This window comes from Vigna unguiculata, chromosome 11, assembly GCF_004118075.2.
Source record: "Vigna unguiculata cultivar IT97K-499-35 chromosome 11, ASM411807v1, whole genome shotgun sequence".
NCBI lineage: Eukaryota > Viridiplantae > Streptophyta > Magnoliopsida > Fabales > Fabaceae > Vigna > Vigna unguiculata.
Genome location: NC_040289.1, coordinates 23,960,381 through 24,032,469, shown reverse-complemented (window position 1 = coordinate 24,032,469; position 72,089 = coordinate 23,960,381). Strand labels below are relative to the sequence as shown.

At 32.4% G+C, this 72,089-nt stretch overlaps 13 non-coding genes across 13 annotated transcripts; all 13 read left to right on the top strand.

Annotated features, from left to right (window-relative positions):
* Nucleotides 1-28,361: 28,361 nt before the first annotated feature.
* TRNAM-CAU lies at nucleotides 28,362-28,433 on the top strand. The gene has a single exon. It is a non-coding gene; the product is annotated as a tRNA-Met (tRNA).
* A 1,859-nt stretch (nucleotides 28,434-30,292) lies between these two features.
* Nucleotides 30,293-30,364, top strand: TRNAM-CAU. The gene has a single exon. It is a non-coding gene; the product is annotated as a tRNA-Met (tRNA).
* A 1,859-nt stretch (nucleotides 30,365-32,223) lies between these two features.
* Nucleotides 32,224-32,295, top strand: TRNAM-CAU. Its single transcript has one exon. It is a non-coding gene; the product is annotated as a tRNA-Met (tRNA).
* A 1,858-nt stretch (nucleotides 32,296-34,153) lies between these two features.
* Nucleotides 34,154-34,225, top strand: TRNAM-CAU. The gene has a single exon. It is a non-coding gene; the product is annotated as a tRNA-Met (tRNA).
* A 1,859-nt stretch (nucleotides 34,226-36,084) lies between these two features.
* TRNAM-CAU lies at nucleotides 36,085-36,156 on the top strand. Its single transcript has one exon. It is a non-coding gene; the product is annotated as a tRNA-Met (tRNA).
* A 1,859-nt stretch (nucleotides 36,157-38,015) lies between these two features.
* Nucleotides 38,016-38,087, top strand: TRNAM-CAU. Its single transcript has one exon. It is a non-coding gene; the product is annotated as a tRNA-Met (tRNA).
* Nucleotides 38,088-39,946: 1,859 nt separating this feature from the next.
* On the top strand, nucleotides 39,947-40,018 carry TRNAM-CAU. Its single transcript has one exon. It is a non-coding gene; the product is annotated as a tRNA-Met (tRNA).
* Nucleotides 40,019-41,877: 1,859 nt separating this feature from the next.
* TRNAM-CAU lies at nucleotides 41,878-41,949 on the top strand. Its single transcript has one exon. It is a non-coding gene; the product is annotated as a tRNA-Met (tRNA).
* Nucleotides 41,950-43,807: 1,858 nt separating this feature from the next.
* On the top strand, nucleotides 43,808-43,879 carry TRNAM-CAU. The gene has a single exon. It is a non-coding gene; the product is annotated as a tRNA-Met (tRNA).
* Nucleotides 43,880-45,738: 1,859 nt separating this feature from the next.
* On the top strand, nucleotides 45,739-45,810 carry TRNAM-CAU. Its single transcript has one exon. It is a non-coding gene; the product is annotated as a tRNA-Met (tRNA).
* A 1,858-nt stretch (nucleotides 45,811-47,668) lies between these two features.
* Nucleotides 47,669-47,740, top strand: TRNAM-CAU. The gene has a single exon. It is a non-coding gene; the product is annotated as a tRNA-Met (tRNA).
* Nucleotides 47,741-49,599: 1,859 nt separating this feature from the next.
* On the top strand, nucleotides 49,600-49,671 carry TRNAM-CAU. Its single transcript has one exon. It is a non-coding gene; the product is annotated as a tRNA-Met (tRNA).
* A 1,857-nt stretch (nucleotides 49,672-51,528) lies between these two features.
* Nucleotides 51,529-51,600, top strand: TRNAM-CAU. The gene has a single exon. It is a non-coding gene; the product is annotated as a tRNA-Met (tRNA).
* The last annotated feature ends 20,489 nt before the right edge of the window (nucleotides 51,601-72,089 follow it).

Below are 72,089 nucleotides of genomic sequence, written 5' to 3'. Positions count from 1 at the left end.
GTTAATTGCCATTCAAAGTCCATTATGAGATGTTTTTTTTTTTCAGTCCTCTTGGCAACCTCTCTGACAGCAACCACCCATTTATCAAGTCCGGTACACAACCAATTCAACCAATTCATGTTCTGTGATAATTCTAATAAATCTAAGATTTTATTATCACTCATCATTATCCAAAATTTTATTAAATTAAAACATAATTAAAATAACACATAATTTGGCATACATAGAACTCGAACCGATGTACTTTCAACCATTTAAGCTAGTACTATTCCATGTTATACAAGCTAACATTAAATGTCATAAATGCTCCCACTACCAGCATTTATTATCAAAAATACTCCTTACACGTGTCATTCTAGTACTTGGTTCCTTTCCTTTCTTCAAAAATATAAAAAATAGTTTTCAGTCCCATCTTTTGTGTTTGTCTAGCCGCTCGCATCGTGAGACACCCATTTTCAACACAATAAATTTAAAATTATCAAAATATAAAAGTATCAACACTTTGAAATAAATAGTTAAGAATTACGTGATTCGTGATTCTCAATTGTGAATGGAGATACGTAGGAGCAAGGACAACCCTTGTAAACTTCATCTCCATAAAAATTAAATCATTTTGCAAATAGTTTTCCAAATATCTTTCAAAGAACTAAATAACCTTGATTTCTCATTTTGAATGAGAATATGTAGGATCAAGGGTTTATCCTTGTTAGGCCCAAAAAAAATATTTTTGTTTATTCCTTTCTTATTTTATTTTGGGGAAAATTAATATTTTGAGAACTAGATAAGCTTTGCTTGTTTGATTAGAGGTACTGTCCTCAAGCTGGTGCTACAGGATGCTAACACCTTCCCTACACATAATTGAATCTCCAATAGAAAATCTGATTCATGTAAACCACGTCTTATTTTACAGATTTCCATAGTTTTTCTTTAATAAACTATGGTAGTGACTACAAAATTTGTTTTCAAACTCGTTTATTTTTTGTTTTCCGTTTTGTCATGATTTTTGTTGCGATAGTATTCCTTAGTCGAGTCGTAAGTTTGAGCTCCTTTCAGAAGCTTAAAGAGGTGCTTTGCCTTTTGTGTTAGGCAAGGCATGAAATAGGCTAGCGAGACTATCTAGCCATTCAAACTTTGCACTTCTGTTAAGTTGGTCGGGCTTCTGATGTTGAGTAAATCTTTGCATTTTTCTAGTTCGAAATCCTAGGAATTTGCCACCACCTACACCAAAGAAACATTTTTCTAGGTTTAGCCTCATGTTATGATGATGTACCTTGTTGAAGATGACCTAGAGGTGTGTCGGATCGTCGGTTGCGATGGTCGATTTGATCACCATATCATCTACGTAAAATTTCATTATCTTTACCATGAGGTCGGCAAATACCTTGTGCATCAGGTGTTGGTAGGTTGCTTTTGTGTTCTTTAAACCAAAGGGTATGACCTTGTAGCAAAAGTTGGCTCCTTTTCTCATGAGAATTTGACTGTCCCTCGAGTATATGTCTAGAAAACTAAATAACTCATAACCTCACATACTATCCATAAGTCAATCTATATTGGGTAGTGGGTATATGTCCTTTGGGCATGCCTTGTTGAGACCGGTGTAGTCGACACACATGTGCTATTTATCATTTGCCTTTTTTACCATGAAGACAATATGGTGTAGGTGATTTCAATAATGAATTGGGTATCGTGGAACGTCGTTACCTTTTTGTTGAAAGTGGCTTGGCTTTTATCTCCTAGCTTTATTTTATTTTTTTGGCTACAATTTTCACTTGTGTAATGATGGATAGATGGTGGCATAGGAAACTGGGATCGATGCCTAGCATGTCACCCAAGCACCATGTGAACAGATCCACGTTCTGCCTGAGAACTCTCATTATCTTATCGCGGACTACCTCGTCCATGTTACTACCTTGTCTATGTTACAACAGACCTTTGTAACTTAGGCCGGTAGGGGGCCTAAGTGTAGTCTTGCATAAGTTTATCGAACGAAGGTCGACTATCTTTTGGGAACTCGAACCTTGGGTCGAGGTTGAGGGCATTGTTGCCTGACTCACCTTCTAAGATGTGAAAGCATTTGTCCAGATTGTTACACTATTCCCCATGATGTGATTTTGTTTTTCATGAGGTGGGCTACTTTATGACTATTATCTACAACGATGTGTTGGCGTCTGCTTGACTATTAAGCGACACATATGGTTCCAATTTCAAGCTCAAGGTGTAGTAGGCCCTTGCTTCTTTCCAATCCGCTTTAACGATGATGATGGTTGAGTGGTTCTCGACCGAGAATTTTATTGTATTGAATGGGGTGGACAAAGTGGCTCAGACCATGTTCAGTGTTTTCTATCCAATCAAGACGTTGTAGGACGTGTCTGCCTCCATTATAAGGTATTGTACCACCACAACGCGATGGGGCTCGAGTGTTCCAAAGGTTGTTAAAAGGTTAATGTAACCTATGGTGTAGACTCGTTCTCCAACGAAACCGAGTAAGGCTTCTAGATAGGGTTGAATCAAGTAAGTAGGGATGTCCAATTTTTTGAATGCATACTAGAATAAGACATTGGCCGAGCTCCCTTGGTCGATGAGGATCTTATGAACTCGTAAGTTGGAGATGGTGGCAAGGACGACTACTCGATCGTCTTGTTCTGGATCGTCTATACAGATGTCCTCATCGGAGTAGGTTATGGACCACAACTCAGGAACTGACTCACCGAGTTGATACTCCTTTGGTATCTCTTTTGTGCTGCACAAGAGCTTTCTCCTCCTAGAAATCCTCCAACGATGGTATCCATGCTTCCCCTTGCCTGAGCTTAGTGACGCTGGGGTTTGACAATCTAACATCGAATGATCGACTGTGTGAGGCGCAACGGGTTGTTGAGCTTGTTGGACAGGATTAAATCATAGGATCTGAAGGACCATATTAGGCAGGTTCGACTATCCTTTGCCTCATCCATTGAAACCGCATAGCCCTCAGCCTCGTCCCCTTTCAACGATGTTGTCACGTTCTCTACGTCGACCATTATTTCCTTACTAAGATGGAGTCAATTAACTCTTCAATGAGGTCTCATAAGTGTCGACATTTTTCTATGGTCAGGTATCACTGATTCCCCTTGCTTGAGCTAACTGATGTTGGAGTTCGATGTTCTAGAATCGAATGAATGACTATGTGTAAGGCGCAACTGGTTGTTGAGCTTGTTAGGTGGGCTCAGATTTTGGGATCTGAAGGACCATATTGGGCAGGTTCGACTGTCCTTTGCCTTGTCCCATGAAACTGTTGAGCCCCCGGCCTCGTCCCCGTTCAATGAAGTTGTCGCGTCCTCTGTCTTGATCGTCGCTTCCTTGCTGAGTCAGAGTCGATTAACTCTTCAATGAGGTCTCATAAGTGTCGACATTCTTCTATCATGTGCCCTATGGTCTGGTGGGCAGATTTTTTTCGTGAGGTCTCTCTCATGTGACTACTAAAAAAATATAGTTTCTACTAATTTTGTTTTAAATTTTTTTTCCTAGAAAATAGTTACAAATTTTGTTGAGAAAAAAAATTTGCAAGAAATTTCTACCAATTTTCTTGCAAAATATTTGTATAAAACACTTTTCGCAAAAAATTTTATAGGAAATACTTGCAAATTTTACAATTTTGTAGGAAGTGATTATTCACGAAGGAATTACTTATCAATTAAAATTCTTAGAAAAAATGGCAGAAAAAAAGTCTTTTCTTGCAAATTTTTTTAACAAATTTGCAAAAAAAATCTCATGTAATATGAAAATTTCTAGTAGTGTGTGGAGGTTGTCCAGGTTCGAGGAGTTAGAGGAGTTGTATAGGGCAATTACGTTAGACTTTTGTGCATTTAAATGAAAATATGTTGGTTTTAGTCATCCGTGGATATTCTTTTAACCTAGATAGAATTAATATTAGAAAGAGGATTAAATCGTGGAAGCTGAAGGAGTTTTAAATAGTTGGATCAAAGTGGTATTAAAAATATTTTTTTTTCTTTTTTTGGGCAGAATTCTAAAGGAGGGGCTGCCATATATTTGTTATGTGGTGCATAGAATAGTTTTCTAGGAAGGTGCAACCTAGTGATACTCAGACCTTAAGTAAAGAGTAAAGGTTGTGAATTTTGTTGATGATAAAAACGTAGAAGGGCTAGGCGAGCAAGGAAACAAAAAAAATTGTATATAGTAAAATTAATCGATCGAGGTAAGGGAACTAACTAATTTATTTTATTTTTCCTCTATTGTAGTTTGTTTTTAAGAAGTTTTGTTTAGGTTAAATTTTGGGTGACAAAAACGTGATAAGTTTATAATAAATTTTAGAAATTTCGGTTGTTATGAATTTTTTGGTACGATCTAAATTTTGTTGGAATACTAAGCATGTGGGGGCTGTATTTTAGTGACATGGAATTGATTTTAGTATAGGTGCATTGGAGTTTACAGTTTATAAGCAATTGTAGTAGATGATGTGAAGGAAAGTTGGAGTTTGTGTGTTTGCTTAATAGAAGTGTGATTATGAGGAGATATTTGGTAGCAATTACATATAGTTGTTGATGTTTTATAGTAAAAGTGTGGATTAAAATTGTATTTTTGGTGATTGTTTTTAATTGGGTAATGATTTTATTTGGCTATTCTATTATATATATATATATATATATATATATATATATATATATATATATATATATATATATATATATATATATATATATGAGTTATATTATAGATTTAATATAATACTTTGCTCGAGGACAATGTTTTTAGTATATAGTTTATATAAGGTACAATATACGCATATTATAAGGAAATTGAATTGTTGATAATGTTATAAGGTATATATGTAAATAAAAGTTTGAAAATTGCGGATATGTGAAGTTGAAGGTGACTATCAAGTTATTCTTCTCTACGAAAATTATTATGCTATTTGGATCCAAACTTACATGCAGAAGTGCTAATGTATATAGTATATACGTGGTTGTAACATTCTGCAATGTTTTGGTTCTTTAAAAGAAAAAATTCTAAGATTTGAGTGTTAGACTTGAATAAAATATATTAATGATATTTATAAAATTATATAAGTTGTGTTAGGGATTCAGGTAACATAAATACCATCAGGTCATTTTTGGGTAGAGTTAAGTGAATTGGCACTTTAAAATGGACGACAGACATAAATGAAAATTATAGTTTTCATTTTGTTATAAGCGGAATTGTGATTGTTTAGTAATTGTGTTTTTAATATAATTTTTGGGTAGGCAATTGCATAGATAAAAAAGTGATATAAATATTTAAGGTTTGTGTTATTATAATATAATATTGGTTATAAAATTTAAAACTTTACAGTTTCGGAAGCATTTACAGGGTGTGGTTTTTTTTACTATATCAAATGGCAACTCAATTTTTGTATTCTTGTAATCTCGTAGAAAAAAAATGTGTATTAAAATTGGAGATTTTGTAATTATTCATTAGTTAACGACAACATATATGGCATATAGGGGTGGGCATGGATTGGATTTTTAATGATCCAATCCACATCTATTTTAGATCCAAATAATTGGATTAGCTTTTTAACCCAAATCCATTTTTTTAGCAAAATTAGTTTGGATTTTTTTAAAATCCATATCAAAATATTTGGATCAAGATTTAAATTCAGTCCAAATATTTGGATCAAGTTCAAAATCCAGAATCCACTTTTTATAAAAGAAATTAAAATTGAATTTTCTAAAACTTGTGTCCTTAAGGCCGACATGACTCAGTCCGTATAGGTCATCGAGCACGACTCCTCTGAGTCGTCAGGCTGACCCATCTTAGTTCATTTGAGTCTTCGGGCCCATGGGGCCCGTTCGGGTCATCGGGCCCACCTAGCCCGTTCGGTTCTTCGGGCCTACCTAGCCCGTTTGATTCTTTGGGCTCGCTTGGCCCCGTTCAGTTCTTTGGGCCTGTTTGGCCCGTTTGGGTCTTCGGGCATGCCTGACCCGTTCGAGTCTTTGGGCCTACCTTGGTCATTGGGACCATTCGGGTCTTTGGGACTGCCTGGCCTGTTCGGGTCTTCGGGCCTACCTAGCCTGTTTAGGTCTTCGGGCCCGCCTGACCTGTTCGGGTCTTCGGGACCGCTTGGTCTGTTCGGGTCATCCGGCCCACTAGGCCCGTTCGGGTCTTTGGGCTCGCCTGACCCGTTCGAGTCATCGGGCTCACCCGAATTTTCAAGGTTGTTGGGCACGATCGACTCGTCTGGTTTGTCGGGCCCGCCTAGCCGTTCATATCTGTAGGTTTGCCCAACCTTTTATGGTTTGGTTTGAGGTTGGTAAATTGTCATTAAGCACTAATCGGCTTATTACGTCACGCAAGATACATCTGATCATTAAATGTCAAACATAAAAAATGTGTGGTGGCATTTTCATAAATAAGTTGTCAAAATTTATGTATATTCCCTTTGATCAGACATAAATTTACGTCTGGTAGATAGAGGTTATCGCAATCGAAATTGCAACGAGACGGCGAACCAAAAATAAAATTTGTAAAAATAGAGTTTGGAGTCGCCACCATAGTTTATTCTGGAAAACTACGAAAAACCAAAAAAATAAGACAAGGTCTGCAAAAAACCAAATTTTTGGTTCAGGAGTTGGTTACGCGTGGGGAAGGTATTAACACCCATAATGTTCATCCTAAGACGGTACCTCTAATTAAACGTGCAAAAGGATGTGGTTTTTGAAAATATTTATTTTTCCCGAAAATAATAATAAATGAGTTTACAAAAGTAACAAAAATATATTTTTGGTTTTTTTGGCCCAACGAGGATTAATCCTTGTTTCTATGTATCTCCAAATTCATAATGGAGAATCAGAGGTTACGTAGTTCTTTATGAAAAACTATTTGAGAAACTTTTTGATTTGATTTTTTTTATGTTTGTTTTTGGAAATTTGAATTATTTGGAAATAGAGAGCGGTCGGACAAACAATAAAATTTAAACAAAGAAAACATTTTTTTATTTTATTTTTTTATATTTTTTGAGAGAATTTTAAAAATTGATGTTAGACAAACACTAAAGAAATGAGGAATACTATTTTTTGTTATGATTTTTAGAATAAGATAAAAAAAAAGAAGGCCAAAAGTAGGTGAAAAAAAACGTATAATATTAAAACAAAATATAGTGAAAATTTAGGAATGAATAAATGAAAAAAATTGACACTGACATACCTTTTAAACTTTCCAGTTCCTCCTCTTCTTTATCGATCTCTTTTGTTCCCTACATTATAAGTATCTTCTTTCTTTTCCTTACTTTCCTACTTCCTCTAATAAGAACTTTGTCCAGATATAAAAATCAAACTTGATGTCTAACTTAGAAGAGTCAGATGTAAATCCCTTCATCTACATCACTTTCAATTTCGCTCTCTTCTTTGCAACAACGCAAACAAACACGCTCATGACCACTCTCTTCATCTCGCCACCTATGTTTTCCCTTTCTTCTTCATAGCTTGTGAACCACCTTGCAAGATGTTACAGACCACCTTCCAAACACGATGCGAGCATTGCGAACCTTGGAGGGCCTCCATTGCATTGCAGATCTGGACAAAGTGGTTCACACGTCTCCATCGATGCAGATCTATTTGGTCGTCACTGTTTGCGTATTTTCGGCGAAAGGAAAATTTATGGTTTTCATGATTTTCTATGTTGATGTGCAACTTAAAATCTTTGGCATGGTGCATTTGGTGGAGGTCTGATTTGCGGCTAGGTTTCAACATAGTTCGCACGGAGGTTTCGCGGGAGTGCATGTGTGATAGAGGAGTTGTTCTGATTGCAGATCTGGTATTGTTCGCATTTGAGTTACAACAAAGGTAATCAATAAATTTGGTCAATGATTGTCTGGCAAGTGTGCACGGTGGCCAAAAGAAGCATGAATTTTTATGTCTGTTGTGTTGTTACCAGACGTAAATTTATGTCTAGTATTTTAATAGACATAAATTTATGTGTCTTGAAACTACGCCTTATCTAAACTAGACATAATAGGCCAAAATGTCAGACGTAAAAAGCCCATTTTGTGTTATTTAGTAATTACAACGTTTTATGTATTTGGTTATAAGGTTTGATGTTTTATTCTTGGTAATAGATTTATCTTTGTTATATGAATATTCATGAAATATTTAGGTTTATTCATAATAATGATAATTACCTAGGTACTTATTTGAATAAAGCTAAAAGTTTTTCAGAAATTTGATGTTATTGTTATTTTAAAATTAAAATGTTGTTATGGTTTTAGAAATTGGATGCTGGTACTATTTCAATAATTTGATGTTGTTGCTATTTTAAAATTAAAATGTTTAGAAATAGATTGTTGTTGCTCTTTAAATTTAAATTGTTGTTGTTGTTTTAAATTTAGATTGTTGTTGCGGTTTTAAAACTTAAATGTTGTTGTTTTAAAAATTGGGTGTTGTTTGTCTTAAATGGTGTTGCTGGTTTAAGAATGTTGTTGTTTCTCATTATGCCAAAATGATCAATAGACAACACTTTTTAGATAGTGCTTATTTAATTAAACGCTTTAAATTAAAACAGATAAACAAAAGATAACGCTTTATGAGATAAGCACTATAAAAATACATAGACATAGATAGCGCTTTATCCAAAAATTGTTGTCTGTATTTAATTTATATTTTCAAAAATAAAAATAAAAACTACATAGAGAGATAGAAAGCGCTTCTTAAATTTTAGCGCTAAGTATTTAGACATTAATGGATACCGTTTTATTGAAAAAACGTAGTCTACTAAAAGATTTACAAAAAGAAAGTCGCGCGTACATTGCCTCCTCTTCTAAAAAATAAATCACTCGCAACTCTCACGAACTTTGCTCTAATCTTACAATAATCTGATTTTTTAAGCCCTCCTCCCATAGGTCTCTTAATTACCTCCCCTAATGCACCCTCCACCACCCTAACTACATGACAACTCAAATCTCCATTCTGACGACGTTGGAGCACCCTCGAAAAGGCTCACTTACGGTATAAGAACACTATGACTACGCTTTGGACCATTCTCACGGCCATTCTCAAATAGCTTTTGACTCGCGAATGGATTTTTATGGTTTGGTCCAATTGGAATCGATATCCCAACCATTCAGAATTTGAATTCGATTTCAGAGTGCATGTAAGTTTTAATTTAAAAATCTATGATTTAGGGTTTTGATATTTGCTTAAAAACTCTATAACTGAAAGCCTTGATGTTAACATGATAGTGTGCTTGCAATCTCAATGGTTATTTTGTGCTAGTAGGTTACAAGGAAAAACTCTAGCAAAAAGTCAATCTATATGCAGAACAACATCCATTCCTCTTGTACGAAAAGAGGAAATGGTTTTGATTTTGAAGGAAAAATCTTAATACTAAGGAGCTTGTGAAACAGAGGGTTCAGTCTTCCACAACGAACCCCATCAATGCTTACTACAAGGAGCGTCACAATAAAGAATTGAAGAGGGTATTCTTCACTTCCTCAACCCACATTTGTTTCGTCTTTTGCTTTTAATGTTTTTTTTTTGTTTCCCTTTTTCTTATCCCTTCCCTAATTTGTGTTTTATCCTTTCACGTGCTCCATTATTTATTGATAGAAAATACTAGTTTTTCTCCGAATTTGATAATGCGAGAAATTGTTTTATATATATCTAACATGATAGAAACACTCTCAACTTAGAGCATTTATGTGGCTAAAAGGCATTCACTTGGAGCCAAATCCCTTTGACATGGAGAGAGATTTAATAACTCCAACATTTAAATTTAGAGTGGTAAGAACAATTTTTCTTGAAGCTTAATTACTTTCATGTCATATAAATTATAATATTGACTTTGTGAACTATGCCTCCCCAATCTTTCTTAGTCTTTCATCTTAAAAGTGTATCTAATTTTGAAATGGCAACTTAATTTCCTAAACCCAATGCATGTGTCTATGTGAGTTCATCGTGATTAGGTGACAATCACTCCAGAAAAGGTGTTCCAACTCTTTGCAAGTGGGGAAAATGAAGAGAGTTCTTCTGATAACAAACAAGCACCAACCACCACTGCACTTGATACCACCACCCCAACAAAAGTCACTGAATTTGCACCCAAAAAGTCCATTGACACATTTGGACCAAGAACTTCTATATACCATGGCGTAACAAGATTTTTCTCATTTTATTTACCCAAATCAAAATCTGTATTATTTTAAATTAATTATCTTAAGTCTTTCATCACTGCTTCAAATCTGAATTAAAAGGTTCCTTTAGTTAGTTTCATTGTTGTTAGAAGAAGTTCCTTTTTTATCTTTTTTGTATTTTTTATTTTGAAATGATGATGAAATTATTTAGTTTTCTTTTTCTTTCATTGCCTTTAGCCTTTTACCTTTTGAGTGTTTATAACTAACCGACATCGTTAATCTATGTTCCTCATCTCCACATCCATTATGGAACAATGACTTTCTTCAACATAGATGGTCTTTTAATTTACTTGGGTGAGTACAAAAATATACATTTATGTTGAATTATCACTACTTTTTTCCCTGAAAGTAAGAAGAGAACCATGAAATCTGTTAACATTGGTGATCATTTGTTATCAATACTTTTAAAAGGGTATGACAAAGAAGAAAAGGCAACCAGAGCCTATGATTTGGTAGCATTAAAATATTGGGGAACATCTTTTTTTTTTGTCACTAGGAATTTTTTTTTCACTTAGACTAAAGATAATAATTACGATTTAAATTTATTATTGTGCATTTTTTTAGATGCCCGCAAATTCATTAAATGGGTGAACTTTAATGTAAGATTCTTTGCCTTAATCCTAGTTGGAAACACTTTCTTGTTTCCTACTTTCAAAGTCTGAAAGTTGAATGAGAATCAGTACTAGGATTTTAGTGTTGCTTTCTTGGTTTTCAGTCTTTGTTTTCATGATTGTCTTAATGATGAATTCTTAATGATAGTGTTTCTAAGTCAAGTGTTGCCTTAGTGCAATAAGGTTGTTATCTTTTCACTTCACGTTTTTAAATTTTAGAAATGGTATCTCCACTTGATGGGATAAGGTTGCATACATTTATTTATTAGGAAAGGAGGTTATTGAAATTATATTGTACTCATAGAATTATAATTATGTGAACATATCAGGCTAGAGTCATCCCAATTCTATCTTGAAACTCGTTCAAATGACCAGATTGTTTGCATTTGTGGGGTTTAAGTTAAATAATACTTCTCATGATCTGATTTTATTGGCAGAAAAGTTGGACTTCTGGTTGGTTGCAAGGGTTGTCAATTTCATAGAGTGATTAAGGATTTTATGATTCAAGTTGGTGATTTTGTAAAGGTACTGTTCTAGTTTGGTTTATCTGACTCTATCTATTAAATATGTAATATGCAATAACTAAGGTGTTTATGTCAACATTCATGAAAGGGTGTGCAACACTCCAGAATAGAGGCTGAACAAAAGCTAGAACTTTGTGAGATAAGAAGCTGAAGAGTGATGGTAGAGTATGATTTTTCCTAACTTCCATGATCATTGCAGCATTATGTGTTCTTGTAGCCGGGCTATGCACGATTCTAGTGTTAAGAACAAGGATTTTTTATGCCAACCTTAAGTGGTTGATTCATAGTGAGATATGTACAATGTTTAGTCTTTTTTAAATGTATGAATAAATTCTAAAGTTGTAGAATTCTTTATATATACAATTTGATAGAGTAAGTTTCTTTTGGAAAATGTTTATTGGATAAAGTAAGTTAATGAAATTCTTTTATTTGAGAATTATATATTGTTTGTTTAGGTAATCCTATTATGAACGGAGGAAAATTGAAAATATAAAAAATACTCACTTATTATGTAAGGTCTAGGAATATTTGTCATAGTAAGTTGGATTTATTATGACAGGTATTTAAAGACTTGTTATAGTGGTCTAAAATATTTTCTACAAAAATAACACTAAAATAAGGAATGAACAAAAAATTAAATAAATTATAAAAATAATTGAATCAATACACCACGTTCATTTGAGAAAACACTACCTATTGACGAAAAATAAATAGAACGCACTTGTGTCTCTAAGCGCTATCTATAGATCATTTGTATTTTTGAAGTTTCGTCTTTTTTAAAATACATAGACAACACTTGTGTAGTCAAGCGCTATCTATAAGGTTTCATTAGACAACGCTTTTTTACAAGCGCTATCTATCAATAGATACCGCTCCAATAGACAATGCTTAAAAAACGCTATTTATTAGCAAAAACAGCGCTATCTATTGACAATTTTGGCGTAGTGTCTGTATTATTTAGTGCAAAATTTTTGGTGAGTTATATGTTAAAATCCTTATGTGTAAGGAAATAATGCTTGGGTTATGATATGATGATGATGTATGGTTAATCTTATGACGATGAGGTATGATATGTATGTGTGTACATATGCGATGGGACAATATGAATTCCTTGATAATCGTAAAGCCAAGATGGTTCTTTTACCCAGAAGGCTTTGTTGAGTTAGGGTAAAAGGGTTTCTTTCAGCCATAAGTCTTTGGCATGAACTTAGCAAGAGGGCTTTTACCTAAGGTTTTTTTTTTTCTTGGTATCGCGCAGCGAAATGACTAGAAAGTGGTAAAAAACCAAAAGGGGGGGAGGGGTTAATTGGATTTTTATAAAACCAAAAAAAAATTCTCAAAATTTTACTAATTAACTTAAAGTCATAGTTGTTAGAATTAATTGACGAATTGATTCTATTAGTGACTCATTTGAAATATTATGATGAGCCCAATTGTGATTTAATAAAATATAAAGACTTATTGATTATTATTATGGGAAGTGATAATAAAATAAAGATAAAGATAAAATAAAAACCAACTTGATGGACGTTGGTTTATAAAAGGAATTGGGGTTCTGTCTTTGGCCATAAGGTTCTTTTCACAGTAACCCATCAAGAACGTGTGAGAAGAGAAAGAAAGACAAAGAGATAGATTGGGAAACGGTGGTTGAAGAGCACACACGATTATAAATTGAAGAATGCATATTCACAAGATCTCCAATGGATCAAAGTTAGTGCTCTATTATGATTAATCGTGTGAGAATTATAAATCTTAAAGATCCTTAATTAGTTTTACATGTGGTATCAGAGCAAGATTGTAGGATTTATGATTCTCCTATTATGTGATGTTTCTCCTTTATGATGTTTTCCCCTTATGCTATAAACCCTAATTTTAATTTTATTCCCAATTTTCACGAACCCTAATTATTAATTGAGGGTTTATAATTGCAATGCAAGGTTTAAATGCAAATAGAATTCAAAGCTTTTCCTTATGCCATGCCTTGAATTAAATTGGATTCTTGTTTTTCCTCTGTTACATTGCATCATTTTGCATTAATAGTATGAAAGTTGTTTATTTTAATTTAAAATAAAGTAATGAATGCAGTAATGTGTAAATGGCTTAAAAACCGTTACTGTGTAAATGTCAAAGTGAATGGCATTGAAAGTTTAAAAAGAAAACTACCTGTGAACGTATTTTTTGAAATGAGGTAGTGAATGGAATAAAAACTATCCATGTTCTCAACGTGCTTAGGGAAAATAGGTAATGTTTTGATTGGTTTAAGTCACCAATAAATTAATATTAATTATTTTATTTATATAAATAATTAATAATTATGTTTTAGATTGGTTTAATTTGCAATAATATTTATGTTTGTTATTGTTAAATTAAAATTAATGAAGATGCTATATAAAGTTTATAACAATTAAATTTGTATTTATTTATTTGAAATTAAGTATGATAAATTTTCGTAGTCACCAAAGTGGCCAAAATTTTAAAATTTATATGATTTTAAATTATTAATGTTTTTATTTTAATTATCCATAGTATGATGCTAAATTATGAATAATTAAATTTATGGGTTAATTAAAATACATTAATTATAAGGCATTTAAGGATCGCCCAAAGGTTGATTAATTGTTCTCATAATTAATGAACATGATTGTAGATAATTTTGTATACGTCACTAGTTTTATTTATATACCCAAAGGTAGTAGGTGATTCTATTTGATGCATATTTTAATTATCAATAATGTTATAATATAATTAGCATCATTATGCTTATGTTTGTGTATTATTGGATCTCCCAAAGGAGAACATTAATATGCATAGAATGATTGTTTATATCTGAATCTGTTTTTACGTTTAGTTTTATGACTCAAAGCATTGATGTTAGGCATGTGTTAATTGCAATCTCTATTCCGGTATCTTTACACTCGCATGCTTCGTCTGTTCCAGTCTTTAATGGGTTGAATTTCCTTGACTGAAGTGAGCAAGTCCAATTTCACTTAGGTGTGTTGGATCTTGATCTAGCTTTTCAAGTTGAAAAGCCGGTTGCTATCACGAATGCTAGTAGCAATGAAGAGAAAGCTCATTACAAAGCTTGGGCAAGATCAAACAGACTTAGCTTAATGTTTATGAGAATGAGCATAGCAAGCAATATAAAGTCAGCTCTTCCCAAAACTGATGATGCAAAAGAATTTATGAAATTTGTGGAAGAGCGCTCCCAAACTGCTGATAAGTCTCTCGCTAGAACACTGATGAGTACGTTGACCACCATGAAGTTTGACGGCTCACGTACCATGCATGAGCATGTGATCGAGATGACAAATATCGCAGCAAGACTTAAGTCTTTAGGAATGGCAGTGGATGAAGGTTTTCTCATGCAGTTCATTCTGAACTCATTACCGTCTGAGTATGGTCTGTTCCAGATGAACTACAACACCATGAAAGACAAGTGGAATGTGCATGAATTGCACAGTATGCTAGTTCAGGAGGAGACCCGACTGAAGAACTTAGGAAGTCATTCTATTCAGTATGTGAAGAATCAAGGAGCTGTTGGAAAGAACGTTGCTAAGAAACATGGAAAGGGTAAAGGACCACTGAAGATTGACGAGTCCTCAACCAAAATCCAGAAGAAAAATGACAAATGTCATTTTTGCGGGAAGTCTGGACATTTCTAGAAGGACTGCATAAAGCGTAGAGCTTGGTTCGAAAAGAAAGGTGAGCATAATGCTTACGTATGTTTTGAATCAAACTTAACTGAAGTTCTCCATAATATGTGGTGGATTGATTCTGGATGTACGACTCATGTTTCTAATGTGATGCAGGGATTTCTTACAACCCGAACCATAAACCCAAATGAGAAGTTTGTCTTCATGGGCAATAAAGAGAAAGTTCTAGTGGAAGCGGTCGGGACTTATCGTCTAATCCTCAACACTGGATATCACTTAGACCTTATGAATACTTTTTATGTACCTAGTATCACTAGGAATTTAATTTCTTTGTCTAAGCTTGATGTTGCTAGATTCTCTTTTAAGTTTGGGAATGGTTCAGTTTGTTTAAGCATACTTTTATAATTGGATCTGGTACACTTTTTGATGGTTTATATAAATTGAATTTGGATAATTTATATGCTGAAAGTCTTATGACTTTGCATCACAATGTTGGCACTAAACGTAGTTTAGTGGATGAACGATCTGCTTACTTGTGGCATAAAAGTTTGGGACATATTTCTAAAGAAAGAATGCAAAGATTAGTAAAGAATGAAATCCTTTCGGATTTAGATTTTACTTATCTGAATGTGTGTGTGGATTGTATTAAAGGCAAACAAACTAAACACACAAAGAAAGGAGCCACGAGAAGCACTTAGCTTCTTGAAATCATACACAATGATATATGTGGTCCATTTGATGTAAATTCTTTCAATAAAGAGAAGTACTTCATCACCTTTATTGATGATTTTTCGCGTTATGGACATGTCTATCTACTGCATGAGAAATCTTAGTCAGTAAATGCCTTGGAAGTTTATATAAATGAAGTGGAAAGGCAATTAGATAGAAATGTGAAAATCGTAAGGTCTGATAGAGGTGGTGAGTATTATAGAAGATATGATGAAAGTGGACAACATCCTGGTCCGTTCGCTAAGTTCCTTGAGAAACGTGGTATTTGTGCTCAATACACAATGCCAGGCACACCACAACAAAATGGTGTATCAGAAAGGCGTAATCGAACCTTAATGGATATGGTTAGGAGTATGTTAAGTAATTCATGTTTACCTGTATCATTGTGGATGTATGCTTTAAAGACTGCAATGTATCATTCTGAATTTGTGCATTTTTGTTTAGTTTAATGCATTTTATTCAGTTTAATACATTTTTAAGACACTTCTAAAATTCCCAAATCTCTCCTAAGTTCATAAAATCTATCTTTGGCTAAAAGGTTTGGTAAAAATATCAGCAAATTGATGCTTTGTATTTACATATTCTATCTCAAAATTGCCCTAACTTATGTGATCCCTTAAAAAATGATGTCTAATTTCTATGTGTTTTTTTCCTAGAGTGCATTATGGGATTTTTGATTAAATTAATAGCATTGGTATTATCACATCTCAGAGGTATATGATTTAGAAAAATATTATAATCTTCTAACTATTGCTTCATCCAGAGAATTTGAGCATAACAATTTTCAACAGCTGTGTATTCAGCCTTTGTAGTTGATAAAGCCATAAGGCTTGTTTCTTGGAGTGCCAAGAAACTAATAAGCTTTCTAAGAGGTGACAAGTACCACTTGTACTTTTTCTATCTATTTTACAGCCACCATAATCAGCATCAGAGTAACCTATTAGACTAAGCGAGGCCCTAGAAGGATGGCAAACTCCAAAAGATATAGTTCCTTTAAGATATTTTAAAATTCTTTTTACTGTTATAAGATGTGATTCTTTAGGACTGACTTGAAATCTAGCACAAACACATACAAATTGCGTAATATCAAGTCTACCTGCAGTAAGATATAAAAGAGACCCTATCATACCTCTAAAATAGTTTGATTTACTTCAATACCTAGTTCGTCTTTATCCAAATAACAAGAAGTTCTCATAGGAGTACTTGCTGCTTTAGTAGTATCCATTTCAAATTTTTTAAGTACTTCTTTACAGTATTTAGATTGGGATATGAATGTTCCTTCTTCCATTTACTTAATTTGCAATCCAAGGAAGAAAGTTAATTCTCCCATCATTGACATTTCAAACTCACCCTACATTATACTTGCAAAACCTTCACATAGGAATTTATTAGTTGATCCAAAAATTATATCATCAACATAAACTTGAACCAATAAAATATGCTCACCTACTCTTTTAATAAACAGAGTTGAGTCTATGTTACCTCTTTCAAAATCATTTTCTAACAAAAATGTGCTTAAACGTTCATATCAGGATCTAGGTGCTTGTTTTAAACCATAAAATGCCTTCTTCAATTTATAAATGTGATTTTGAAATTTATAATCCTCAAAACCTGGAGGTTGTTCAACATACACATCTTCTTTGATAAAACCATTTAGAAAAAACTCTTTTGACATCCATTTGATATAATTTAAATTTCATAATAGAGGCATAGGCAAGAAGTAAGTGTACAACTTCTAACCTTGCAATTGGGGCATAAGTTTCATCATAGTCTATACCTTCTTCTTTTCTGTATCCCTTTGCCACGAGCCTAGCCTTATTCTTAGTAATATTTCCATCTTCATCTAGCTTATTTCTGAACACCCATTTGGTCCCAATCACTTGAAGTGATTCATTTCTTTGAATTAACTCCCATACTTCATTTCTTTCAAATTGATTTAGCTCCTCTTGCATTGCAATGCACCATTGATCATCTTGAAGAGCTTCTTGAACATTCTTTGGTTCAATCTGTGAAACAAAAGCTACATTCATACAAAAATTATTCATATTTCTAGTGATTACCCCTTTTGAAATGTCACCAATGACGTTATCTAGTGATAGTCCTCTTGGTGACTTCTAGCATTTTTCAGGATCTTTAGGTTGAGGAGGATTCTCATTTAAATACATTTTATCTAGAGCCTCCTTAATATATTCTCCATCACTTGCATTTTTCTTATTTGACTCAAGAGGGTTCTCCTCGAGGTCTACAACTTAATCAAAGACAACATGCATGAATTCTTCAACATTCAAAGTTCTTTTATTAAAAACTATATATGCTTTACTAGTAAGAGAATATCGTAGAAATATTGCCTCATCAGCTTTAGAATCAAATTTTCCTAAATTTTCTTTTCCATTATTTAAAACAAAACATGTGCATCGAAAAATTTTAAGATGACCAAAATTTGGCTTTATGCTTTTAAATAATTCATAAGGAGTAATTTTTAAAATAAGCCTAATAAGCATTCGATTTAAAACATAACATGCATTATTCACAACATCAGCCTAGAAATACTAGGAACATTATATTCATTTAACATTGTTCTGGCTAGTTCCTCTAAGGACCTTTTTTTTCCTCTCTACAACTCCATTATATTGAGGTGTCCTATGTGTAGAGACATTATGAAAAATTTCATTTTCATCACAAAAATTTTTAAATGACTCATTTTGAAATTTCACACCATGATACCTTCTTAAAATCGTAATTTTCAAATTATTTTCATTTTGAACCAATTTTGCAAATTTTTTAAATGCTTTAAAGGCTTCACTTTTTAAAGTAAGAAAGAATGTCCAAGTAAACCTAGAGTAATCATCAACAATAACAAGAGCATAATAATTTCCTCCATAACTCTTAATCCTAGAAGGACCAAATAAATCCATATGCAAAAGTTCTAATGACTTTGAAGTAGATATAATATTTTTGAATGAAAAGATGATCTTACTTGTTTTCCCTTTTGACAGGCAGCACAAAATTTATCTTTTTCAAACTTTATTTTTGGTAAACCAATTACTAAATCCTTACAAATCAATTTATTCAAGTGTTCCATGTGAATATGAGCAGCTCGTTTATGCCATAGCCAAGGATTTTCTTCTTTAGCAACTAGACTTGTTATATTACTAAATGATGCATGATCAAGATCAATTAAATAGATATTGTTATGTCTCGTACCTTTTAGAGCAATTTCATTAGAATTCTTTTGGTGGATAGTGCAGTAATCACTTTCTAAGATGACTTTGAGACCTTTATCAAATAACTGACTAATACTGAGGAGATTGTGCTTCAGTCCTTCTACAAGTAGCACATCCTTGATCTCCAAGGTATCCCCTCCACAAGCATCTCCAGTTCCAAGTATTTTCCCTTGGTTGTTATCTCCATATGTAACAAACCCTTGATCCTTTCTTTTGGGATTCTTGATCTTCCTCTTATCACCAGTCATGTGTCTTGAGCATCCACTGTCAGGATACCACATTGATTTTCTGGATTTGGAAGTTAACTACAAAATAAGAAAAATAATTTCTTTAGGTCCCCATTAATTTTGTTGGGTCCTTGGGGTTAGAGAGACATACTAACTATCTAACAATAGGCATCCAAGTATACTTTCCATTCGGAACATCATAATGTTTAATATTGCATTTATTTGATGTATGCCCCTTTTTTCATGCAATAAAAACAGGTAGCTTGTAAGAGCCACTAATTTAAATAAATAAATAAATATGAATTTAATTAAATGAGGGTAGTAAAAGCCTTTATGGCAATTGATGCTAACCTTTATGATGTGGAAAAGTATTAGCTCAAGTGGTTGAGAGTACTTACTTATGTGAGAGGACTTGTGTTCAAGTCCTATGTATACCATTTATGTGATTTTATATTTTTATATCTATATAATCATGTTGTAGAATGACATAGTGATTGAATTATATTAATTAGCATGAAACATGGTTTGGCATGATGGTTGGGTATTGACTTGGCATTGCATGGTTGTGGGTTCAAGCCTTGAGAAACCCAAATTAAATTTCTTTTTGGCTATTTTTGGATTTGGCTTGGGATTTAAAGGGTTAAAGGAAAACCCTAATAGACATGGCAGCAAGGGAGGCTGAAAAAACATAAGGCATTAGGCCATTAAGTGATGATTAATGATGGATTAATTGCTAATTTCGTTTTGGTGTAATCAAACCATATTAAGAGCACAATAAAAAGCTAATTAGGGGTAAGAGAAAGGGTTTGGTGAGGCTCTCAGTGGTTGTAGAAGAGAGCACGAGTTTGTAAGTTTTGGGTGAGTTTGAGTGAGGCTTGGGGGGCTGTCTTGAGGGAGAGGTAAAGGAGGACATTGGTGATCAAGGGAGAGCTTGCAAGAGTCAAGGCTAAGCTAAGGAAATCCAAGTTAGGGGAGTTCGTATTGTGTGGTTTATTTTTGTTTTGTATGAAGATGTGTTATGGGCCATGCTTGAATTGGGGAAACCTTTAATTCCTGCTTTATTTTGCGTTTTCTAGATTTTTTCCAGAAACCGCTTGGCGACGCATGAACTGCCGCCAGGCGGTACATGAGGTTGTGACCAATTTTCTGGGTTTATGGATGATCCGCCTGGCGGCCTGAAGTGACCTGCTAGGCGCTGTAATTGTTGTTGCTGTTTTCTTATTGTTGGTTGGTTTGTCAGTGACGTGATGAGGTTTGTATCGAATTGTTAATGTATGTGTATGTTTGGTTAATGTGATTGGTTCATAATGTTTCAATTGTTGGAATTTTGTGGCCCTTGTATGATATTGAGGTTATGATTCATGCTGGGAAAATTCAGAATAATTATGTTGAATCATGCCTATGATGAGTGCATTGTTCATTAGGATTGATGACAATATGATCAAGTATGAACTCTATACGATGTGTGCAGTTGAAATTATATATGAATGATGTTGTATGGTGTGTATGGGATTAGTTGGGGTCACGTTGAGTGTGGGAAACCTTGACAGGACCTGGAATTGTTGTGCGCTGCCTGGCGGTACCGTGATCACCACCAGGCGACATCGTAGAGGCAGGAAACACATGGATTTATCCCGAGTAGGATTTTAGAATGTAGTTAATTGAACCTATGGTATGTAAAATTGTGTAAGTAATTATAGAGCGTGAGAATAAAGCTTGACAGGTGAGAGAATGAACTATAATTGTTAAAATGTGTGAATTGATTTGGGTACAATTATGTGATAATGGGGATATAAGCATTAAACTCAATAATAATTGTATGCAGAAACATGATAAGGAATACATGTATATGGGAATCATTAATTTTGACACTATAAAATGGAATTGGATGATTATAGATTTGGGTCAAATAGTAAAATGACTGATATGAAAGGTAAAGTGCAAATTGGTTATCTTAAGCGTGCTGGAATGATTGAGATTGATACTGGGAAGTGGAATAGATTGCATGCTTCTCTGTTTAAGTTATGTAATGTGTGTTAGTTACATTGGAAATTGTTGTTTTGTTATGATTTGTTGTGTGATTGGTAATACAGTTAAAGGACTATATCTAAAGTACCATAATTGTGTTATATTTTGGTGGGTTGTGTGATTTGAGATCCTTTGGGATCTGTTTAAGTGCCAAAACTAGTAGCATTGTGCTACTTGTATGGCGCTTGGCGGCGTGAGCGAGCCGCCAGGCGGACGGGTCACGAACCAGTGACAGTGGTCACAATGCGAGCAGGGCGCCTAGCGGTAAGGATGGTTTTGCCAGGCGGAATGGTGCAGTAGAAGCCCTGATAGAGCGTGGCGCCTGGTGATGCGAGAGGGGTGCGCCAGGCCATGATGGACAGCGAGGCGCCTGGCGGCAGGGTGTAGTCCGCCACGCGGTGCCGGAGAAGTGATGATTCTACTGGTGCTTGGCGCCTGGCGGTGTGTGATGCCCTCCAAGCAGTCTGGACCTAGAGTTCGCCTAGCGGCGTGAGATGCGCGCCAGGCGGTTTTGGTTCAGTGATGGTGCGCGAAGAAGGGTTTCTACATCGCTTTAAGGGATGTTCATGATGCAATGCTTTGGCTGGGGGCTCAATTACGAGTGTATCTTGTATTGGGGTAACACGTGACCACTTTAGGTTGTAGCTTGGTAGTTTAGGAAGTCAAGTGGAGTGTGCGGGTTGTGGCTTGTACGGCGAGGTTTCGGATGATTGCCCTCTTCAGTGTAATCGGATAGAGTTTTGGTAGTCTGGGAACAACTACAAACTTATGTTTGTTTTAGGGAACTCCACTTGGTGTCACGGTGAGATGTTGTGGCAAAGTTCTTCCCACGTGTGGACTATCAGGTGGTGGCCTGTAGTTGGAGGGGCGAGTAGACACTCGTGCAGCAAAGATCGATCATTGATCGCACCTTAAGGGTATAGAAACGATAGACGTCTAATACAAGTGATGGAAATGGAGAAGTAAGGGGAAAAAGGGAGAAGTATACTAACTCGGGTTTTAATGCTTAGATGTTGTATTTAATATTAATTTTGTTTGGTTTATTTAAATGAGCTCACCCTATATGTGTGTGTGTGGCGATGATCATGTAACTTGTTACATGGGAGCAGATGTTGATGCAGGTGAGCAGGCTGATGCATAGAGACGGAATGGGGACCACTTGGGAGTTTTACTGATTTTATTTTGTCAGAATATGAATTTAATGTAATAATTTTATAGACAAACATGTTTTGCATTACGGTTTTGTTGCGCATTATTTTATCTGGTTTGGTGCGTTGGAATTAAAGTTTAAATTTATTCCCACGTTTTGGGAATTTGTTGTTAATAAATGAGGTTTTTAATTAAAATTTATTTTGTTTTATTTTAATAAGTAATTTCCGGCTAGGACATTACATAGCTATACAAGTATTTTTAGAGTATGAACTTCCTTTTTCTACCCACACTCTACGAGTTCTTTTAATTTTATTTTTAGGAACATACTTATTTTCTATTTAGATTCTTTTTCTTAAAAACATGTTTTTCAAAAGATTTATTTTTTAAAGCATCTTCAAGTTGTTTTTCTAAAATCATTAAATCAAGCATATAGCTTTTGCAAGATGCACATTCAATTGTCTCAATTTATCTATTTTCAAAAATTAAAATTTTATCTTTTAAGACCTTTTCTTCTTCAACAAAATTTTCAAGATTGCTCTATAATTCTTTAAAATCACCTTTTAATTTTTTGTGAGCAATATCTAGTTTACTGGATTTAGCAAGCAATTCTTGAAAGGCATTATAAAGAAAATCATAATCATTTTCATTGCCAAAGGAGCTTACCTCACTGTTAGAGAGATCATTATTGGCCATTAAGCAAAATTTTGCTTCTTCCTCATCGAATTCAGTAGAGCTGGATGAAATTGAGGCATTATCTTCCCATGCTATGTATGCCTTTTTCTTGAAATGTTTTCTGTTCTTCTTTTCATCACTCCTTTTTGAATTTGGGCAGTTTGCTTTTACATGAGTAGTTTCTCCACATCCATAGCTTTTAAAGTTTGAGGAGGATCCTTGATTCTCCTTCTTATTGCTCTTAAATTGATTTTTGCCTTTAGCCTTCATGAACTTTGTGAACTTCTTTATCATAAGACTAAGGTTCTTATCATCATCATCAGAATCTTCTTCTTATTTTTGCTTCTTGCCTTTGACAACTTCAGTTTTAAAAGCAATAATCTTCTTTCTTCCTCGATCTTCTTCACCATTCAATCTGCCCAGTTCAAGCTCGTGCTCCCTAAGTTTTCCAAAGAGAGCCGCCATGGTCATTGTTGCAATATTTTGTGACTCTGTGATGGTCGTCCCCTTTGGCTGCCAAGTGTTATTCAAAGATTTAAGAATTTTAATGTTAAGTTCATTAGTATCAAAGGTTTTACCTAGCCCACTAAGATGGTTGACGATGTGTTTGAACCGCTTCTGCACATCGTATATGGTTTCTCCCTGATGCATGTGAAACATTTCATATTCTTGAACCAAAGAGTTCTTTCTAGCCCATTTGACATCATCAGTTCCTTCATGAGTCACTTGAAGGATTTCCCACATCTCTCGTGCACTGGTGCAAACAGAAATTTTGTCGAACTCATCAAGAGTTAGAGCAGATGATATGATGTTTATGGCTTTAACATCATATTGAGCCCGCCTATTTTCATCAGCAGTCCATTATGCAAAAGGCTTTGGTTCTTGCACTTCATTAATAATGTTAAAAGGAACAAATGGTCCATTTACAACAGCATCTTAAATACCCCTATCAACTGATTCCAAAAATATTTGCATTCTAACTTTCCAGAATGGGTAATTTTCATCGGTAAAAAGTGGAGGTCTATTGATAGACGCACCTTCAGCAAAAAATTTGGTTTCATCCTACCATTTTCGAAAAATTTGAATACCTATCAAAGCAAGTTGTGATACCAATTGTTGGTATCGCGTAGTGGAATGACTAGATAGTGGTAAAAAACCAAGAGATGGGTGAATTGGATTTTTATAAAACCAAAAAAAAATATCAAAATTTTACTGATTTACTTAAAGTCACAGTTACTTTAAATGCAAGTGCAGATAAATAAAGGGTTTAGAGAAGAAGATAAACACTAATATTTATGTTGGTTCAGATCAAAAGATCCTACATCCAGTTGTTAATCTCTTAAACAAAGAGATTAACTCAATCACTAGAATAATCAGAGTACAAACAAATTTTAAAAAAGTAAAGGATTAGAAAACACCTCTCTTGAACAACCACAAGAGATGAACAAAAACTCCCCCTAAGTCAAACAAAGGATGACAACTTTCCTAGCAACAACACAACACTCAATCTTCTAAGAACTCACTTAGAAAAAGTTATAGCTCACTCCCACTAGGCTTTTCAAAGATATTTTTAAGAATCTCACAGAGCGCCACTTTCCAGTCACAGCACAAGAACTTTGAATCTTAAAAAGTTTCTTTTGAAGTTGGAAAATGAGTTCTATTTAAAGAGGTTTTTGAAAGCTAAGTTAGAAATGAGGAGTTGAGCTGAAACTGCCAAGGATAATCGATTACCACTTAAGATAATCGATTATTCTAGTGGTTTTCGAAAACAAATTTTTGGAGTGGTAATCGATTACCCAAAATGGCAATCGATTATCTCATGTACACTTTTGAACAAATAATTTTATAACTGCTAGTGGTAATCAATTATTAGAAATGATAAGCGATTATTTCAAGTCATTTTTGAAGAGCTAAGTTATAACAACTAGTGATAATCAATTAAATTTAGTGGTAATCGATTATCTTAAGTGGATTTTCGAAAAATAAAAATTTTGAGTTGGTAATTGATTATCATAAGTTGGTAATCGATTACGACACTATTTTTTGCAAAAATTTAGTTTTTCTGACGGTAGTTGCGAGCTGGCTGTTGTTCTAACAATCTTACAACTAACTAGAGAAAGTTAAACCTATTACAATAAGAACCTTAAATATAAAATGTACTATCTTAAATATCTACAAGAATTTTCTTAATTATCTTTATCATCATCAAAATCTTTTTAATCAATCTTATTCTTTTGTCAACATTGTGGAGCAAGTAGAGTTGTTGCTTGTAAGTCTATGGAAAGTGGGGGAAAGGCCCTTTGATATTACTTGGTGATAATATGATCATGATTGCATGTTATGGTTTGAGAACATGTGATGGGTTGCTATCTTGGTTGAAGTTATGCATATATTATGTAATCATGCTAGGTAATATATATATATATATATATATATATATATATATATATATATATATATATATATATATATATATATATATATATATATATATATAAACACACACACACACACACACATATATATATATATATATATATAAACACACACACACACACACATATATATATATATATGGCTATAAGATGTTTATGGTTGTGGTTTCTACTTGTGTTGATCATATAATTGGGTTGTACGGGAGTAGAGGTTGATGCTGATGCTAGTCCAGATGCAATTCTATGAGGAACTCATGGGGAAGCTTTTGGGTGTTTTTAGTGTGAATCATTTGGAAATGTTTTCTTTTAAATAAGATGTAATCATTTGATTGTTTTAGAAGTTCGAACTTTGAAGAATTTGTATTAAGTTGCATTTTTATGACTTAATCTAGTGGGTTTAGTTTAATCATGTTTTATTTGGAGAACAAAGTTTTATTCGGATGAAAATTTTGGCTAGTGGTTTTTGACATAAAATATTTATGAAGTTTCTTATTTTATAAGATGGTATCAAAGTTTTTATGATCGAAGTTTTGGCAAATTATAAAACTACACATGGCATCTCGAAAAGGGTGTTAATGTTTTCCCAATTCAAGAACATGTTTTAGCTTTGAATTTATAATTTCTTCGATATATATTTAATATTGTCTAAACTCCATGGAAATATCGCGAATAAAAGAGCACACATTCTTGTGCCATATAAGATTCAAAAATTCATCATTTTGGAACAATATTATTTCTTACATTTGATTCCATCTACGATGGTAGCTTTCCATTGGATACATCCAATGATATTGCACTTAAGTTGAAATATTTGCCTCATGCACTAAGTAAGAACGTAAATGGACCATTACGTCATAAAAGAAATGAGAGAAAAATTTCTCCAACTTACTCAAGCTTAAAACTACATATTTTCCTAATAACTGTGAAGTTTCTAAACACAACGTTTGAGACCATAGTTATCTAAAATAAAAACTTAGTTCAGTTAGGGTCATGGGTGTCTTTAACATATTACACTACTTGTTTGGATCCTATACATTAAACCTCCAACCATTTATCAAATAACTTGTACATCGAAAAACCCGTGAATTTGGCCCATAAGTGGAATAATGACTCCTTATTCTTTTGTCACCTTACCTTTTCAAAATTGGGAGTTAGGGAAAGATATAAGGTAAATGTCCCTAAGTTATATAATAATGGTTATAAAGAATGAATTAATTCTTACATATTGTTTGAAAAACTGATAGAAATCCTCTTTGATGTCTCTGTTGCACATTTATGTGAATTTCTTTTCTCCCATTCATGTTTATGTAGTCTGATGAAAAATTACATAACCACGATAATATGCATGTGTAATTTAATAAAATTACTAGGTCAATAAAGGGTGAGACTTCGTTGCAGTTTTGGAGAACATAATTTTTTATTGGATCTCATTCTACATTAGTTAACTCAACCTTTTTTCATGTAATGGTTTTCAAAGTTTAAGAACATTTTTTCGCTTTAAATACACATGATTCATATGAACTTTTAACATTAAAAATAATTAACATTATTCATAACATATATAAATTAATATTCAACAATACTCCATTACTTGTAGGTGTAATTAATACATAGCTTCCATAAACATCATAGCATTTCCATTAGTTGAGCATTGAGCTAAGTCATTTGTATCCAATGAAAGCCCATTGCCTTTATCTCATGCATTAGATATAAACGAGATTGAGTTAAGGTCCTTGTTATCTTCACACAACTAATTTTGTAAATTCCTCTTGTATATTATACTGATGTGGCTTAGCTTTCACTATTAGTACTACTTCCACTTCCTAACATGAGATCTCCAACCTTTTATCAAATAACTTGTACATCGAAAAAAGACCCGTAAATTTGGGCCACGAATGGAATGATGACTCATTTATTCTTTTGTCACCTTCCCTTTTCAAAAATTGAAGTTAGGGAAAAGTATATGGTAAATGTATCTAAGGCATATAATAATAGTTATCAAGAATGAATTAATTTTTACATAATTTTTGAACAATCGATAGAAATGCTCTTTGATGTCTCTGTTGCACATTTAAATGAATTTCCTTTCTCCAATTCATGATTACATAGTATCATGATAAATTATGTTGTTATAATGAATATTACATAACAACCATACTATGCATGCGTAATTTAATAAAATTACTGGCTCAATAAAGGGTGAGAGTCAGTTGCAACTTTGGAGAATATAATTTTGACTAGCTCCAATTTTGTGTCATTTCACTCAACATTTTTTTTCATGTAGTGGTTTTCAAAGTTCAAGAACATGGTTTCGCTTTTAGTTCATAATTTCTTCCCTATATATTTAATATTGTCTAAACTCCACGCAAATATCTCGAATAAAATTGCACACACTCTTGTGCAATGTAAGATTCCACAATACATCATTTTGGAACAATATTACTTTTTACATTTGATCTCATCCACAACGGTAGCTTTCCATTGGTTACATCCAACATTAATGCACTTAGGTTGAAATCTTCGCCTCATGTACTAAATAAGAACGTAAATGGACCATTATGTTATAAAAGAAAAGAGGGAATAATTTCCCAAACTTACTTAAGCTTAAAACTACATATTTTTCAAACAAGGGCAAATTTTCTAAACACAATATTTTTCTAACAAGTCTCACAAACTTCTTTTCAAAGAACACCACGAATTTCACATGGAAAAAACCGATTTCAAGTACATGATGATCATTTCATTTCAGCCCATATATTGGTCCACCTTTCCCACCTTGGTCATTTCTCTATACATTGAGAAATATTTGATAAAAAACCATTTGGAATCTCTAAAACCACTAGAAATTTATAATGCATACTTTTTTAGTGACAAGGTATAATATCCATACAAAAATGTGTAATTTCATTTTTTTAATTATTGTCGCTATATGTTTTGGAAGTATACCATCAGAGTGGCGCAGCGGAAGCGTGGTGGGCCCATAACCCACAGGTCCCAGGATCGAAACCTGGCTCTGATAAGGAGTGGCTTCCGATAATTCATGTTTTAAGTGATGCTATCCTTTGTCTTATTTTCAAGATCCATCGATGTTCCCACTAGGTCTACACACTATTTCTTCAAAAATGTTTATTTTTCTCATTTATTCAATTAGTACATTTTATATCTCATATTAGGTTAATTTGTATGTTTTCACTCAATGAAATTACCTAAACTGCTTAATTTATCATGTAAAAAAAAGTTTGTTATTTACTTCAATGTATCAATCCAAAAATAAATCTATCCAAAAAAGCTAAAGCAAAAGTGTTCATATTCAAACCTTTAAACCAATACTTGAAGGATAAAGTCGGTCACCAACTATGACAACTATTTTTTTCTATTTAAATACACATGATTCATATGAACTTTTAACATTAAAAATAATTAACATTATTCATAACATATATAAATTAATATTCAACAATACTCCATTACTTGTAGGTGTAATTAATACATAGCTTCCATAAACATCATAGCATTTCCATTAGTTGAGCATTGAGCTAAGTCATTTGTATCCATTGAAAGCCCATTGCCTTTATCTCATGCATTAGATATAAACGAGATTGAGTTAAGGTCCTTGTCATCTTCACACAACTAATTTTGTAAATTCCTCTTGTATATTATACTGATGTGGCTTAGCTTTCACTATTAGTACTACTTCCACTTCCTAACGATGGTGTTTGGTGATTTTAACATAATACACCACTTGTCTGGGTCCTATACATGAGAGCTCCAACCTTTTATCAAATAACTTGTACATCGAAAAAAGACCCGTAAATTTGGGCCACGAATGGAATGATGACTCATTTATTCTTTTGTCACCTTCCCTTTTCAAAAATTGAAGCTAGGGAAAAGTATATGGTAAATGTATCTAAGGCATATAATAATAGTTATCAAGAATGAATTAATTTTTACATAATTTTTGAACAATCGATAGAAATGCTCTTTGATGTCTCTGTTGCACATTTAAATGAATTTCCTTTCTCCAATTCATGATTACATAGTATCATGATAAATTATGTTGTTATAATGAATATTACATAACAACCATACTATGCATGCGTAATTTAATAAAATTACTGGCTCAATAAAGGGTGAGAGTCAGTTGCAACTTTGGAGAATATAATTTTGACTAGCTCCAATTTTGTGTCATTTCACTCAACATTTTTTTTCATGTAGTGGTTTTCAAAGTTCAAGAACATGGTTTCGCTTTTAGTTCATAATTTCTTCCCTATATATTTAATATTGTCTAAACTCCACGCAAATATCTCGAATAAAATTGCACACACTCTTGTGCAATGTAAGATTCCACAATACATCATTTTGGAACAATATTACTTTTTACATTTGATCTCATCCACAACGGTAGCTTTCCATTGGTTACATCTAACATTAATGCACTTAGGTTGAAATCTTCGCCTCATGTACTAAATAAGAACGTAAATGGACCATTATGTTATAAAAGAAAAGAGGGAATAATTTCCCAAACTTACTTAAGCTTAAAACTACATATTTTTCAAACAAGGGCAAATTTTCTAAACACAATATTTTTCTAACAAGTCTCACAAACTTCTTTTCAAAGAACACCACGAATTTCACATGGAAAAAACCGATTTCAAGTACATGATGATCATTTCATTTCAGCCCATATATTGGTCCACCTTTCCCACCTTGGTCATTTCTCTATACATTGAGAAATATTTGATAAAAAACCATTTGGAATCTCTAAAACCACTAGAAATTTATAATGCATACTTTTTTAGTGACAAGGTATAATATCCATACAAAAATGTGTAATTTCATTTTTTTAATTATTGTCGCTATATGTTTTGGAAGTATACCATCAGAGTGGCGCAGCGGAAGCGTGGTGGGCCCATAACCCACAGGTCCCAGGATCGAAACCTGGCTCTGATAAGGAGTGGCTTCCGATAATTCATGTTTTAAGTGATGCTATCCTTTGTCTTATTTTCAAGATCCATCGATGTTCCCACTAGGTCTACACACTATTTCTTCAAAAATGTTTATTTTTCTCATTTATTCAATTAGTACATTTTATATCTCATATTAGGTTAATTTGTATGTTTTCACTCAATGAAGTTACCTAAACTGCTTAATTTATCATGTAAAAAAAAGTTTGTTATTTACTTCAATGTATCAATCCAAAAATAAATCTATCCAAAAAAGCTAAAGCAAAAGTGTTCATATTCAAACCTTTAAACCAATACTTGAAGGATAAAGTCGGTCACCAACTATGACAACTATTTTTTTCTATTTAAATACACATGATTCATATGAACTTTTAACATTAAAAATAATTAACATTATTCATAACATATATAAATTAATATTCAACAATACTCCATTACTTGTAGGTGTAATTAATACATAGCTTCCATAAACATCATAGCATTTCCATTAGTTGAGCATTGAGCTAAGTCATTTGTATCCATTGAAAGCCCATTGCCTTTATCTCATGCATTAGATATAAACGAGATTGAGTTAAGGTCCTTGTCATCTTCACACAACTAATTTTGTAAATTCCTCTTGTATATTATACTGATGTGGCTTAGCTTTCACTATTAGTACTACTTCCACTTCCTAACGATGGTGTTTGGTGATTTTAACATAATACACCACTTGTCTGGGTCCTATACATGAGAGCTCCAACCTTTTATCAAATAACTTGTACATCGAAAAAAGACCCGTAAATTTGGGCCACGAATGGAATGATGACTCATTTATTCTTTTGTCACCTTCCCTTTTCAAAAATTGAAGCTAGGGAAAAGTATATGGTAAATGTATCTAAGGCATATAATAATAGTTATCAAGAATGAATTAATTTTTACATAATTTTTGAACAATCGATAGAAATGCTCTTTGATGTCTCTGTTGCACATTTAAATGAATTTCCTTTCTCCAATTCATGATTACATAGTATCATGATAAATTATGTTGTTATAATGAATATTACATAACAACCATACTATGCATGCGTAATTTAATAAAATTACTGGCTCAATAAAGGGTGAGAGTCAGTTGCAACTTTGGAGAATATAATTTTGACTAGCTCCAATTTTGTGTCATTTCACTCAACATTTTTTTTCATGTAGTGGTTTTCAAAGTTCAAGAACATGGTTTCGCTTTTAGTTCATAATTTCTTCCCTATATATTTAATATTGTCTAAACTCCACGCAAATATCTCGAATAAAATTGCACACACTCTTGTGCAATGTAAGATTCCACAATACATCATTTTGGAACAATATTACTTTTTACATTTGATCTCATCCACAACGGTAGCTTTCCATTGGTTACATCCAACATTAATGCACTTAGGTTGAAATCTTCGCCTCATGTACTAAATAAGAACGTAAATGGACCATTATGTTATAAAAGAAAAGAGGGAATAATTTCCCAAACTTACTTAAGCTTAAAACTACATATTTTTCAAACAAGGGCAAATTTTCTAAACACAATATTTTTCTAACAAGTCTCACAAACTTCTTTTCAAAGAACACCACGAATTTCACATGGAAAAAACCGATTTCAAGTACATGATGATCATTTCATTTCAGCCCATATATTGGTCCACCTTTCCCACCTTGGTCATTTCTCTATACATTGAGAAATATTTGATAAAAAACCATTTGGAATCTCTAAAACCACTAGAAATTTATAATGCATACTTTTTTAGTGACAAGGTATAATATCCATACAAAAATGTGTAATTTCATTTTTTTAATTATTGTCGCTATATGTTTTGGAAGTATACCATCAGAGTGGCGCAGCGGAAGCGTGGTGGGCCCATAACCCACAGGTCCCAGGATCGAAACCTGGCTCTGATAAGGAGTGGCTTCCGATAATTCATGTTTTAAGTGATGCTATCCTTTGTCTTATTTTCAAGATCCATCGATGTTCCCACTAGGTCTACACACTATTTCTTCAAAAATGTTTATTTTTCTCATTTATTCAATTAGTACATTTTATATCTCATATTAGGTTAATTTGTATGTTTTCACTCAATGAAGTTACCTAAACTGCTTAATTTATCATGTAAAAAAAAGTTTGTTATTTACTTCAATGTATCAATCCAAAAATAAATCTATCCAAAAAAGCTAAAGCAAAAGTGTTCATATTCAAACCTTTAAACCAATACTTGAAGGATAAAGTCGGTCACCAACTATGACAACTATTTTTTTCTATTTAAATACACATGATTCATATGAACTTTTAACATTAAAAATAATTAACATTATTCATAACATATATAAATTAATATTCAACAATACTCCATTACTTGTAGGTGTAATTAATACATAGCTTCCATAAACATCATAGCATTTCCATTAGTTGAGCATTGAGCTAAGTCATTTGTATCCATTGAAAGCCCATTGCCTTTATCTCATGCATTAGATATAAACGAGATTGAGTTAAGGTCCTTGTCATCTTCACACAACTAATTTTGTAAATTCCTCTTGTATATTATACTGATGTGGCTTAGCTTTCACTATTAGTACTACTTCCACTTCCTAACGATGGTGTTTGGTGATTTTAACATAATACACCACTTGTCTGGGTCCTATACATGAGAGCTCCAACCTTTTATCAAATAACTTGTACATCGAAAAAAGACCCGTAAATTTGGGCCACGAATGGAATGATGACTCATTTATTCTTTTGTCACCTTCCCTTTTAAAAATTGAAGCTAGGGAAAAGTATATGGTAAATGTATCTAAGGCATATAATAATAGTTATCAAGAATGAATTAATTTTTACATAATTTTTGAACAATCGATAGAAATGCTCTTTGATGTCTCTGTTGCACATTTAAATGAATTTCCTTTCTCCAATTCATGATTACATAGTATCATGATAAATTATGTTGTTATAATGAATATTACATAACAACCATACTATGCATGCGTAATTTAATAAAATTACTGGCTCAATAAAGGGTGAGAGTCAGTTGCAACTTTGGAGAATATAATTTTGACTAGCTCCAATTTTGTGTCATTTCACTCAACATTTTTTTTCATGTAGTGGTTTTCAAAGTTCAAGAACATGGTTTCGCTTTTAGTTCATAATTTCTTCCCTATATATTTAATATTGTCTAAACTCCACGCAAATATCTCGAATAAAATTGCACACACTCTTGTGCAATGTAAGATTCCACAATACATCATTTTGGAACAATATTACTTTTTACATTTGATCTCATCCACAACGGTAGCTTTCCATTGGTTACATCCAACATTAATGCACTTAGGTTGAAATCTTCGCCTCATGTACTAAATAAGAACGTAAATGGACCATTATGTTATAAAAGAAAAGAGGGAATAATTTCCCAAACTTACTTAAGCTTAAAACTACATATTTTTCAAACAAGGGCAAATTTTCTAAACACAATATTTTTCTAACAAGTCTCACAAACTTCTTTTCAAAGAACACCACGAATTTCACATGGAAAAAACCGATTTCAAGTACATGATGATCATTTCATTTCAGCCCATATATTGGTCCACCTTTCCCACCTTGGTCATTTCTCTATACATTGAGAAATATTTGATAAAAAACCATTTGGAATCTCTAAAACCACTAGAAATTTATAATGCATACTTTTTTAGTGACAAGGTATAATATCCATACAAAAATGTGTAATTTCATTTTTTTAATTATTGTCGCTATATGTTTTGGAAGTATACCATCAGAGTGGCGCAGCGGAAGCGTGGTGGGCCCATAACCCACAGGTCCCAGGATCGAAACCTGGCTCTGATAAGGAGTGGCTTCCGATAATTCATGTTTTAAGTGATGCTATCCTTTGTCTTATTTTCAAGATCCATCGATGTTCCCACTAGGTCTACACACTATTTCTTCAAAAATGTTTATTTTTCTCATTTATTCAATTAGTACATTTTATATCTCATATTAGGTTAATTTGTATGTTTTCACTCAATGAAGTTACCTAAACTGCTTAATTTATCATGTAAAAAAAAGTTTGTTATTTACTTCAATGTATCAATCCAAAAATAAATCTATCCAAAAAAGCTAAAGCAAAAGTGTTCATATTCAAACCTTTAAACCAATACTTGAAGGATAAAGTCGGTCACCAACTATGACAACTATTTTTTTCTATTTAAATACACATGATTCATATGAACTTTTAACATTAAAAATAATTAACATTATTCATAACATATATAAATTAATATTCAACAATACTCCATTACTTGTAGGTGTAATTAATACATAGCTTCCATAAACATCATAGCATTTCCATTAGTTGAGCATTGAGCTAAGTCATTTGTATCCATTGAAAGCCCATTGCCTTTATCTCATGCATTAGATATAAACGAGATTGAGTTAAGGTCCTTGTCATCTTCACACAACTAATTTTGTAAATTCCTCTTGTATATTATACTGATGTGGCTTAGCTTTCACTATTAGTACTACTTCCACTTCCTAACGATGGTGTTTGGTGATTTTAACATAATACACCACTTGTCTGGGTCCTATACATGAGAGCTCCAACCTTTTATCAAATAACTTGTACATCGAAAAAAGACCCGTAAATTTGGGCCACGAATGGAATGATGACTCATTTATTCTTTTGTCACCTTCCCTTTTCAAAAATTGAAGCTAGGGAAAAGTATATGGTAAATGTATCTAAGGCATATAATAATAGTTATCAAGAATGAATTAATTTTTACATAATTTTTGAACAATCGATAGAAATGCTCTTTGATGTCTCTGTTGCACATTTAAATGAATTTCCTTTCTCCAATTCATGATTACATAGTATCATGATAAATTATGTTGTTATAATGAATATTACATAACAACCATACTATGCATGCGTAATTTAATAAAATTACTGGCTCAATAAAGGGTGAGAGTCAGTTGCAACTTTGGAGAATATAATTTTGACTAGCTCCAATTTTGTGTCATTTCACTCAACATTTTTTTTCATGTAGTGGTTTTCAAAGTTCAAGAACATGGTTTCGCTTTTAGTTCATAATTTCTTCCCTATATATTTAATATTGTCTAAACTCCACGCAAATATCTCGAATAAAATTGCACACACTCTTGTGCAATGTAAGATTCCACAATACATCATTTTGGAACAATATTACTTTTTACATTTGATCTCATCCACAACGGTAGCTTTCCATTGGTTACATCCAACATTAATGCACTTAGGTTGAAATCTTCGCCTCATGTACTAAATAAGAACGTAAATGGACCATTATGTTATAAAAGAAAAGAGGGAATAATTTCCCAAACTTACTTAAGCTTAAAACTACATATTTTTCAAACAAGGGCAAATTTTCTAAACACAATATTTTTCTAACAAGTCTCACAAACTTCTTTTCAAAGAACACCACGAATTTCACATGGAAAAAACCGATTTCAAGTACATGATGATCATTTCATTTCAGCCCATATATTGGTCCACCTTTCCCACCTTGGTCATTTCTCTATACATTGAGAAATATTTGATAAAAAACCATTTGGAATCTCTAAAACCACTAGAAATTTATAATGCATACTTTTTTAGTGACAAGGTATAATATCCATACAAAAATGTGTAATTTCATTTTTTTAATTATTGTCGCTATATGTTTTGGAAGTATACCATCAGAGTGGCGCAGCGGAAGCGTGGTGGGCCCATAACCCACAGGTCCCAGGATCGAAACCTGGCTCTGATAAGGAGTGGCTTCCGATAATTCATGTTTTAAGTGATGCTATCCTTTGTCTTATTTTCAAGATCCATCGATGTTCCCACTAGGTCTACACACTATTTCTTCAAAAATGTTTATTTTTCTCATTTATTCAATTAGTACATTTTATATCTCATATTAGGTTAATTTGTATGTTTTCACTCAATGAAGTTACCTAAACTGCTTAATTTATCATGTAAAAAAAAGTTTGTTATTTACTTCAATGTATCAATCCAAAAATAAATCTATCCAAAAAAGCTAAAGCAAAAGTGTTCATATTCAAACCTTTAAACCAATACTTGAAGGATAAAGTCGGTCACCAACTATGACAACTATTTTTTTCTATTTAAATACACATGATTCATATGAACTTTTAACATTAAAAATAATTAACATTATTCATAACATATATAAATTAATATTCAACAATACTCCATTACTTGTAGGTGTAATTAATACATAGCTTCCATAAACATCATAGCATTTCCATTAGTTGAGCATTGAGCTAAGTCATTTGTATCCATTGAAAGCCCATTGCCTTTATCTCATGCATTAGATATAAACGAGATTGAGTTAAGGTCCTTGTCATCTTCACACAACTAATTTTGTAAATTCCTCTTGTATATTATACTGATGTGGCTTAGCTTTCACTATTAGTACTACTTCCACTTCCTAACGATGGTGTTTGGTGATTTTAACATAATACACCACTTGTCTGGGTCCTATACATGAGAGCTCCAACCTTTTATCAAATAACTTGTACATCGAAAAAAGACCCGTAAATTTGGGCCACGAATGGAATGATGACTCATTTATTCTTTTGTCACCTTCCCTTTTCAAAAATTGAAGCTAGGGAAAAGTATATGGTAAATGTATCTAAGGCATATAATAATAGTTATCAAGAATGAATTAATTTTTACATAATTTTTGAACAATCGATAGAAATGCTCTTTGATGTCTCTGTTGCACATTTAAATGAATTTCCTTTCTCCAATTCATGATTACATAGTATCATGATAAATTATGTTGTTATAATGAATATTACATAACAACCATACTATGCATGCGTAATTTAATAAAATTACTGGCTCAATAAAGGGTGAGAGTCAGTTGCAACTTTGGAGAATATAATTTTGACTAGCTCCAATTTTGTGTCATTTCACTCAACATTTTTTTTCATGTAGTGGTTTTCAAAGTTCAAGAACATGGTTTCGCTTTTAGTTCATAATTTCTTCCCTATATATTTAATATTGTCTAAACTCCACGCAAATATCTCGAATAAAATTGCACACACTCTTGTGCAATGTAAGATTCCACAATACATCATTTTGGAACAATATTACTTTTTACATTTGATCTCATCCACAACGGTAGCTTTCCATTGGTTACATCCAACATTAATGCACTTAGGTTGAAATCTTCGCCTCATGTACTAAATAAGAACGTAAATGGACCATTATGTTATAAAAGAAAAGAGGGAATAATTTCCCAAACTTACTTAAGCTTAAAACTACATATTTTTCAAACAAGGGCAAATTTTCTAAACACAATATTTTTCTAACAAGTCTCACAAACTTCTTTTCAAAGAACACCACGAATTTCACATGGAAAAAACCGATTTCAAGTACATGATGATCATTTCATTTCAGCCCATATATTGGTCCACCTTTCCCACCTTGGTCATTTCTCTATACATTGAGAAATATTTGATAAAAAACCATTTGGAATCTCTAAAACCACTAGAAATTTATAATGCATACTTTTTTAGTGACAAGGTATAATATCCATACAAAAATGTGTAATTTCATTTTTTTAATTATTGTCGCTATATGTTTTGGAAGTATACCATCAGAGTGGCGCAGCGGAAGCGTGGTGGGCCCATAACCCACAGGTCCCAGGATCGAAACCTGGCTCTGATAAGGAGTGGCTTCCGATAATTCATGTTTTAAGTGATGCTATCCTTTGTCTTATTTTCAAGATCCATCGATGTTCCCACTAGGTCTACACACTATTTCTTCAAAAATGTTTATTTTTCTCATTTATTCAATTAGTACATTTTATATCTCATATTAGGTTAATTTGTATGTTTTCACTCAATGAAGTTACCTAAACTGCTTAATTTATCATGTAAAAAAAAGTTTGTTATTTACTTCAATGTATCAATCCAAAAATAAATCTATCCAAAAAAGCTAAAGCAAAAGTGTTCATATTCAAACCTTTAAACCAATACTTGAAGGATAAAGTCGGTCACCAACTATGACAACTATTTTTTTCTATTTAAATACACATGATTCATATGAACTTTTAACATTAAAAATAATTAACATTATTCATAACATATATAAATTAATATTCAACAATACTCCATTACTTGTAGGTGTAATTAATACATAGCTTCCATAAACATCATAGCATTTCCATTAGTTGAGCATTGAGCTAAGTCATTTGTATCCATTGAAAGCCCATTGCCTTTATCTCATGCATTAGATATAAACGAGATTGAGTTAAGGTCCTTGTCATCTTCACACAACTAATTTTGTAAATTCCTCTTGTATATTATACTGATGTGGCTTAGCTTTCACTATTAGTACTACTTCCACTTCCTAACGATGGTGTTTGGTGATTTTAACATAATACACCACTTGTCTGGGTCCTATACATGAGAGCTCCAACCTTTTATCAAATAACTTGTACATCGAAAAAAGACCCGTAAATTTGGGCCACGAATGGAATGATGACTCATTTATTCTTTTGTCACCTTCCCTTTTCAAAAATTGAAGCTAGGGAAAAGTATATGGTAAATGTATCTAAGGCATATAATAATAGTTATCAAGAATGAATTAATTTTTACATAATTTTTGAACAATCGATAGAAATGCTCTTTGATGTCTCTGTTGCACATTTAAATGAATTTCCTTTCTCCAATTCATGATTACATAGTATCATGATAAATTATGTTGTTATAATGAATATTACATAACAACCATACTATGCATGCGTAATTTAATAAAATTACTGGCTCAATAAAGGGTGAGAGTCAGTTGCAACTTTGGAGAATATAATTTTGACTAGCTCCAATTTTGTGTCATTTCACTCAACATTTTTTTTCATGTAGTGGTTTTCAAAGTTCAAGAACATGGTTTCGCTTTTAGTTCATAATTTCTTCCCTATATATTTAATATTGTCTAAACTCCACGCAAATATCTCGAATAAAATTGCACACACTCTTGTGCAATGTAAGATTCCACAATACATCATTTTGGAACAATATTACTTTTTACATTTGATCTCATCCACAACGGTAGCTTTCCATTGGTTACATCCAACATTAATGCACTTAGGTTGAAATCTTCGCCTCATGTACTAAATAAGAACGTAAATGGACCATTATGTTATAAAAGAAAAGAGGGAATAATTTCCCAAACTTACTTAAGCTTAAAACTACATATTTTTCAAACAAGGGCAAATTTTCTAAACACAATATTTTTCTAACAAGTCTCACAAACTTCTTTTCAAAGAACACCACGAATTTCACATGGAAAAAACCGATTTCAAGTACATGATGATCATTTCATTTCAGCCCATATATTGGTCCACCTTTCCCACCTTGGTCATTTCTCTATACATTGAGAAATATTTGATAAAAAACCATTTGGAATCTCTAAAACCACTAGAAATTTATAATGCATACTTTTTTAGTGACAAGGTATAATATCCATACAAAAATGTGTAATTTCATTTTTTTAATTATTGTCGCTATATGTTTTGGAAGTATACCATCAGAGTGGCGCAGCGGAAGCGTGGTGGGCCCATAACCCACAGGTCCCAGGATCGAAACCTGGCTCTGATAAGGAGTGGCTTCCGATAATTCATGTTTTAAGTGATGCTATCCTTTGTCTTATTTTCAAGATCCATCGATGTTCCCACTAGGTCTACACACTATTTCTTCAAAAATGTTTATTTTTCTCATTTATTCAATTAGTACATTTTATATCTCATATTAGGTTAATTTGTATGTTTTCACTCAATGAAGTTACCTAAACTGCTTAATTTATCATGTAAAAAAAAGTTTGTTATTTACTTCAATGTATCAATCCAAAAATAAATCTATCCAAAAAAGCTAAAGCAAAAGTGTTCATATTCAAACCTTTAAACCAATACTTGAAGGATAAAGTCGGTCACCAACTATGACAACTATTTTTTTCTATTTAAATACACATGATTCATATGAACTTTTAACATTAAAAATAATTAACATTATTCATAACATATATAAATTAATATTCAACAATACTCCATTACTTGTAGGTGTAATTAATACATAGCTTCCATAAACATCATAGCATTTCCATTAGTTGAGCATTGAGCTAAGTCATTTGTATCCATTGAAAGCCCATTGCCTTTATCTCATGCATTAGATATAAACGAGATTGAGTTAAGGTCCTTGTCATCTTCACACAACTAATTTTGTAAATTCCTCTTGTATATTATACTGATGTGGCTTAGCTTTCACTATTAGTACTACTTCCACTTCCTAACGATGGTGTTTGGTGATTTTAACATAATACACCACTTGTCTGGGTCCTATACATGAGAGCTCCAACCTTTTATCAAATAACTTGTACATCGAAAAAAGACCCGTAAATTTGGGCCACGAATGGAATGATGACTCATTTATTCTTTTGTCACCTTCCCTTTTCAAAAATTGAAGCTAGGGAAAAGTATATGGTAAATGTATCTAAGGCATATAATAATAGTTATCAAGAATGAATTAATTTTTACATAATTTTTGAACAATCGATAGAAATGCTCTTTGATGTCTCTGTTGCACATTTAAATGAATTTCCTTTCTCCAATTCATGATTACATAGTATCATGATAAATTATGTTGTTATAATGAATATTACATAACAACCATACTATGCATGCGTAATTTAATAAAATTACTGGCTCAATAAAGGGTGAGAGTCAGTTGCAACTTTGGAGAATATAATTTTGACTAGCTCCAATTTTGTGTCATTTCACTCAACATTTTTTTTCATGTAGTGGTTTTCAAAGTTCAAGAACATGGTTTCGCTTTTAGTTCATAATTTCTTCCCTATATATTTAATATTGTCTAAACTCCACGCAAATATCTCGAATAAAATTGCACACACTCTTGTGCAATGTAAGATTCCACAATACATCATTTTGGAACAATATTACTTTTTACATTTGATCTCATCCACAACGGTAGCTTTCCATTGGTTACATCCAACATTAATGCACTTAGGTTGAAATCTTCGCCTCATGTACTAAATAAGAACGTAAATGGACCATTATGTTATAAAAGAAAAGAGGGAATAATTTCCCAAACTTACTTAAGCTTAAAACTACATATTTTTCAAACAAGGGCAAATTTTCTAAACACAATATTTTTCTAACAAGTCTCACAAACTTCTTTTCAAAGAACACCACGAATTTCACATGGAAAAAACCGATTTCAAGTACATGATGATCATTTCATTTCAGCCCATATATTGGTCCACCTTTCCCACCTTGGTCATTTCTCTATACATTGAGAAATATTTGATAAAAAACCATTTGGAATCTCTAAAACCACTAGAAATTTATAATGCATACTTTTTTAGTGACAAGGTATAATATCCATACAAAAATGTGTAATTTCATTTTTTTAATTATTGTCGCTATATGTTTTGGAAGTATACCATCAGAGTGGCGCAGCGGAAGCGTGGTGGGCCCATAACCCACAGGTCCCAGGATCGAAACCTGGCTCTGATAAGGAGTGGCTTCCGATAATTCATGTTTTAAGTGATGCTATCCTTTGTCTTATTTTCAAGATCCATCGATGTTCCCACTAGGTCTACACACTATTTCTTCAAAAATGTTTATTTTTCTCATTTATTCAATTAGTACATTTTATATCTCATATTAGGTTAATTTGTATGTTTTCACTCAATGAAGTTACCTAAACTGCTTAATTTATCATGTAAAAAAAAGTTTGTTATTTACTTCAATGTATCAATCCAAAAATAAATCTATCCAAAAAAGCTAAAGCAAAAGTGTTCATATTCAAACCTTTAAACCAATACTTGAAGGATAAAGTCGGTCACCAACTATGACAACTATTTTTTTCTATTTAAATACACATGATTCATATGAACTTTTAACATTAAAAATAATTAACATTATTCATAACATATATAAATTAATATTCAACAATACTCCATTACTTGTAGGTGTAATTAATACATAGCTTCCATAAACATCATAGCATTTCCATTAGTTGAGCATTGAGCTAAGTCATTTGTATCCATTGAAAGCCCATTGCCTTTATCTCATGCATTAGATATAAACGAGATTGAGTTAAGGTCCTTGTCATCTTCACACAACTAATTTTGTAAATTCCTCTTGTATATTATACTGATGTGGCTTAGCTTTCACTATTAGTACTACTTCCACTTCCTAACGATGGTGTTTGGTGATTTTAACATAATACACCACTTGTCTGGGTCCTATACATGAGAGCTCCAACCTTTTATCAAATAACTTGTACATCGAAAAAAGACCCGTAAATTTGGGCCACGAATGGAATGATGACTCATTTATTCTTTTGTCACCTTCCCTTTTCAAAAATTGAAGCTAGGGAAAAGTATATGGTAAATGTATCTAAGGCATATAATAATAGTTATCAAGAATGAATTAATTTTTACATAATTTTTGAACAATCGATAGAAATGCTCTTTGATGTCTCTGTTGCACATTTAAATGAATTTCCTTTCTCCAATTCATGATTACATAGTATCATGATAAATTATGTTGTTATAATGAATATTACATAACAACCATACTATGCATGCGTAATTTAATAAAATTACTGGCTCAATAAAGGGTGAGAGTCAGTTGCAACTTTGGAGAATATAATTTTGACTAGCTCCAATTTTGTGTCATTTCACTCAACATTTTTTTCATGTAGTGGTTTTCAAAGTTCAAGAACATGGTTTCGCTTTTAGTTCATAATTTCTTCCCTATATATTTAATATTGTCTAAACTCCACGCAAATATCTCGAATAAAATTGCACACACTCTTGTGCAATGTAAGATTCCACAATACATCATTTTGGAACAATATTACTTTTTACATTTGATCTCATCCACAACGGTAGCTTTCCATTGGTTACATCCAACATTAATGCACTTAGGTTGAAATCTTCGCCTCATGTACTAAATAAGAACGTAAATGGACCATTATGTTATAAAAGAAAAGAGGGAATAATTTCCCAAACTTACTTAAGCTTAAAACTACATATTTTTCAAACAAGGGCAAATTTTCTAAACACAATATTTTTCTAACAAGTCTCACAAACTTCTTTTCAAAGAACACCACGAATTTCACATGGAAAAAACCGATTTCAAGTACATGATGATCATTTCATTTCAGCCCATATATTGGTCCACCTTTCCCACCTTGGTCATTTCTCTATACATTGAGAAATATTTGATAAAAAACCATTTGGAATCTCTAAAACCACTAGAAATTTATAATGCATACTTTTTTAGTGACAAGGTATAATATCCATACAAAAATGTGTAATTTCATTTTTTTAATTATTGTCGCTATATGTTTTGGAAGTATACCATCAGAGTGGCGCAGCGGAAGCGTGGTGGGCCCATAACCCACAGGTCCCAGGATCGAAACCTGGCTCTGATAAGGAGTGGCTTCCGATAATTCATGTTTTAAGTGATGCTATCCTTTGTCTTATTTTCAAGATCCATCGATGTTCCCACTAGGTCTACACACTATTTCTTCAAAAATGTTTATTTTTCTCATTTATTCAATTAGTACATTTTATATCTCATATTAGGTTAATTTGTATGTTTTCACTCAATGAAGTTACCTAAACTGCTTAATTTATCATGTAAAAAAAAGTTTGTTATTTACTTCAATGTATCAATCCAAAAATAAATCTATCCAAAAAAGCTAAAGCAAAAGTGTTCATATTCAAACCTTTAAACCAATACTTGAAGGATAAAGTCGGTCACCAACTATGACAACTATTTTTTTCTATTTAAATACACATGATTCATATGAACTTTTAACATTAAAAATAATTAACATTATTCATAACATATATAAATTAATATTCAACAATACTCCATTACTTGTAGGTGTAATTAATACATAGCTTCCATAAACATCATAGCATTTCCATTAGTTGAGCATTGAGCTAAGTCATTTGTATCCAATGAAAGCCCATTGCCTTTATCTCATGCATTAGATATAAACGAGATTGAGTTAAGGTCCTTGTCATCTTCACACAACTAATTTTGTAAATTCCTCTTGTATATTATACTGATGTGGCTTAGCTTTCACTATTAGTACTACTTCCACTTCCTAACGATGGTGTTTGGTGATTTTAACATAATACACCACTTGTCTGGGTCCTATACATGAGAGCTCCAACCTTTTATCAAATAACTTGTACATCGAAAAAAGACCCGTAAATTTGGGCCACGAATGGAATGATGACTCATTTATTCTTTTGTCACCTTCCCTTTTCAAAAATTGAAGCTAGGGAAAAGTATATGGTAAATGTATCTAAGGCATATAATAATAGTTATCAAGAATGAATTAATTTTTACATAATTTTTGAACAATCGATAGAAATGCTCTTTGATGTCTCTGTTGCACATTTAAATGAATTTCCTTTCTCCAATTCATGATTACATAGTATCATGATAAATTATGTTGTTATAATGAATATTACATAACAACCATACTATGCATGCGTAATTTAATAAAATTACTGGCTCAATAAAGGGTGAGAGTCAGTTGCAACTTTGGAGAATATAATTTTGACTAGCTCCAATTTTGTGTCATTTCACTCAACATTTTTTTTCATGTAGTGGTTTTCAAAGTTCAAGAACATGGTTTCGCTTTTAGTTCATAATTTCTTCCCTATATATTTAATATTGTCTAAACTCCACGCAAATATCTCGAATAAAATTGCACACACTCTTGTGCAATGTAAGATTCCACAATACATCATTTTGGAACAATATTACTTTTTACATTTGATCTCATCCACAACGGTAGCTTTCCATTGGTTACATCCAACATTAATGCACTTAGGTTGAAATCTTCGCCTCATGTACTAAATAAGAACGTAAATGGACCATTATGTTATAAAAGAAAAGAGGGAATAATTTCCCAAACTTACTTAAGCTTAAAACTACATATTTTTCAAACAAGGGCAAATTTTCTAAACACAATATTTTTCTAACAAGTCTCACAAACTTCTTTTCAAAGAACACCACGAATTTCACATGGAAAAAACCGATTTCAAGTACATGATGATCATTTCATTTCAGCCCATATATTGGTCCACCTTTCCCACCTTGGTCATTTCTCTATACATTGAGAAATATTTGATAAAAAACCATTCGGAATCTCTAAAACCACTAGAAATTTATAATGCATACTTTTTTAGTGACAAGGTATAATATCCATACAAAAATGTGTAATTTCATTTTTTTAATTATTGTCGCTATATGTTTTGGAAGTATACCATCAGAGTGGCGCAGCGGAAGCGTGGTGGGCCCATAACCCACAGGTCCCAGGATCGAAACCTGGCTCTGATAAGGAGTGGCTTCCGATAATTCATGTTTTAAGTGATGCTATCCTTTGTCTTATTTTCAAGATCCATCGATGTTCCCACTAGGTCTACACACTATTTCTTCAAAAATGTTTATTTTTCTCATTTATTCAATTAGTACATTTTATATCTCATATTAGGTTAATTTGTATGTTTTCACTCAATGAAGTTACCTAAACTGCTTAATTTATCATGTAAAAAAAAGTTTGTTATTTACTTCAATGTATCAATCCAAAAATAAATCTATCCAAAAAAGCTAAAGCAAAAGTGTTCATATTCAAACCTTTAAACCAATACTTGAAGGATAAAGTCGGTCACCAACTATGACAACTATTTTTTTCTATTTAAATACACATGATTCATATGAACTTTTAACATTAAAAATAATTAACATTATTCATAACATATATAAATTAATATTCAACAATACTCCATTACTTGTAGGTGTAATTAATACATAGCTTCCATAAACATCATAGCATTTCCATTAGTTGAGCATTGAGCTAAGTCATTTGTATCCATTGAAAGCCCATTGCCTTTATCTCATGCATTAGATATAAACGAGATTGAGTTAAGGTCCTTGTCATCTTCACACAACTAATTTTGTAAATTCCTCTTGTATATTATACTGATGTGGCTTAGCTTTCACTATTAGTACTACTTCCACTTCCTAACGATGGTGTTTGGTGATTTTAACATAATACACCACTTGTCTGGGTCCTATACATGAGAGCTCCAACCTTTTATCAAATAACTTGTACATCGAAAAAAGACCCGTAAATTTGGGCCACGAATGGAATGATGACTCATTTATTCTTTTGTCACCTTCCCTTTTCAAAAATTGAAGCTAGGGAAAAGTATATGGTAAATGTATCTAAGGCATATAATAATAGTTATCAAGAATGAATTAATTTTTACATAATTTTTGAACAATCGATAGAAATGCTCTTTGATGTCTCTGTTGCACATTTAAATGAATTTCCTTTCTCCAATTCATGATTACATAGTATCATGATAAATTATGTTGTTATAATGAATATTACATAACAACCATACTATGCATGCGTAATTTAATAAAATTACTGGCTCAATAAAGGGTGAGAGTCAGTTGCAACTTTGGAGAATATAATTTTGACTAGCTCCAATTTTGTGTCATTTCACTCAACATTTTTTTCATGTAGTGGTTTTCAAAGTTCAAGAACATGGTTTCGCTTTTAGTTCATAATTTCTTCCCTATATATTTAATATTGTCTAAACTCCACGCAAATATCTCGAATAAAATTGCACACACTCTTGTGCAATGTAAGATTCCACAATACATCATTTTGGAACAATATTACTTTTTACATTTGATCTCATCCACAACGGTAGCTTTCCATTGGTTACATCCAACATTAATGCACTTAGGTTGAAATCTTCGCCTCATGTACTAAATAAGAACGTAAATGGACCATTATGTTATAAAAGAAAAGAGGGAATAATTTCCCAAACTTACTTAAGCTTAAAACTACATATTTTTCAAACAAGGGCAAATTTTCTAAACACAATATTTTTCTAACAAGTCTCACAAACTTCTTTTCAAAGAACACCACGAATTTCACATGGAAAAAACCGATTTCAAGTACATGATGATCATTTCATTTCAGCCCATATATTGGTCCACCTTTCCCACCTTGGTCATTTCTCTATACATTGAGAAATATTTGATAAAAAACCATTCGGAATCTCTAAAACCACTAGAAATTTATAATGCATACTTTTTTAGTGACAAGGTATAATATCCATACAAAAATGTGTAATTTCATTTTTTTAATTATTGTCGCTATATGTTTTGGAAGTATACCATCAGAGTGGCGCAGCGGAAGCGTGGTGGGCCCATAACCCACAGGTCCCAGGATCGAAACCTGGCTCTGATAAGGAGTGGCTTCCGATAATTCATGTTTTAAGTGATGCTATCCTTTGTCTTATTTTCAAGATCCATCGATGTTCCCACTAGGTCTACACACTATTTCTTCAAAAATGTTTATTTTTCTCATTTATTCAATTAGTACATTTTATATCTCATATTAGGTTAATTTGTATGTTTTCACTCAATGAAGTTACCTAAACTGCTTAATTTATCATGTAAAAAAAAGTTTGTTATTTACTTCAATGTATCAATCCAAAAATAAATCTATCCAAAAAAGCTAAAGCAAAAGTGTTCATATTCAAACCTTTAAACCAATACTTGAAGGATAAAGTCGGTCACCAACTATGACAACTATTTTTTTCTATTTAAATACACATGATTCATATGAACTTTTAACATTAAAAATAATTAACATTATTCATAACATATATAAATTAATATTCAACAATACTCCATTACTTGTAGGTGTAATTAATACATAGCTTCCATAAACATCATAGCATTTCCATTAGTTGAGCATTGAGCTAAGTCATTTGTATCCATTGAAAGCCCATTGCCTTTATCTCATGCATTAGATATAAACGAGATTGAGTTAAGGTCCTTGTCATCTTCACACAACTAATTTTGTAAATTCCTCTTGTATATTATACTGATGTGGCTTAGCTTTCACTATTAGTACTACTTCCACTTCCTAACGATGGTGTTTGGTGATTTTAACATAATACACCACTTGTCTGGGTCCTATACATGAGAGCTCCAACCTTTTATCAAATAACTTGTACATCGAAAAAAGACCCGTAAATTTGGGCCACGAATGGAATGATGACTCATTTATTCTTTTGTCACCTTCCCTTTTCAAAAATTGAAGCTAGGGAAAAGTATATGGTAAATGTATCTAAGGCATATAATAATAGTTATCAAGAATGAATTAATTTTTACATAATTTTTGAACAATCGATAGAAATGCTCTTTGATGTCTCTGTTGCACATTTAAATGAATTTCCTTTCTCCAATTCATGATTACATAGTATCATGATAAATTATGTTGTTATAATGAATATTACATAACAACCATACTATGCATGCGTAATTTAATAAAATTACTGGCTCAATAAAGGGTGAGAGTCAGTTGCAACTTTGGAGAATATAATTTTGACTAGCTCCAATTTTGTGTCATTTCACTCAACATTTTTTTTCATGTAGTGGTTTTCAAAGTTCAAGAACATGGTTTCGCTTTTAGTTCATAATTTCTTCCCTATATATTTAATATTGTCTAAACTCCACGCAAATATCTCGAATAAAATTGCACACACTCTTGTGCAATGTAAGATTCCACAATACATCATTTTGGAACAATATTACTTTTTACATTTGATCTCATCCACAACGGTAGCTTTCCATTGGTTACATCCAACATTAATGCACTTAGGTTGAAATCTTCGCCTCATGTACTAAATAAGAACGTAAATGGACCATTATGTTATAAAAGAAAAGAGGGAATAATTTCCCAAACTTACTTAAGCTTAAAACTACATATTTTTCAAACAAGGGCAAATTTTCTAAACACAATATTTTTCTAACAAGTCTCACAAACTTCTTTTCAAAGAACACCACGAATTTCACATGGAAAAAACCGATTTCAAGTACATGATGATCATTTCATTTCAGCCCATATATTGGTCCACCTTTCCCACCTTGGTCATTTCTCTATACATTGAGAAATATTTGATAAAAAACCATTCGGAATCTCTAAAACCACTAGAAATTTATAATGCATACTTTTTTAGTGACAAGGTATAATATCCATACAAAAATGTGTAATTTCATTTTTTTAATTATTGTCGCTATATGTTTTGGAAGTATACCATCAGAGTGGCGCAGCGGAAGCGTGGTGGGCCCATAACCCACAGGTCCCAGGATCGAAACCTGGCTCTGATAAGGAGTGGCTTCCGATAATTCATGTTTTAAGTGATGCTATCCTTTGTCTTATTTTCAAGATCCATCGATGTTCCCACTAGGTCTACACACTATTTCTTCAAAAATGTTTATTTTTCTCATTTATTCAATTAGTACATTTTATATCTCATATTAGGTTAATTTGTATGTTTTCACTCAATGAAGTTACCTAAACTGCTTAATTTATCATGTAAAAAAAAGTTTGTTATTTACTTCAATGTATCAATCCAAAAATAAATCTATCCAAAAAGCTAAAGCAAAAGTGTTCATATTCAAACCTTTAAACCAATACTTGAAGGATAAAGTCGGTCACCAACTATGACAACTATTTTTTTCTATTTAAATACACATGATTCATATGAACTTTTAACATTAAAAATAATTAACATTATTCATAACATATATAAATTAATATTCAACAATACTCCATTACTTGTAGGTGTAATTAATACATAGCTTCCATAAACATCATAGCATTTCCATTAGTTGAGCATTGAGCTAAGTCATTTGTATCCATTGAAAGCCCATTGCCTTTATCTCATGCATTAGATATAAACGAGATTGAGTTAAGGTCCTTGTCATCTTCACACAACTAATTTTGTAAATTCCTCTTGTATATTATACTGATGTGGCTTAGCTTTCACTATTAGTACTACTTCCACTTCCTAACGATGGTGTTTGGTGATTTTAACATAATACACCACTTGTCTGGGTCCTATACATGAGAGCTCCAACCTTTTATCAAATAACTTGTACATCGAAAAAAGACCCGTAAATTTGGGCCACGAATGGAATGATGACTCATTTATTCTTTTGTCACCTTCCCTTTTCAAAAATTGAAGCTAGGGAAAAGTATATGGTAAATGTATCTAAGGCATATAATAATAGTTATCAAGAATGAATTAATTTTTACATAATTTTTGAACAATCGATAGAAATGCTCTTTGATGTCTCTGTTGCACATTTAAATGAATTTCCTTTCTCCAATTCATGATTACATAGTATCATGATAAATTATGTTGTTATAATGAATATTACATAACAACCATACTATGCATGCGTAATTTAATAAAATTACTGGCTCAATAAAGGGTGAGAGTCAGTTGCAACTTTGGAGAATATAATTTTGACTAGCTCCAATTTTGTGTCATTTCACTCAACATTTTTTTCATGTAGTGGTTTTCAAAGTTCAAGAACATGGTTTCGCTTTTAGTTCATAATTTCTTCCCTATATATTTAATATTGTCTAAACTCCACGCAAATATCTCGAATAAAATTGCACACACTCTTGTGCAATGTAAGATTCCACAATACATCATTTTGGAACAATATTACTTTTTACATTTGATCTCATCCACAACGGTAGCTTTCCATTGGTTACATCCAACATTAATGCACTTAGGTTGAAATCTTCGCCTCATGTACTAAATAAGAACGTAAATGGACCATTATGTTATAAAAGAAAAGAGGGAATAATTTCCCAAACTTACTTAAGCTTAAAACTACATATTTTTCAAACAAGGGCAAATTTTCTAAACACAATATTTTTCTAACAAGTCTCACAAACTTCTTTTCAAAGAACACCACGAATTTCACATGGAAAAAACCGATTTCAAGTACATGATGATCATTTCATTTCAGCCCATATATTGGTCCACCTTTCCCACCTTGGTCATTTCTCTATACATTGAGAAATATTTGATAAAAAACCATTTGGAATCTCTAAAACCACTAGAAATTTATAATGCATACTTTTTTAGTGACAAGGTATAATATCCATACAAAAATGTGTAATTTCATTTTTTTAATTATTGTCGCTATATGTTTTGGAAGTATACCATCAGAGTGGCGCAGCGGAAGCGTGGTGGGCCCATAACCCACAGGTCCCAGGATCGAAACCTGGCTCTGATAAGGAGTGGCTTCCGATAATTCATGTTTTAAGTGATGCTATCCTTTGTCTTATTTTCAAGATCCATCGATGTTCCCACTAGGTCTACACACTATTTCTTCAAAAATGTTTATTTTTCTCATTTATTAAAGTGTTCATATTCAAACCTTTAAACCAATACTTAAAGGATAAAGTCGGTCACCAACTATGACAACTATTTTTTTCTATTTAAATACACATGATTCATATGAACTTTTAACATTAAAAATAATTAACATTATTCGTAACATATATAAATTAATATTCAACAATACTCCATTACTTGTAGGTGTAATTAATACATAGCTTCCATAAACATCATAGCATTTCCATTAGTTGAGCATTGAGCTAAGTCATTTGTATCCAATGAAAGCCCATTGCCTTTATCTCATGCATTAGATATAAACGAGATTGAGTTAAGGTCCTTGTCATCTTCACACAACTAATTTTGTAAATTCCTCTTGTATATTATACTGATGTGGCTTAGCTTTCACTATTAGTACTACTTCCACTTCCTAACGATGGTGTTTGGTGATTTTAACATAATACACCACTTGTCTGGGTCCTATACATGAGAGCTCCAACCTTTTATCAAATAACTTGTACATCGAAAAAAAACCCGTAAATTTGGGCCACGAATGGAATGATGACTCATTTATTCTTTTGTCACCTTCCCTTTTCAAAAATTGAAGCTAGGGAAAAGTATATGGTAAATGTATCTAAGGCATATAATAATAGTTATCAAGAATGAATTAATTTTTACATAATTTTTGAACAATCGATAGAAATGCTCTTTGATGTCTCTGTTGCACATTTAAATGAATTTCCTTTCTCCAATTCATGATTACATAGTATCATGATAAATTATGTTGTTATAATGAATATTACATAACAACCATACTATGCATGCGTAATTTAATAAAATTACTGGCTCAATAAAGGGTGAGAGTCAGTTGCAACTTTGGAGAATATAATTTTGACTAGCTCCAATTTTGTGTCATTTCACTCAACATTTTTTTTCATGTAGTGGTTTTCAAAGTTCAAGAACATGGTTTCGCTTTTAGTTCATAATTTCTTCCCTATATATTTAATATTGTCTAAACTCCACGCAAATATCTCGAATAAAATTGCACACACTCTTGTGCAATGTAAGATTCCACAATACATCATTTTGGAACAATATTACTTTTTACATTTGATCTCATCCACAACGGTAGCTTTCCATTGGTTACATCCAACATTAATGCACTTAGGTTGAAATCTTCGCCTCATGTACTAAATAAGAATGTAAATGGACCATTATGTTATAAAAGAAAAGAGGGAATAATTTCCCAAACTTACTTAAGCTTAAAACTACATATTTTTCAAACAAGGGCAAATTTTCTAAACACAATATTTTTCTAACAAGTCTCACAAACTTCTTTTCAAAGAACACCACGAATTTCACATGGAAAAAACCGATTTCAAGTACATGATGATCATTTCATTTCAGCCCATATATTGGTCCACCTTTCCCACCTTGGTCATTTCTCTATACATTGAGAAATATTTGATAAAAAACCATTTGGAATCTCTAAAACCACTAGAAATTTATAATGCATACTTTTTTAGTGACAAGGTATAATATCCATACAAAAATGTGTAATTTCATTTTTTTAATTATTGTCGCTATATGTTTTGGAAGTATACCATCTGAGTGGCGCAGCGGAAGCGTGGTGGGCCCATAACCCACAGGTCCCAGGATCGAAACCTGGCTATGATAAGGAGTGGCTTCCGATAATTCATGTTTTAAGTGATGCTATCCTTTGTCTTATTTTCAAGATCCATCAATAAAAATATTGTTTAAACGTACAAATTTATTTTGCATAAAAAAAAATTAAAGATAATGTTGTTTTATCTTTCACCTAAACTGCCTTAATTTATCATGTAAAAAAAAGTTTTTATTTACTTCAATGTATCAATTCAAAAATAAATCTATGTAAATAAGCTAAAGCAAAAGTGTTCATATTCAAACCTTTAAACCAATACTTGAAGGACAAAGTCGGTCACCAACTATGACAACTATTTTTTTCTATTTAAATACACATGATTCATATCAACTTTTAACTTTAAAAATAATGAACATTATTCATAACATATATAAATTAATATTCAACAATACTCCATAAACATCATATCTTTTCCATTAGTTGAGCATTGAGCTAAGTCATTTGTATCCAATGAAAGCCCATAGCCTTTATCTCACGCATTAGATATAAATGAGATTGACTTAAGGTCCTTGTCATCTTAACGCAACTAATTTTGTAAATTCCTCTTGTATATTATTCTAGTGTGGATTAACTTTCGTTATTACTACTACTACTACCCAATTATGGTCTTTCGCGTCTTTAACATAATACACTACCTTTGATGTCTCTGTTGTACATTTATATGAATTTCCTTTCTCCAATTCATGATTTTATAGTATAATGATAAATTATATTGTTATAACTAATTGTACATAACCACGATACTATGCATGTGTAATTTAATAAAATTACTAGCTCAATAAAGGGTGAGAGTTCGTTGCAAATTTGGAGAATATTATTTTTTACTAGCTCCAATTCTGCATCATTTAACTTAACATTTTTTTCATGTAGTTATTTTCAAAGTTCAAGAACAGATTTTCATTATGACTTCATAATTTCTTCCATATATATTGCAAAAAACCCGAATAATATCGCATACACTCTTTTGCAATGTAAGATTCAACAATACATCGTTTTGGAACAATATTACTTCTTACATTTGATTTGATCTACAAAGGTAGCTTTCCATTGGATACACCCAAGATTATTGCACTTAAGTTCCAATCTTCACCTCATGTACTAAATAAGAACGTAAATGGACTATTATGTTATAAAAGAATTGAGGGAATAGTTTCTCCAACTTACTCAAGCTTAAAACTACATATTTTTCTAACAAGGGTAAAGTTTCTAAACACAATATTTTTCTTATAAGTCTCACAAACTTCTTTTCGAAGAACACCACGAATTTCACTAGGAAAAAACTAATGTAAAGTAAATGACAATCATTTCATTTCATCCCATATATTTGTCGACCTTTCCCAGCTTGGTCATTTCTCTATACATCGAGAAATATTCGATAAAAATTCATTTGGAATCTCTAAAACCACTAGATATTTATGATGCATCTTTTTTTTGTGAGACAAGATCTAATATGCATACGAAAATGTCTAGTATCTTTTTTTTAAATCAATTGTTGATTTATGTGTTGAAAATATACCATCAGAGTGGCGTAGCGGAAGCGTGGTGGACCCATAACCCACAAATCTCGATCGAAACCTGGCTTTGATAAGAAGTGGTAAAATAAAAAGTACTATGTGAAGATATATAACAAGGTAGTTAGAATTAAATGAAAAAAAAATAGTACGGATTATTTTTTAATTTATTCAATTATGTCATTTCATATCTCACATTATGTTAATTTGTATGTTTTTCACTTAATGAAGTTGTCTAATAAAGATATTGTTTTAATTCACAAATGTTTTTTTTTATCTTTCACATAAACTACTTAAATTAACATTTAAAACAAAAGTTTATTATTTACTTCAATACTTTAAACCAATACTTGAAGGATAAAGTTAGTCACCAACTATGACAAATTTTTTTTTCTTATTAAATACACATGATTTATTGAACTTTTAACATTAAAAATAATATACATTATTCATAACATATATAAATTAATATACAACAATACTCATTTACCTATAGTTGTAATACATAGTTTCCATAAACATCATAGCATTTTCATAAGTTGAGCATTGAGCTAAGTCATTTCTATCCAATTAAAACCTAGAGCCTTTATCTCACGCATTAGATATAAAGGAGATTGGGTTAATGTCTTTGGCATCTTCACACAACTAATTTTGTAAATTCCTCTTGTATATTATACTAATGTGGCTTAGCTTTCGCTAGTACTACTACTACTACTACCCAATTAGGGTCTGTCTTTAACATAATACACTACTTTGTTGCACAATTATGTGAATTTCCTTTCTCCAAATCACGTTTGTGTAGTTTGATGATAAATTACATTGTCATAATAAATTGTACATAACCACGATAATATGCATGGGTAATTTAATAAATTTTTTGGGTAAATAAAGGGTTAAAGTTCGTTGTAGTTTTGGAGAACATGGTTTTTGACTTACTCTAATTCTACACCGTTTACTCAACATTATTTTCATGTAGAGCTTTTCAAAGTTTAAGAACATGTTTTCACTTTGAATTCATAATTTCTTCAATATATATTTAATGTTGTCTCAACTCCACGCAAATATTCCAAATAAAATTTCCCACACTCTTTTGTAATATAAGATTCATTATACATCGTTTTGGAACAATATTATTTCTTACCTTTGATTTAATCTACGAAGGTAGCTTTCCATTGGATACATCCGATAATATTGCACTTAAGTTGCAATCTTTGACTCATTTACTAAGTAAAAAAGTAAATTTAGTTGTTGGTTATTTTTCAAATATTATTAAATAATTAATTTAATTATATTAGAAAATATTGGTTGACAACACTTGTCAAATATTCTTAAAGCTGATCAAATTTGTTGGAATATTTTAAAAATATTTGGGAGATATTACAACAATCGACAAAAGATTTCAGCAACAGAAAAGTCCAGTGTAAGTTTTATATAAAAAGACCCAAGGGAAGTAAAAGGAGAGCCTTGACAACTCTGATTTGGTGCAACTGCCATCCACTTCCTGTCTCACTACCTTTTCGCTCTCTTTTTCAAAGTTTCTTTCATTCATATACCACCCCATCTATGGAGTGCTAAGCGCTGGTTAATTCTACTATAATTTCATAATTAATTTTGAGGTTAGAATGCAATAATTGGTTTGTTATTTTCATTATTGTTGTGAGGTTTTTTTTTCTATGTCTTTCATCTTTAAATCAAGAAAAATTAATGATGGTGTTCAGTCCATATGCATGACAATCATATGAGTCCAAAGATTTCTAATTTTAATTAAGAAGTTACTTTAACTTAAGTTAGAAACTTTCATGTGATTGAATAAGTTTTTCCTAATAAATGAGAAGTTACTTTGATTTTTGGGAAAACTTTAACTAGAATTAATCAAGAAGTTACTTTGATTGATTAACTTTTACTAGACAAAAGAGAAAAAAGAATAGACATGATTAGGCATAGTAATATTTAATTAAGAAGTTACTTTAGTTAAATTTGTTATGAATAATTTATGAGCCATTATTTTTCCTTATTTTCTTACCTTTCTATACCGATCTTAATATTGTTGATTTGTGCTTAATTATCTATTGTTAGTGAATTTTCATTAATTGAGCTTTATTGGATCAATAATTTGGATTTTAATTAATTTGAATTTACTTTGTCTATTTTTTTTATTTATTATTTTTAGGTTTTGTTGTGAACCAAGTTTTGGGCCACGTCATTTATGCCATGCCAGCCACCTTTTTCCACATTAGCACAACTAGGACCCTTTTCCACATCAACTTAGTTTGAATTTTTGTGGGCCAGATTTGGGCATACCTAGTTCAGACTAGGGTTTTTGTTGGAGGTCTGATGTGACCATGTGAGGAAGAGGCTGCACACTTTACTTCTTTTGTTTTTTGGACAACACCCACTCAGGGTTTTTTTTTATGTTCTACACTTTGGACAACCACCACCTAGCTAGGGTTTTAATTTTTCTCTACAAAGTTCAAGTTTGGAGATCTCTTTGTTCTTTGGTTCATAATTCTCTTCTCTTCTTTTCATTTAAAAGATGATTTTTGTTTTTCTATTGTGTTGTAACTCCATATCCATGGAGAACTAAACTTTGTGTATTGATTCCTTGAAGAGAATGTAATGACACCTTGAGGTTCTTGTTGAATAATGTATATTTTGTGTTTCTATTGGTCTTCATCTTTGAATTTGTGCTTAATTAATGAATGAACATGAAATTGATGTATGCTTAATCCCAACTTGGTGTTTCTGCATTTAAAATAGCCCATATGCATGCTTAATGTGTGTGGGTTGTTTAACAATTTCTTAATTTGTAGGTGTGAGGTTAAATAATGTGTGCATTGCTTAATTGCATAATGAAATTGTGTTAATTTTCGCATAGTTGGTTAATTTCGAGTGGCATGAAATTTAACTTAAACAGAACAATCAATTTGTAATCTGTGATAGTTGGATTTGCATTCAAATCAGGGAGTTAGTTCATTAAATCATTATTTCATTCACTATTTTTAATCATGTTTTTTAATCTGCCAAAACACCCTAACTTGTGTTGGATTGGAACTTTGATTTAGAATAGTGATCAGTAAGAAACGACATTGAAAGAACTCATCGTACTACATTTTAAAATGTTTATTTGGTTGACTACGACATTGATCAATAGTCTAAAAAATTCTTGCTTTTAATTGAGAAATTACTTTTGTTAAAAGAAAGGGATTCGATGAATCAATTGAGAAGTCACATTGATTGATTTAAAAAATCTAAAACAATAATCACTTGAACAATAATATTTAGAAAATTGATGATGAATCTATTTTGAAAAAACAATGAAATTAACATGTTTTAGTATCATTGTTGTTATAATCTTTTATCTAATTGCTATTTAACTTAATTTGTTACCAAAACCCCATAATAGATTAAACCACATCTAAATTAGCATATCATAAGCATTTTCATTTTAATTATTTTAGGTGCATTTTTACTTTTATCTTTTATTATTTGCATTATGTTTTATTAACCTTTCGTGTAAATTTTTTTAAGAATCAATTGTTGAAAATCAATTCCGTATTTGTTGGGATACAACTCAAGGTTAACTTAAGACTATCTAGTTTGATAACTACCACTACAAAAAAAAGAAGAAGAAGCTATTCTCTAGAGGTTTTTATTTCAAGTTGTGGAGAATTTTACCTTCTACAAATTAATTTGTAGAGGTTTTTTAAACCTCTAGAAATATAGTCGCCATAACCTATTTTCGAAGGTTTACTACAACCCTTGGTGTTTGATTTATATTGCGGGGGTTTTCTTTTGTGGAGGATTTTATCCTCTCCTATTGCCGACTGTTATGATTTTAGCTTTGAAACCTATTTGATATACAACTATTTTATTGCAATGATTTAAAACCCAGTATGTATTATTTATTTTGTGAAGTTATTATTTTATTTTGCTTGTGTTATTTCTAATATGCTAAATACAATAATTTGTTAGTTATTAAAAACTCTTGTGCATAGTAATGTATGTTACATTTAAAGTGCTTATATTTTTATGTTAATAATATTTATTTGTAAACTTTCTTCAAATAATTTAATTGTGACAAAAGACATGACAAACTTTTACCAATGTGCATGTATTTCTTCTTATCCTACTCCATGACACGAATCAAACTAACTGATGAATGTCATACAACCAAATATAAGACCAAAGGTTGGTTTGGTTAAAGGCTACTGAGAACAGGGAGTGTCATGACTTCCCTCTTCAACTGCTAACATGGTTTTGTATATCTTAATATCCAATTTGACCCGGTGAATAAAAATTATTTTCAAAAAAATTAAAATATATATAATAAATAAAATGGAGTGAAAAGTGTTTTGTATACATTTTGTTTTTTCCCAAATCATTTTTAGTATCTACACCATCCATATATTTTATCTTTACACTATTTTTAGTTTTTATTACTAGGCCCATTTTGATTTCAATATTCAAACTTTTTTATTTTCATATCCATTTTGATTTTCTTTACCAACCAATCAAAATTATATTTAATATTTGTTAGATTTGACCCAATTTTATTTTTAATATCCTCACCCATCCCATTGCCTTGCATAACTTCACCTAAAATCCAATCACAAATGTCACTTGACATTTAAATAAAAATAATGTTTTGTCAAGGGATACGGTGCAGAAACGATTTTGATATAGATAATGATATTTTAATTTTTTTTATCTATTTTTAATTTATTACTTTAATATTTTTTAATTATTTTAACAATTTCTTTTAGTAGTGTAATTTGATAATCTAGTATAATGATCAAAGTGATAAATTAGAAGTGAATCAAAATTTCATAATTTGTTTTAACAGTAAGAATCATAAACCATTCACCATTTCTTCACTCCTACATTGACACACGGCACATTTTGATTAGAATTTTTTTAATTATGGTTATGTCACGCATTTGGGTAGCAGGGATGCCTTTGATCATCTTGGTCCTCTTGCTCACAAGAGGAGAGGTGACCCTTTCCCTCAACCTTCATCACCCGCCACCGCTATCGTTAATTGCCTATAATGTTACTACAACATGCATAGGCCTCAAACAACATTCCTCACTTCCATCTTTCTCCTGAGGACCGAGGGCCTACGGGATAAACTTCATCATCTTTTCCATTTACCTCACATCCACCGTCTCCATAATCACCCTTTCTCTTCTTCCAATTTTGGAGCACACGAAACACACCGGCCACCACTCATCTCTTAGCTATTTTCTATTCTCCCAACCTCCATCTCCATCCAAGAACAACTCAAATTCCACTCTCACAATTTTTTCCAGCAACAAAAAACTCACCTCCTAACCAAAACTTACCATATTCTCCAACCTTCTTCCAACTAAACCACCATAATCCATCGTCCATTTCCCCTCACTCACATATCACGGTTCTCATCCACTCTCAAATTCCTCCACCATAACCCTTCACTCACTTTCATCCTTCACTATCCTCCAACACCAACCCTCTCTTCTTCATTTTTTTCAATCCAAGAGACAGAAACCCAAATACATCATCTTCAACCATCACCATTCATAACACACACACAACTAGAAGCAGCGCCCCTTTTCAACCATCATAGGGACCACCATTCTCTAACAGCCAACAGACAGATTCATTTACATCTTCATCACAGAGTTCTGGACAGGGGTTTTCAACTTCTAGTATCCACACATACACCCTGCAATAAATCACAAAGCAAAAATAGAGGAAGAAGAAAGTACAACGGCTAGATAGAGGAGAAATAACCGCCGGCGAGTCTGAGCTTCAAACGAAGGTTGCGCGACGATGGCGGGTCCGTTTAGTATCACCGGCGATAGTTTCTTTGGGCAGTAGAGACGCAACCATGGTGAACCCCCGCGGAGATGATGCGGTCACGGTGGCTGGGTTTCACTTTGCTTCGCGTATTAGAGGAGAAGATGGGTGGTTCGCGCGGTTTGGTCTTCGTTGGCAACACCGGCGATGGCCACGGCCGCAACGGTGACTGGTGGTGCGGCGATTTCGAAAGAGATGAAGGCGCGAGGGTAGGCTATTGTGGTGCTTCTCGATCTGGAATGGAAAACAGAGAGCGCAAGATGGCGGCCGACGATTTTTTGCCACGGTGGTGGCGGCAAGCAGTGGCGGTGGCAAGCAGTGGCGACTAGCAGTGCTGGCCATGGAGATTGATAATGAAGAGTGTCCTGCAAATGTGGTGGTGCTTGGTGGGGAGACGTTCCCTCCGTAAAACGGAAGAAGGAACCCAAGCACTCTTGGACATACTATTTTAATGAAGCAATTTATTTTTTTTTCTAAGAATTTAGATGTCTTTGGAATGAAATATTTTGTTTGGATAGACAAATTAAAAAGCATTTTAAATGCAAGTATTTTTTGAAAGATTTCAATTAGCTAAATTAGTAGAAATTCAATACCCTCAAAATAGGTGGAATTTGAAATTCTTCTCACTCAACCTCACATTCTAGATGATCTGAACGGGCATGACGATCCAAACGTGCCTGACGACCCAAACGGGTGCGACAACCCAAACGGGCTCGATGACCCAAATGTTCCTGACGATCCAGACGAGTCCGACAACCTGGACGGGCGCTACGACCCGAAAGTCCGGGACGATGCAGACAGGCCCGACAACCCAGACGAGCCCGACGACCCGGACGGGCTCGACGACCCAGACAAGCCCGACGATCTGGACGAGCACCACGACCCAGACGGGCCCGACAACCCGGGCAGGAACGATGACCCGGATGGGCCTGATGACACGAACAGTCCCGACGATCCACATGGGCCTGACAACTTGTACGGGCTGGACTATCCGGACGAGCCCGAAAGTTTGAATGTGCCCATACGAGTTGTCTGGCCCGTTCGAGTCTCGGGTTCGTCTAGGTCATCGGGCCTATCCGGGTCGTCAGAGGTCTCCAAGTCGTCGGGCCCATCTGAGTCGTCGGACCTGTCCGGGTCCTCAGGCCCATCCTAGTCGTTGGACTTGTTCGGATCTTCGAGCTGATCTGGGTGTACGGGCTTGTTCGGGTCGTTGAACCTGTCTGGGTATTCGGAATCGTCCGGGTAATCGGCCCCGTCCGGATTGTCAGGCTCGTCCAGCTCGTCGGGCTCATCTTGATCGTCGAGTCCGTTCGGGTCGTCGGACCCGTCTGGAGCATTAGGCCAATGACATAGATAGGCTGGACCGGGCCATATTGATGAACTTGATGGCACAATCGTGCAGTATGGGCCGTCAGGCCTTTAGATCATTTGGCCACCCAACCTGTCTACTCTTCCCAGTCGGTCCAGCTAGGGTGGGTCATCGGGTCTAACCAATCCGGTTGCGTAGTTGGGTCTGCCCGACCCATCTGGATTGTCGAGCATGTTTCCAAATTTATCATGAACTCAAAACATAATTAAACGTAAAATAAATATTGTTAAAATTAAATTTTATCTCACAATAAATTCAATTTTTTTTTCCAAACAAGAAATTGAAATGTGAGGTATTTTAATTTTCTTATCCAAACAAGTTATTTAAAAATGAATGGAATTTAATTACAAGCAATTCAAATACAAAGCATTTCAAATTCTAAGCATTGTTGAAATGCTTTATCCAAACACAAAGCAAGGATTTTCGGAAAAAAGAAAGAAGAAAGGACTTCGGGCCTGAGCCCTCCACTGCTTTGTGCACTCCCTGGTTTTACCTTCACGGTCGCTTTATTTTGTTTTATGGGCAATTTGGATTTCTCTTCATGCACTTCCACTTGTATTAATCACACACCCCTTTATGTATTTTGGGCCTGTTTTGTCTTATTGCTCGCTGCACCTATTATACACTGCACACACCACTCATTAATTGCTACATGATTCCGTTGTTTGGACTTGCTTTTTTTTTACTCATTGCACCACAATTCTCACTACGCACACCTCACCATATTTCCTTACTGCACCATGCAGTTTACTATTTTGCACTTGTGTTGATTTTTTTTTTCGGGCTATTTTAAATTTTAGGCCTTTATTTTAGTTTTTGAATTCATGTTTAAACTTTTTATACTCACCACATGTTTTTTTAACAACCCAATTTCACACACTCACCTTTTTACTTTAAATAATAAAATATAAAAAATATAAAAATGAACATTTTATTAAGCAATGTATATTTTGTGTTTATGTTTTCTTCATCTTTGAATTTGTGCTTAATTAATGAATGAACATGAAATTGATGTAAGTTTAATCCCAACTTGGTGTTTCTGCATTTAAAATAATATTTGTGCATGCTTAATGTGTGTGGGTTGTTTAACAATTTTTTAATTTGTAGGTGTGAGGTTGAAGGATGTGTGCATTGCTTAATTACATAATGAAATTGTGTTAATCTTCGCCTAGTTAGTTAATTTCCAGTGGCATGAAATTTAACCTAAACAGAGCAATCAATTTTGTAATATGCCTTAAGTGGAATTGTATTCAAATCAGAGAGTTAGTTCGTTAAATCAATTTTTCATTCACTATTTTTAATTGTATTTTTGAATCTGTCAAAACACCCTAACTTGTGTTGGATTGGAACTTTGATTTAGAATAGCGATTAGTAAGAGACGACTTTGGATGAACTCATCGTACTACATTTTAAAATGTTTGGGCTATTTTAAATTTTAGGCCTTTATTTTAGATTGTGAATTTAAGTTTTAACCTTTTTAACTCACCACATGTTTTTTTAACAGCCCAATTTCACACACTCACCTTTTTATTTTAAATAATAAAATATAAAAATATAAAAACGAATAAATGATTAACTACGCTTCCAAAAGAATGAGTACTTGTTTGATCGTTTACATGCTTTTAATATTTAATATCTTTTCTTTTTCAAATAATTAAGTACATTTCCAAAGGTAGAAGTACTTGTGTAATCATTCGCATCATAGTTTATATATCAATACACTAAATCTATTAAAAGAGTAACCACACAATAACCACCATTAACCCACAGAGGCAAACTCATTATTATGAAACTCAAACTAAGATGGGTGATCATACCCATAAAAAATATCGTGATTCGATATCGACTAACTATTATTAGCTCCATGAAAGATGGAATACAAATATACATAGACCCAAGAGTTGATCCATTCACGTATTGCATAGTCGTTTTCCACCATTGTGTAAGCTAGGTTTCAAAACGTTCCAAGATACTAACTGCAGACCGTAGTTGAATCTACATGAAAAACAAGTTTTTCGATTTATATAATAGTAAAACATAATGGATTTTTAAAAATGCCAAAGCAAAAATGTCACAATTATTAATTTTGTCGAAACAATAACCAGGTCGCCACAACGCAACCTCATTCCATCAAGATTCTCTACGATGTTGTCCCTTGACATCCCGACCAAATTGAAAGTGTTAGGAAATAACAGGCACGAGCAACAACATAAATTCAAAGACCGAAAAATAAACGTAGCAATGGTAGGAGTTTATTTATTCAATCATTAACAACAATAGTTGCAAGAGTAGAAGTTTATAGACCAAAAATTGAACGTAGTTTATCGCCCTATTGGGGTCAGGCATTTTACCAATACACTAAATCTACTAAAAGAGTAACCACATAGCAAACATAACTAATCCACATAGGCAGAAACGTTATAAGAAAACATAGATCTATATAGGTGATCGTACCCATAAAAAAATCCTGTGAGTCGATATCGACTGACCACCGATATCATCATTAGATATGTGGAATACAAATATACATAGACCCAAGAGTTGATCAATTCACGTATTGCATATTCGTTTTCCACCATTGTTTAAGTAATGTTCCAAAAGGTTTCGAGATACTAACTGTAGACTCTAATTAAATCTGGGTGAAAAGTAAATTTTTTGATTTATATAATAGTAAAACACAATAGATTTTTCAAAATAAAAAAGCAAAAAATGTAATTAATTATTAAATTTTTCTAAATTGTAACTAGGTCCCCTCAACGCACCTTAACTCTGTTAAGATCCACTATGCTTTCGATCTCGACCAACATGAAAGTGGTGGGAAATGACATGGAGCAACGAAAAAAAATTAGAGACCAAAAAATAAACGTAACAATGGTAGAAGTTTATTTATTTAATCATCAACAACAACTATTGCAACAATAGAAGTTTACACACCAGAAAATGAACGTATTTTATCACCTTGTTGGGGTCAGCCATTATACCAATACACTAAAGCTATTAAAAGAGTAACCACATAGCAACCACAACTAATCCACAGAGGCATAAACATTATAAGAAAACATAGATCTAGATGGGTTATGTTACCCATAAAAAATACCGTGAGTCGACATCGACTGACCATCGATACCCAAGAGTTTATCGATTCACGTACTGCATAGTGGTTTTCCACCATTGTTCAATCAACGTTCCAAAAGGTTGTGAGATACTAACTGCAGACTGTAATTGAATTTGCATGAAAAGTTAATTTTTTTCATTTATATAATATTAAATCACAATAGATTTTTCAAAATAATAAAGCAAAAATGTCATTAATGATTTTTTTTTTCCAAAAAGTAACCAAGTCCCCATAATAGAACCTTACTCCGAATAGATCCTCTATGATTTTATCGCTTGCAATTCTGACCAAAATGAAAGTGTTGGGAAATATTAAGAAGGAGCAATGACACAAATCCAAAAAATAAAAAGTAAACGTAGCAACAGTAGGAGTTTATTTATGCAATCTTCAATAACAACAGTTGCTCGATTGAGATTTTATAGACAAGAAAATGAACATATTTTATCGCTCTACTAGGGTCAACCATTGTACCAATACACTAAATCTATTAACAAAGTAATCACATAGAGATAAAAATATTATCAGAAAACTTAGACTAAGATGGGTGATCGTACCCATAAAAAATAATATGGGTCAACATCAACTAACCATAAAGACAACTTTCAGAAAGGTGGAATACAAATATACAATGGTCTGAGAGTTGATCAATTCACGTATTGCATACATGTTTTCCACCATTGTTCAAGAAGGGTTCCAAAAAGTTCTGACATACTAACCACATACCGTAGTTGAATTTGCGTGAAAAGTAAATTTTTTTATTTCTATAATAGTAAAATATAATAGATTTTTCAAAATAACATAACAAATATGTCACTAATTTTTAATTTTTTCCAAATAGTAACCACATCTCCACAACACAACCTCAATCGGTAAAGATCCTTTACGATGCCGTTGCTTGCCATCCTGAACAAAATGAAAGTGTCAGGAAATAAAAGGAAGGAGCAACGACACAAATTCAAAGACAAAAAAAAAATAAACAAAACAATGGTAGAAGTATATTTATTCAATCATCAACAACAACACTTGCAAGAGTGAGATTTTATAGACCAGAAAATGAATGTAAATTATCATGCTCTCATGGTCAACCACTATACCAATAAACTAAATCTATTAAAAGATAACAACATAGCAACCACAGAGGAATAAACATTATTAGAAAATTTGGACTAAGATGGGTGATCATACCTATAAAAAATACTGTGAGTCGATATCGACTCACCGTAAATACCATCATCGGAAACAAAAAATACAAATATATAAGGACTTAGTAGTTGATTTATTCACGTATTACATAGTCATTTTCCATCATTGTTCAAGTAAGGTTCCGAGATACTAACTACATATCATAGTTGAATCTACATGAAAAGGAAATTTTTCGATTTATATAATAGTAAAACATAATGGATTTAAAAAAATAATAAAGCAAATATGTCACTAACTATTAATTTTGTCAAAACAGTAATCAGGTCCCCATAACGTAACCTCATTCCGTCAAGATTCTCTACGATGTTGCCGCTTTACGTTCCGACCAAATTAAAAGTGTTGGGAAATAACATGCAGGAGCAACGACACAAATTCAAAGACAAAAAATAAACGTAACAATGGTAGGAGTTTATATATTCAATCATCAACAACAACAATTGCAAGAGTAGGACTTTACAACCAAAAAAATGAACTTAGTTTATCGCCCTATTGGGATCAAGCATTGTACCAATACATTAAATCTATTAAAAGAGTAACCATATAGTAAACACAAGTAATCCATAGAGATAGAAACATTATAAGAAAACATAGATCTAGATAGGTGATCGTACACATAAAAAAAATAATGAGTCGACATCGACTGACCACCGATATCAAAATCAGAAATTTGGAATACAAATATACATAGACCTAAGAGTTGATCCATTCACGTATTGCATAGTTGTTTTCTGCCATGTTTCAAGCAATATTCCAAAAGGTTCTGAGATACTAACTGTAGACTGTAATTGAACTTGCGAGAAATGTAAATTTTTCATTTTATATAATAGCAAAACAAAATGTATTTTTAAAAGTAACAAAGAAAAAATGTAATAAATTAGCAAATTTCTCCAAACCGTAACCAGGTCCTTACAACTCTCCCACACTCTGTTAAGATCTACTACGATGTTGTCGCTTCCGATCCCGACCAAAATGAAAGTGGTGGGAAAAGACAAGAAGGAGCAACGATAAAAAATTAAAGACCAAAAAATAAACGTAGCAATGGTAGAAGTTTATTTGTTCAATCATCAACAATAATTGTTGCAACAATAGAAGTTTACACACCAGAAAATTAACGTAGTTTATCACCTTGTTGGGTCAGTCATTATACCAATACACTAAAGCTATTAAAATAGTAACCACATAACAACCACAACTAATCCACAAAGGTATAAACATTATAGGAAAACATAGATCTAGATGGGTATGTTATCCATAAAAATACCGTGACTCGACATTGACTGACCATCGATACCATCATAAAAAAAGATAGAATACAAATATACAGTGACTCAGAAGTTTATCCATTCACATACTACATAGTGGTTTTCCAACATTGTTCAAGTAAGGATGCAAAAGGTTTTGAGATACGAACTAAAACCACAATTGAATCTGTGTAAAAAGTAAATTTTTCAATTTGTATAATAGTAAAACACAATAGTTTTTTCAAAATAACAAAGCAAAAATGTAACTAATTATTAACCTTTTCAAAATAACATAGCAAAAATGTCCCACCAACGGAACCTCACTCCGTCAAGATCATCTACGATGTTATTGCTTGCAATCTGAATCGAAATGAAAGTTTTGGAAAATAATAAAAAGCAGCAACGACACAAATCTAGAGACAAAAATAAATGTAGCAATAATAGGAGTTTATTTATTCAATCTTTAACAACAACAGTTGAAAGAGTATGAGTTTGAAAACTAGAAAATGAACGTAATTTAATGCCCTCTTAGTGTCAGTCATTATACCAATAAAATAAATTTGTTAAAAGAGTAACAACATAGCAACGCAATGTAATCCACAAAGGCATAAACGTGATCAAAAAACTTACACTAAGATGGGTGACCGTACCCATAAAAAATATTGTAAGTCGACATAGATCGAGCATTGCTAGCTCCGTCAGAAAAGTGGAATACAAATATACATACACCTAGGAGTCGATCCATTCACGTATTGCATAGTCATTTTCTACCATGGTGCAAACAAGGTTCCAAAAGATTTTTCCGATACTAACTACATACCGTAGATGAATCTACACGAAAAGTAAACTATTCGATTTATATAATAGTAAAATACATTGGATTTTTCAAAATAACATAGGCAAAATCTCATTAATTATTATATTTGTTCAAACATTAACCAAGTCTCCACAATGGAACCTCACTCCTTAAAGATCCTCTACAATGTACGCGTTTGTCATCCCAACCAAAATAAAAGTGTTTGGAAATAACAAGAAAGAGCAACAACACAATTTCAGAGACCAATAAATAAATATAGCAACAGTAGAAGTTTACACACCAGAAAATGAACGTAGTTTATCACCTTTTGGGTCAGTCATTATACCACTACACTAAAGCTATTAAAAGAGTAACCACATAGCAACCACAACTAATCCACAGAGTCATAAATATTATAATAAAACATATATTTTGATGGGTTTTTGTTACTCATAAAAAATACCTCGAGTCGACACCGACTAACTATCGATACCACTAGTGGCGGATGTTTGTGGTAGCAGGGAGGGGCCATGGCCCCCCCAAAAATTTGATTTTTTTTTAAAATCTTAGGTATTTTAAATTTTTTATATTATAAATATTAGATAATATATTATAAATTAATGATGATTAAATTAAATATTTTATTTCTTTTGTAAATATAATAATTAATGTTTATAAATAATAAAATATAAAATCAAACATAATAAAGAATAAAGAATACAAAGATTTATCAAGATGTTTTTATTATTATTTTTCATTATGGTTTGAGCTTCTTATAAATCGTTTTCATTTCTTATTCTTAAATTTTTTTTCTTTTGTTTTTGAAGAGAAAAATATCTATTTTTTGCTCTTATTTCTCTTTGTTCTCTTTCATTCACGAGGAGGAAAAGAATTAAGTAATTCTTTCATCTTACTTGATAGTGAAATATTAGTTTAATAAATTATTTAATAAGTCTCTTTTATATTAATTTTTATTTTATGAACATAGAAGTAAAAGTATCTTATTGTGTGTTTTTTTTTATAACCGGATACTATGGTTCATTATATGACTTGAGTTTCTCACAAATTGTTCTTATCTCCCATTCTCACCTATTTTCTTTTGTTTCTTAAGAGAAAAAGATCTACTATTTTTGCTCTCATATATAAGTTGTTGTCTTCCATTCTCGAAAAAATAAAGAAGAAGGTAATTCTCTCTCGTATCACATGATAGTGAAATATTAGTTTAATAATTGTATATTAATTTATTTAATAGCTTACATATTAATTTTTTATTTTATGAACATAAAAGAAAAAATATTGTATTGTGTGTTTTTTATAACAGGATCTTAAATGTGGTTTGATTATCATCGAATTTTCTTTTGATATTTACGTCTCTCAGTTTTTTATTAGATTATGAAAAATTATTTTTTAGTCCTTTTTTTAAAATAGGTATACAAAGTCTTCCATATATTTATTTGTAATCTTTTTTTTTAGTTATCGTTATACTAAATTATGTATTCATTTTTATTATATTAGTGATAATAATTAAATGTATAAATTTTGAACGTATTATTTTGGCTCCCCCAATAATGTTGGTCAAGATCCGCCACTGGATACCACCATAAAAAGGTATAATACAAATATACAATGACCCAAGAGTTTATGCATTCACGTATTGCATAGTGGTGTTGCACCATTGTTCAAGTACGATTTCAAAAGATTTCGAGATACTAACTACAAACCGTAATTGAATCTGCGTGAAAAGTAAATTTTTTGATTTGTACAATGGTAAAACACAATAGATTTTTCAAAATGACAAAGGAAAAATGTAAGTAATTATTATCTTTTTCGTAAAAATAACCAAGTCCCAAAAATGGAACCTCAGTCCGTTAAGATCCTCTACGATGTTGTTGCTTGGAATCTCGACCGAAATGAAAGTGTTTGAAAATAATAATAAGAAGGAGCAACGAAAGAAATCTAGAGACCAAAAGCTGCAACAATGAGTTTATTTATTCAATCTTCAACAACAAAAATTGCAAGGGTAGAAATTTGAAAACTAGAAAATGAACGTAGTTTATTGCCCTCTTAGTGTCATTCATTATACCAATAAAATAAATTTGTTAAAAGAGTACCAACATAGCAACACAAACTAATCCACAAACCCAGAAACGTTATCCAAAAACTTAGACTAAGATGGGTGATCGAACCCATATAAAATATTGTGAGTCTACATAGATCGAGCATCTCTAGCTCCGCCAGAAAGGTGGAATACAAATATACATAGACCTAGGAGTCGATCCATTCACGTATTGCATAGTCATTTTCCACCATTGTGCAAACAAGGTTCCAAAAGGTTTTTCCTATACTAATTACATACCGTGGATGAATTTGCGTGAAAAGTAAACTGCTCAATTTATATAATAGTAAAATACATTCGATTTTTCAAAATAGCATAAAGAAAATCTCATTAATTATTATATTTGTCGAACACTAACCAAGTCCCCACAATGGAACCTCACTCCTTAAAGATCCTCTACAATGTTTTCGCTTGCCATCCTAACCAAAATGAAAGTGTTTGGAAATAACAAGAAGAAGCAACGACACAATTTTGGAGACCAATAAATAAACGTAGCAACGGTAGAAGTTTATTTATTCAATCATCAACAATAACTGTTTCAACAGTAATAGTTTACACATAAGAAAATGAACGTAGTTTATCACCTTGTTGGGGTCAACCATTAGACTAATACACTAAAGCTACTAAAAGAGAACCACATAGCAACCACAACTAATCCACATAGGCATAAATATTATAATAAAACATAGATCAAGATGGGTTATGTTACCCATAAAAAATATCGTGAGTCGACATCGACTGACCATCGATATCGCTATAAAAAAGGTAGAATACAAATATACATTGATGCAAGAGTTTATCCATTCACGTACTACATAGTGGTTTTCCATCATTGTTCAAGCAAAGTTGCAAAAGGTTCCGAGATACTAACTACATTATTGCGCTCTTAATGTCAGCCATTATTCTAATAAAATAAATTTGTTAAAAGAGTACCAACATAGAAACACTAACTAATCAAAAAACGCAAAAACGTTATCAAAAAACTTAGACTAAGAAGGGTGATCGAAACCATAAAAAATATCATGAGTCTACATAGATCGAGATCGGCTAACTGCATCAGAAAGGTGGAATACAAATATACATAAACCTAGGAGTCGATCCATTCACGTATTGCATAGTCATTTTCCACCATTGTGCAAACAAGGTTCCAAAAGGTTTTTCCTATACTAATTACATACCGTGGATGAATTTGCGTGAAAAGTAAATTGTTTTATTTATATAATAGGAAAATATATTGGATTTTTCAAAATAACATAGGCCAAATCTCATTAATTATTATATTTGTCCAAACACTAACCAAGTCCCCACTTGAAACCTCACTCCTTAAAGATCCTCTACAATGTTTTCGCTTGCCATCCCAACCAAAATGAAAATGCTCAGAAATAACAAGAAGGAGCAATGACACAATTTCAAAGATCAATAAATAAGCGTAGCAATGGTAAGGGTTTATTTATTCAATCATCAGCAATAACTATTGCAACAATAAAAGTTTACACACCGGAAAATGAACGTAGT